The following is a 72089-nucleotide window of genomic DNA, read 5'->3' on the forward strand; positions in this document are numbered from 1 at the left end:
CTGCTAAGCAAATGATGGTTAACATTGAAACAAAGTAACATTACAGTATAACAGTACGATCATACCATACCTGCAAAGCAAATACAAAAAAAAACATAGTAAAAAATAAATCATTTTTTAACGCAACCTGTGCCTAAAATATATATATGCCGAAGCATGGGGGCATCCTCCCGCAAAAAAGTTATGCCGCGTACACACGGTCGGACTTTTCCACGGGCAGGCCTCCGCAGGAATGTCGACCGTATATACGCGGCATTAGGAGCAAAATCACTCCTCCGCCCCCAATGCCCCCATGCTTCAGCATATATGCTCTTTTTTTAACTGTGGTGGTGAAATCACCTCCTACAGCGTTGGAGTCACGGCTTTATGTATCGTGGGAGCAAACGCTGTTGCTGTCAAGATAAATAAGTCCGTGCAACAGCTGAATGGCGTACCTGAAAACAGTAAAGTAAATTACATACCTGAAAAGCAAGCATTAAAAAACATAACAACAATAAAACTTTGCAAAATAGAATACAGTAAAAAAGAGCAGAACAATAAAGAGAGAATAGAGAGGGAGAGAACAATAAAACGACAACTATTTTTTTTTTATATATTTTTTTTGTGTTTTTTTATTTTTTACTTTTTTTTTTACATTTTTGTTTGTAACTGTAACTGTTGAACTTTCTGGATCCAGGTTTGGGTCTCTCAAAATGCGATGGCATCTTGGGAGGCCCTGTGTAAGTGTGCCTAGCCTGTGAAATGTTTTACCCTACGCTAATACTTCACTAGTGTGTGGAAGCGTTAAAAACATTCACCAATACAAAGACCAGGATCGGCAGGACATTGGGGACAAAAATTACGGGTGTCACGCCTAAATCCGCGCTTGCTACAGACATTTGCTACACAACATTTTCTTTGGGGGGCTCGTTGGGTAGGGGTACTCTCGAGGGCATATGAAAAATGCCTCTCATGCAGTCGGCTTACTGCATTTGATAGGGGATGGTGAGGTGCAGAACCGCCTGGATACAGGAATTCTGTGACAATATCCCTCTGGAATTGAAGGAAGGATCCATCCTGTCCTGAAGCTTTGTATAAGACAAAAGCATTCAGTAAAGTCAATTGGAATAAATATAGAGACACTTTTTTGTACCAGCGTCTCGCCTTACTGGCAATATGATACGGCGCATCAACTGGTCGTTGAGATCCACCCCTCCCATATTTTGGTTATATTGGTGGACACAGAGGGGTTTCTTCACATCACCAGTCGCCGTACGAGTTTGTACTGTCGTGTCTGCGTGAAGGGTGGTAAGAAGGAAAACATTCTTATTGTCCCGCCACTTCACAGCAAGCAAATTATTACACCTGCAGCAGGCTCTCGCCCTCAGTCTAAGACGGGAATCTACAAGCCGCTGGGGAAAGCCCCGGCGATTAGGTCGCACGGTGCCACATACTCCAATCTGACGATCAAACAAGTGACTAAAAAGTGTCACGCTGCTGTAATAATTGTCCACATACAAGTGGTACCCCTTTCTGAATAAGGGTGACACCAAGTCCCACACGATCTTGCCAGTGCTCCCCATGTAATCTGGGCATCCTTCCGGCTCTACCTCACTATCTTTGCCCTCATAAACCCTAAAGCTCCATGTAAAGCCCGTTGCCCTGTCACAGAGCTTATAGAGCTTGACCCCGTATCTGGCATGCTTTCTGGGAAGGAACTGCTTGAAAGTCGAGCGGCCAGAAAATTTAATCAGGGACTCATCAACGCATACAACTTGCTGGGGATTAAACAAGGCTGCATAACGTTCGTTGAAATGGTTTATGAGGGGCCAAATTTTGTAGAGCCGGTCAAATTCAGGGTCTCCACGCGGACGACAAAGTGCATTGTCACTGAAATGCAGGAACCGCGGGATCGCCTCGTATCGATTCCTGGCCATGTGAGCAGAGAATATGGGCATATTGTGAATTGGATGTGTGGACCAATACATCCGCAATTCCGGAAATGTGTGTATGCCCATGTTGAGGGTAAGGCCCAGAAAGGTCTTAAATTTGGAAACCGTAAGTGGTTTCCATTCTTTGGCAAGGAGGGACTGGGGATTAGCGGTGATGTAAGTACCAGCATATAAATTACTCTGGTCCACAATAAATCTAGTGACGTAAAATTAGCTGTTTCCACCTGAATACCGGGTTGGCCAATGAATGGGGGAAGTACGGGTTCTGCAGAAGTGGTGGGGACCCAATCAGAATAGGCAAATTCTGCAGGAAGGGCACTATGGGCACGACAGGCCTGTCTTTGTCTTCTTCTTCTTGGTGGCAGCGGGACACTACTTGTGCTTGCCACCTCGCCAGCTTGAACTGCACTTATGGGACTCGCCACGTCACCACGTGATACTGCAGTGCTGGATGAACGACCAGGGTGTACTAGGCCGCTGGTGCTTGCCAGTTCACCAGAAGGAATAGCGGCCCTACTACTTCTCTGCTCCATACAAGGGTCCTGCAGTTCTTGCTGCTCAACAACATCAGAACGGGGTCGAGTACGGCTGGCCTTAGCAGGGACCACAACTTCGTCGTCAGAGCTATCTGGCATGGAGCCGCTGTCATAAACGGGTTCATATTCTGAGCCAGATTCTGACAGATGCGTGACCTCCTCCTCTTTACTATCTGTCATGGTCAGAATCCTGACGGCCTCTTCACCAGTGTACATTCGCTTTGCCATTTTGGGCTCTAAATTTAGTCGTACACTGGTGATGATTCACAGGTAAAAAAAAGCACCTGACTGTAGAAAAGCAAACGTAGAAAAAAAAAGAAAAAAACCTGTTAGCGATCGCAGGGATCAGGCCTGTCTCTGCGAACGCTGCAGTTATGTGTGTTGTGTTTTTGAAGTGACAGTGATCGATCGATACTGCACTTGGGTCGGTTGGGCTGGGCAGAGGGGCAAAACGCAGGTGCTAGCAGGTATCTGGGCTGATTCTGCTAACAATGCTTTTTTGGGTACCCTAAACTGCTGGGTACGCTAGTATAGATCTGATCATATCAGGTATCGATCCGTTCAGATACTATACCACTAAGGGGGGTGTATGCTTTGGGAGTGGGTGTAAGCGTTACTGGCACTAACCTAACGCTGCCTGGGGTGACGCAGACCCTGACTGACGCTAAAATTTCATTGATATTACCCGCCGGGCGATCAGGGGGTTAAACCTTTATTGGGTTATATACGGCGGGTGCCCTGATGCTATAAACAGCAAACGAACTAACCAGCGTCAACCGTAACACTTATACGGTGATCTCTGGTGAAAGGGTTAACTGGGGGGCAATCAAGGGGTTAAAACCTTTATTAGGTAATATATGGGGGTACCTGACTCTTTCTAAAAACCTGGCGGCGAACCTAACATAACTAAATAACTAACTGGCTAACCTGCGTCACCGGTGACACTTATAATATTAACAAAATTGACAAAATCCGTGAAACTATTCAGCAAAATTTAACCTTCATCGACCCCGCTTTAAATCACAAAGCCAATACCCACATAAATCCGCCGCAATCAACTAATTTCACTCTAAAGCCCATCTCCATCGATACCACTAAAAATATCATCGGCACTCTGCGTAACAGCACAGCGCCCAATGATATCATCCCCACTAAACTGCTGAAAGAATGTGCTGATATTTTGGCACCAGCTATCACGCAGCTCATAAACCAGTCATTCAAGGGTGGCATGGTGCCAACCTTGCTGAAACAAGGCAGAATTAAACCTATTCTAAAAAAAACACCCTTGACCCCAAAGACCCAAACCATCGCAGACCCATAACAGGCCTAAATGTCTTTTCCAAGGTAATGGAGAAAGAAGTTGTACAACAGCTACAACATCATTTAGACACCCATAAATTACTCGATCCGTTTCAATCGGGTTTCCGTCCGGGTCACGGGACAGAAAATATGGGATGACGCTCTCGAGGCCGCAGACGAAAGAGAATCTTGTCTTCTGGTACTGTTGGATCTAAGCGCAGCATTTGACACTGTAGACCACAAATTTTCACTGACTCGACTAGATGAAGTAGCCAGAGTCACGGAATGTGATTTAACCTGGTTCTCCTCTTTCTTGGAAAACTGATCACAAATAGTGAAACTGGGGTCTTTCACTTCTGAAGAACACACAGTGTCATGCGGAGTCCCTCAGGGATCCCCTCTGTCGCCTGTATTGTTCAATATCTATCTCCGCCCTCTTTTTGAAATCATCAGTAACCAGAAGTATTTTCACATCTGCAACAAAAAGGATCATTATCTCGGACTAGAGAAATACCTTACTTTGATAGAAAATTGGATCACAAAGAGTTACCATAAAGTCAACGGTTCAAAATCAGAACTTCTCCTGTTTCATGACAACCGAAAGAGATGTCCCGCATCTATATGGACACTGCCGCCCATTCTGGGACAAACCATCACCCCTAGCACCAAAGTCAAAAGTCTCAGAGTCATTTTTGACACCCACATGACAATGGAAGCACAAATAGGGTCAGTAGTTAGCGGATCCAACCACATGCTGCGCCTACTACGCAGACTCACTCCCTTTATCCCAAAAGAAGACATAGCAGTGGTGGTGGGAACAATCATCAATTCCAGACTTGACTACGCAAATGCCCTCTACCTCGTACTCCCAAAATACCAAATCACTCGTCTGCAAGTCGTTCAAAATACGGCCGCTCGACTTGTGACTGGGAAAAAAACATGGGAATCAATCAATCCCACCTTCACTGAGATCCCTTCATTGGTTGCCAGTAAAAGACAGAATCACTTTCAAGGCACTCTGTCTGTTACATAAGTGTGTCCAAGGAAATTCCCCCCAATATCAATGCGAAAAACTAAAAGCTCATAACCCCAATCGCATTCTGCGATCCACCAATCAAAATCTACTCCAGATCCCCAAAGCCAGATACAAGTCCAAAGGAGAACAAATATTTGCAGTCCAAGGACCTAGACTATGGAATGCTCTACCAACCAGCATCCGCTCGGAGGTGAATCACCTGGCCTTCAGAAAAATAATCAAAACCCATCTTTTCTAAGGGTAAAAGTTCAGTTAGGGAAAGGATACTAAGCGCCCAGAGGCGATTTGGTTCGCAGGCGTTGCGCTATATAAGTTTCTCACTCACTCATGCTCAGAAGCATTAAATTTATTTATTTTCGGCTCGTCGTAGTGTTTTACGTCACCGCGTTTTGGCTCGGTCAGAATTTAGTCTGAGAGGGCCAGATTCACAGAAGAGATACGATGGCGTATCTCCTGAAACGCCGTCGTATCTCTTGTCGTATCTATGCGGCTGATTCATAGAATCAGTTACGCATAGATAGCCCTAAGATCCGACAGGTGTAATTGACTTACACTGTCGGATCTTAGGATGTAATACTTCGGCCGCCGCTGGGTGGAGTTTGCGTAGTTTTCCTGTGTCGGGTATGCTAATGAGCATTTACGGCGATCCACAGCGGTTTTCGCGTTCGTTACGTCGTCGCTAGTAATTTTTTTCCCGTCGCAAAGTTAGTCATGATTTTACATGCCTTAACTTTACATGAGCCATGTTAAAGTATGGCCGTCGTTCCCGCTTCGAATTTCATTTTTTTTTTTGCGTAAGACGTCCGGGAATACGAAACGCCGTTCAAAAAAATTACGTCACATCGCGCAAAGCACGGCGGGAATTTCAAAACTGAGCATGCGCAGTACGTCCGGCGCGGGAGTGCGCCTAATTTAAATGGTACACACCCCATTTGAATTGGGCGGGCTTGCACCGGACGTGTTTACGATACACTGCCGCAAGTTTACAGGTAAGTGCTTTGTGGATCGGGCACTTACACTGAAAACTTGCGGCGGTGTAACGTAGACGGGTTACGTTGCGCCGCCGCAATTGTACCTGAATCTGGCCCATAGTGTGTATGCAAGACTGATGAAAGTCAGCTTCATCGGATATCCGACAAAAGAATCCATCGGATTAGAAATCTGATCGTGTGTACACGGTACAGTATGTATTACATTGTTATTTTAAGCAATGACAAAATGATCGCCGAATAAACAGGCTCATATCAGAAATGTGAACATTGCTCTGGTCCATACAGGGTGAAGAGATGTGAGATCTGAAGTGGTTAATTCAGCTGGCGTTCAGGGTCAAACTCTTTGTCATCCCACACTGGAAGCTGATCCCTCGCATTCATGTGCCTCTGCAGAACCTGCCGGAAAATTCTGCTACTTTGCATCCGTCTGATTTCAGTCATTTGATAGATCGTAACCTGGAGCGCCGATGTAAGCAAATGAATCCAAATTATTCCATTTTCCACTTCAACACAGGACAGAGAATCATTTGAGCATTCGAACTACAAAGATTAGAGCAATATCGTCTCCAGCCAGCCTGATGGGTTTCGATCCTAATAGCCCCGCCGGGGTGGCGTCTCTTACCGTCATCACATTGTTGGCAGTCACTGGGATATTTATGGATCTCTTCATTCTATTTGTGATTCTACAAAAAGGTTGTAGAAAGAAAGCCATTCATTCTGGAGATGTGATCCGCACTGCAATAATCATATCCAACATCTTTGTGATAGTGATGATGATCTCCTCCCTGTTCTGTTTCTTATTTCTGTCTACAGTGTATCATATTATATACAAGGTAATTGATGTGTTTACCATGTGCAGCATCAGTTCCAGCTTGTATCTCACCGCCATCTTCAGCTCCTTCTTGTTTATAAAGATAGCCCAGTTCAAGTCCGGTGTTCTCGCCTGGGTGAAGAGGAAGGTGGGTCTTGTCATCCATTGGTTGGTGGTGGCCATGGAGGTCATCTCTTTCATCTGCAGCCTTCTGAGTTTCTTGATCTTCAATATCGGTGGACAAGTTTCCACCAACAACTCTACAGTCTCGCTTGGCCAAGCTATTGCATACAGAAATCTGAGGGCACCTGTTAAAGGTCTCATCGTAGCTTCGTATTTGGTTCCCTACTTTGTGATGGCCCTGACCACCATCTCAGCGTCCGGCTCCCTGATACTTCACAGTCATAAAATGAAGAAGACCGCTACTGTCAATACCGAGGCCTATAAAAGGGCCGTCTACAGGATGATGCTCTTCTTCACCTTCCACACTCTTTTCTCTTTGTTTATACTTCTTGTATATTTTGTAGAAAACGATGATCTCTGGAAATGGGTGGTGCTGATAATTATGTTCTTACTATTTGCAGTGCACTCTCTCATCATCATTTACAGTAGCGAAAAACTGAGGAACATCTGGAAGACGACGATTGGTTGTAATTTCTGTTGTAAGTCATTTTCCCAAGCTGAAAACACTTAAAATTAAAATAAATTAAAGGAGAAGTCCAGGCAAAACCCAACTAACCGCGGAAAGGCTCGCTTACCAGCTCCAGTTGACCCCTCATTACAAGAGATCGTTAGCGCTTGTGGCTTTAGCCCAGCCAGGGCCTTACTCCAGGTCCAGATGGTCCCCCAACAAATTCACCTCTTGGTGCCGTATAGCAGTGGTCATCAACTCCTGTCCTCAGGGCCCACTAACAGGCCAGGTTTGCAAGATAACTGAAATACATCACAGGTGATTGCCGTATTGTAGTCTGCATCTCCCCCAAGGTAATACATAACACCTGGCCTGTTAGTGGGCCCTGAGGACAGGGGTTGATGGGAAAAATGAGGAATTGACTGGAGCTGGTAAAGCTGGTAAAGCTGTTGGTGGAGACACTTGGGTGGAGATCGTTATTAAGAGTTACTTTCACATCACAATTTTTCATCAATCTATTTTCACATTGATGTCACGTTATTTGTGGATTGTTTGAATCCTCTTATGTGTTTTATATATGATTGAATAGCACAATCTATATATTTTTTATGTTTATTTACTCTGCATATATCTCACAGGAGGTGTGCTGCTTTTTTTTTAGAATGTTTAGTGCATTTTTTTTTTACGTTTTTTTTAATACCTCTAACCAGAGCTTTTTTTCTCAGAAAATAGGTGCAGGAACTCAACCACGACCCGTTCAGATTTCACAAACAGTAGAAGGGTCTTAAATGGGCATTAAATACCAGAATTGCATTACATACAGAGTGCAGAGTTCAGGGGGTTACAAAGCTGTCAATTGTAAACACAGAAACCAGACTTCTGTGTTTACAAGTCATTGTATTGAGCGGGCACCAAAGGGTCTGAGCCAGAGGTGGTGGAACTGAGTTTCCCCAAGTTCCCCATGAAAAAAAGCCCTGCCTCTAACTAACGCTAAACCTGCTCTGTGCCACATTCTAAGCCTAATCTATCCAACCCCGTAAAGCAAAACTCGCTGTACCTGCCTATCCTGCACCCGATCCGGGCCGGGCTCTAGCGGCGGATGCTGTGTGCTCGAGAATGACCGATAACGGCTGTGAAATGAAAGGGAAGTGACGTCATCCCTAGACTTACTATGGGGCTTCCGTTGTCAGATGCCTCTCCTGCACCTGCAGGTCCGTCGCTACAGGACAGGCAAAACAAACAATTGCTTGGGGCCCTGAGCTGGCCTGGGGCCCCCAACTTCTTCTTCCCAGGATGTAGCGTGGCCGAGCTCCTGTTCCTTCCACCTGGAGTCCTGTCAGTCCAGCCATGTACCGCGCGTGGTACAGGAGATTCAGTTTCCGGTTCCCGGCCGGACTGACAGGAAGTGCACACTGAGTGCTCACTTCAGTCCGGCCGGGAAGACAGGAAACTGAATCTCTTGTACCGCACGGTACCCAGTCCGGCCCGGGCACTATCTGATAGGGGACTGGGGAAGAGGAGCTTGGCCACGCTACAGTGGCAGCCTACAGGGAAGAAGGGGAGGGAAGAATAGAAAAAAAAATTGTGTAGCGTTAACGTAGGCTTTGCATGCGGGGGGGGGAGTGCTTGGGGGCCCCCATTTTGCTTGGGGCCCCCAAATTCCTTTCAAACGGCCCTGTGCACCTGCCTACCCAGCGAAGCCGCTGCTGACAGCGGGTGTCGGGGAGTGGACCGGATTGGGTGCAGGATACCGTGATTTTTGCTTTACAGGGTTGGATAGATTAGGCTTAGAATGTGGCACAGAGCCGGTTTAGCATTAGTTGGGTTTTGCCCGGAATTCTCCTTTAACCACTTCAGCCCCGGACCAATATGCAGCTAAAGGACCGGGCCACTTTTTGCGATCCGGCACTGCGTCGATTTAACTGACAATTGCGCGGTCATGCAACGTGGCTCCCAAACAAAATTGGCGTCCTTTTTTCCCCACAAATAGAGCTTTCTTTTGGTGGTATTTGATCACCTCTGCAGTTTTTATTTTTGCGCTATAAACAAAAATAGAGCGACAGTTTTGAAAAAAAAATTAAATATTTTTTACTTTTTGCTATAATAAATATCCCCCAAAATATATAAAAAAATGTTTTTTTTCCCCTCAGTTTAGGGCGATACGTATTCTTCTACATATTATTGGTAAAAAAAAATCGCCATAAGCGTTTATTGATCGGTTTGCATAAAAGTTATAGCGTCTACAAAATAGGGGATAGTTTATGGCTTTTTTTTTTTTTATTAGTAATGGCGGCGATCTGTGATTTTTATAGTGATTGCGACATTATGGCGGCGGACACATCGGACACTTTTGACACCATTTTGGGACCATTGTAATTTTTTACAGCGATCAGCGGACACATGAGGAAAAATAATCCGCACTCCGGTCACTGCTCTTTAAAAAATGTAAATTTTTATTGACAAAGCCACAGTGAACACATGCAAATGAGAACAGTTGGGGTTAGTCGCTTTCCCTGACTTGTTCACTCTCCGACTTAATTCAGGTAGGCGGTAAACTTTAGTGGGGGTGGGTCAGCCATGCCTCATGACCTTTGACCTCTGGAAACTCACCTTCTGACCTTTAACCTCTGGGGGAGGTCCCTGTTCCAATTCCTGAGCCCTAGCCTTATTCTTCAAGGAAAAACCCTAACCCTACCCTAATCCCAACCCTTAACCCCTAACCCTAACCCCTAACCCTAACACCTAACCCTAACCCCTAACCCTAACCCCTAACCCCAACCCTAACTCCAACCCTAACTCTAACCCCTAACCCTAACCCTAACCCGTAACCCTAACCCCTAACCCTAACCCCTAACTCTAACCCTAACCCCTAACCCCTAACCTCAACCCTAACCCTAACCCCAACCCTAACCCCAACCCCTAACCCTAAACCCTAACACCAACCCTAACCCCTAACCACAACCCCTAACCCCTAAACCCTAACCCCAAACCTAACCCCAACTCCTAACCCCAACCCCTAAACCTAAACCTTACCCCAAACCTAACCCCAACCCCTAAACCTAAACCCTAAACCTAACCCCTAACCCCCTAACACCAACCCCTAACCCCTAACCCCAAACCTAACCCCTAACCCTAACCCCTAACCCCTAAACCCTAACCCTTAACCCTAACCCTACCCCTAACCCCTAACCCCTAACCCCAAACCTAACCCTAACCCCAACCCTAACCCCTAACCCTAACCCTAACCCCAAACCTAACCCTAACCCTAACCCCTAACCCTAACCCCTAACCCCAACCCTAACCCTAACCCCAACCCTAACCCCAACCCCTAACCCTAAACCCTAACACCAACCCTAACCCCTAACCCCCTAACCCCAAAACCTAACCCCAACCCCTAACCCCAACCCCTAAACCTAAACCCTAACCCCTAACCCCCTAACACCAACCCCTAACCCCAAACCTAACCCTAACCCCTAAACCCTAACCCCTAACCCCTAACCCCTAAACCCTAACCCTCACCCCTAACCCCAAACCTAACCCTAACCCCTAACCCCAAACCTAACCCTAACCCCAACCCTAACCCCTAACCCTAACCCCTAACCCTAACCCTAACCCTAACCCCTAACCCTAACCCCTAACCCCAACCCTAACCTAACCCCAACCCTAACCCTAACCCCAACCCTAACCCCAACCTCTAACCCTAAACCCTAACACCAACCCTAACCCCTAACCCCCTAACCCCAAAACCTAACCCCAACCCCTAACCCCAACCCCTAAACCTAAACCCTAACCCCCTAACACCAACCCCAAACCTAACCCTAACCCCTAAACCCTAACACCAACCCCTAAACCTAACCCCTAACCCTTCCTCCGATGAATATTAATGATGTACATATGATGACTATGAGATATACTTAGTAAATCTGGTGATGGGTTGGGGGTGATTATAAATAAGTGGGGTGAATATTTCATTACATGTGAAGAATTTTAGTCATTTATTTATGTGGAATAAATTGTTGTTTTCCTGTGTGGAGCGCGGCGGCGGCCATTTTGTTATAAAGTTTATGACAATAAAGACTTTTCATCCTCATTATTTATGTTATTATTCTTCTTATCACTAATTATAGAAATGATGATAAAAGGGAGCATTACCCACGTTATAGTCTGTCAGTGCCAATCAGTGCCGTCTATCAATGCCCATCAGGGAAAAATCTATCAGTGCCGCCTATCAGTGCAGTCTATCAGTGCTTTCTATCAGTGCTGCTTATCAGTGCTTTCTATCAGTGCAATCTATCAGTGCTTTCTATCAGTGCAATCTATCAGTGCTTTCTATCAGTGCTGCTTATCAGTGCTTTCTATCAGTGCAATCTATCAGTGCTTTCTATCAGTGCCGTCTATCAGTGCTTTCTATCAGTTCCGTCTATCAGTGCAATCTATCAGTGCTGCCTATCAGTGCCGCCTATCAGTGCCGTCTATCAGTGCAATCTATCAGTGCAATCTATCAGTGCTGCCTATCAGTGCCGTCTATCAGTGCTTTCTATCAGTGCAATCTATCAGTGCAATCTATCAGTGCTTTCTATCAGTGCAATCTATTAGTGCTTTCTATCAGTGCAATCTATCAGGGCAATCTATCAGTCCTTTCTATCAGTGCCGTCTATCATTGCTGCTTATCAGAGCTTTCTATCAGTGCAATCTATTAGTGCTTTCTATCAGTGCAATCTATCAGTGCAATCTATCAGTGCTTTCTATCAGTGCAATCTATCAGTGCAATCTATCAGTGCTTTCTATCAGTGCTTTCTATCAGTGCAATCTATCAGGGCAATCTATCAGTGCTTTCTGTCAGTGCTTTCTATCAGGGCAATCTATCAGGGCAATCTATCAGTGCCGTCTATCAGTGCTTTCTATCAGCGCCGTCTATCAGTGCAATCTATCAGTGCAGTCTATCAGTGCTTTCTATCAGGGCAATCTATCAGGGCAATCTATCAGTGCAATCTATTAGTGCTTTCTATCAGTGCAATCTATCAGTGCCGTCTATCAGTGCAATCTATCAGTGCTTTCTATCAGTGCAATCTATCAGGGCAATCTATCAGTGCCGTCTATCAGTGCAATCTATCAGTGCTTTCTATTAGTGCAATCTATCAGGGCAATCTATCAGGGCAATCTATCAGGGCAATCTATCAGTGCCGTCTATCAGTGCAATCTCAGTGCTTTCTATCAGTGCTGCCTATCAGTGCAATATATCAGTGCTTTCTATCAGTGTTGCCTATCAGTGCAATCTATCAGTGCTTTCTATCAGTGTTGCCTATCAGTGCAATCTATCAGTGATTTCTATCAGGGCAATCTATCAGTGCTTTCTATCAGTGCAATCTATCAGTGCTTTCTATCAGTGCTGCCTATCACCTGTCACACACTATTCCTATTACAAGGGATGTTTACATTCCTTGTAATAGGAATAAAAGTAATAAAACAAATGTAAAAAAAAGTTTAAAAATAAAAAAATGAAGCAAAAAAAAAAAAATAATACAAAAATTAAACGCCCCTGTCCCCAGTAGCTCAAGCTCAAAAGCGAACGCACGCACGCGTAAGTCCCACCCATATATGTAAACACTGTTCAAACCACACATGTGAAGTATCGCCGCGTGTGTTAGAGCGAGAGCAATAATTCTAGCCCTAGAACCCCTCTGTAACTCTAAACTGGTAACCTGTAAAGAAATTCAAGTGTCGCCTATGGAGATTTTTAAGAAACAAAGTTTGGCGTCATTCCATGAGTGTGCGCAATTTTAAAGCGTGACGTGTTAGGTATCTATTTACTCGGCGTAACTTCATCTTTCACATTATACAAAAAAATTGGGCTAACTTTACTTTTTTGTTACTTTTTAATTCATCAAACCGTTTTTTCTTTTCCAAAAAAAGGCGTTTGAAATTTTTTTGAGCAAATACCGTGCAAGATAAAACATTGCAATGGCCGCCATTTTATTCCCTGGGGTGTCTGCTAAAAATATATATATATAATGTTTGGGGGTTCTGAGTAATTTTCTAGCAAAAAAAATATGATTTTTACATGAAGGATAGAAGTGCCAGAATAAGCGCGGTATGGAAGTGGTTAAGGGGGTGTGGCAGGGGGCGTGTCTTATGCCTACATACGCTTGTTAGTAGGCGTCCCTCATTCCCATCTCAAAATGTTGGGAGGTATGCTGTTGTACCACAGCAAAGGGGGGGGGAGGGGGTGGTGAGTTGCAGAGGAGGGACCAGATGTGTGATGGAGAGGAAAGTGCACCATGAGCTGCATGGAGGGGTGTGATGCATGGTGAGGATAGGGTGACCACATTTCCAAACTACCATTCAAGGACACCCCCCCTTCCAAAAAATCAGCCTGTGCTGTAACAAATCACAGCACAGTGATTGGACACAAGAGGCGGGAATTATAATTTCTCCAATCACAAGCAGGGGGCGGGGATTGTGCTCCTCCAAACATTCCCGGCCAGGACAAGTACTGTCAGTGAGTAAAGCGGTGATGTGGTGGCCTTTTTTGGGGGCATCAGATTGGCCCGGGGGGGGGGGGGGGTGGTGGCTGTGTCAGGTTCATTCCGGGACACTGTATTGTCCTGGAATGAATGTGCCCGGGACAGACCTGCAAAATGCGGGGCTGTCCCGGGTAATCCGGGACACGTGGTCACCCTAGGTGAGGAGGAGTGCTATGAGTTACATGTACAGTGATGTGGCTGGACAACAGAGAGGTGTGAGCCGAAGGCCAACACATAATATGGGCTTGAGGTTTACAGTGTGATGGAGATGTGCGATGTGCTGCATGGCGATGGATGTTGGTACTCTGAAATAAATTGACAGAGACAATCTCAGGGCTAACCCATTTCTGCCGGCTGATTTCAAATTGCTATGGGTGAAACAATGCAATCTATGGAGAGAACAGACCACATGCTCACCTTCCAACGGTCAACGGCCAAGAGAGCGAGCTATGCCCCCACAGCTTTATTAAAAAAAAAAAACATAGAATCACAAGGCATTACAGTTGATTGGTTCACATTAAACAGAAACACCCACTGATTACTCAGTACCACCCACCCCCTTGTGACGTAGAATCACATGACACATATTTCAAAGTCCATGAGAAAAGGGAAAGAAATGGAAGTCCATGTTTGGGCATGCTGCCCAGTGTAAACAAGTTCATTCAGCTCCTTTCCAAGAGGTCCGAGTGAGAAGGAGGGGGAGGGGAGGTTGAAGTCCATATCTGCCTTCTCTCGAAAAGGCTTGGAATGTGTAGCACAGAGGAAATGGCAGTAGAAGGGGTGATGGGAGAACATGCTTCCTCTTCTCTGCTCTCCTCAAACTGATGCGTCCATGAATTCAACATAAAGGAGGGGCCGTGATTAGGAGTGAGGAGGGGGGAATAGCTGAACTCAATAATAATCCATTGTATATTCAACTTTAAGTTCTAAGATGTACTTATAACTTTAAGGCCTTGTACACACGACCGGATCTATCCGCTGGGATTGATCCGCGGATCAGTTCCAGCGGACAAATCCGGTCGTCTGTACGGCCTAGCGGATATTTATCCGCGGAGATTCCTCCGGCCGATCGATTTCAAACGGATAGAAATTTCATACATTTAGCATGGTAAGAAATCTATCCGCTTGAATCGGGTCCAGCGGATTGATCCGGTCGTCTGTACAGACTCACCGGATCAATCAGTCCGCTCCCCTCCCTCGCATGCGTCGTAATGATTAGACGCATGCGTGGAAGTACTTACCTTCCAGCGTCGCGCACGTCACCGCGTCATCGTCGCGGCGACGGCGCGACACGTCACCGCGGAAGTATTCCGCTGGGATTTTGATCCGATGGTGTGTACAAGCCATCGGATCAAAATCCAGAGGAGGAATCTCCGCTGGAAACGGTCCGGCGGACCGTTTCCAGCAGAGATCCCCTCGTGTGTACGGGGCCTAAAACATTTATTTCTTCATTTTATCAATATTCGACAATATCTGCATTGCAACACATACCCATACATACATATGCATATATATCTTATAAGAATACAAGAAAAGCAACATTTGGCAACATTTAAGTGATTCTAATAATAAAAAGAATAAGCTCAATCTTATCAAATAGGAATTTTTTCCCTAATCCACCACAAAATACGTTGGTTTTATGTTGCAGTTTAGGCAAAAAAGGTTTTCCCTCACTGGTATAGGCTAAGGCCACGTCTAATCTGTCCTACAAGAAGTCCAGAACAGCTGTCACCAGAGGCGAGTGGGATTAATATCTCGCCCTGCCAAGGAAAATGCTAAATTGTTACATATTTTGGCATCGATGTCGTTAGTAGAGTGCCTTCTCGTACTCATGGTTTGAGGGCAAATCGGACGGCCAGCTGAAAAGAAGAATAGCTGAAAAGAAAAATAGCGCCAGAGAGAGAGAAAGGCTTAGACAAAAAAAGACAAAAAAGTCTAAAGCCTCTTACACACGAGCGGGTTTTCCGATGGGAAAACTGCAAGGAGAGCTTTTGGCCGGGAATCCTGGCCGTGTGTTTGCTCCTTGCAGTTTTTTCTGTCCAAAAAATACTGGACAAAAAAAGAGAGCCTGCTCTCTTTTTTCCCGCCGGGATTCCCGGCGGACGTTTTCCCGGCAGTTTTTGGCAGTTTTCCTGTGGGGAACAACTGCGGTGGAGCATACACACGCTCGGAATTCCCGAACCAAAGCTCTCATCTGAGTTTTCCCGATGGGAAAACCTCTTGTGTGTATGGGGGAAAAGTTACTGAGCAGGTTTTCGGTTTTCCCCCCTGGATTTCTGACAGATCTTTTCCTATCGGGAATCCCGCTCGTGTGTACTAGGCATAAGGGGAACAAATAAATTATTGCAAATATATACATAAAAATATATGCATATACATATATATATACATACACAAGCATCTCCTTTTTTTTCCTGGGGTGTCATACCTGAGAATAAACAGCAGGGGTCATCAAAGGTAAGCTTGTCTGTCCCAGGAACCAGAGAAAAGGACGATCCAGTGCCAAGTATAGGAGGCCACATCTGACCTAACCTCAAGGGCAGTCTTAGCCCCTTGAATTGTCCCTGGAGATCTAGAGATCTTCCCCGGGATGTTGACAAAAGGAAAATGGCAGTTGGTTTTCCAGAAGGCCAGTGCATCCTGATGGATCAAGAGCTCCTCCAGCACAGAAAAATTGTCCTGAGTGGCCGCTCTCGCCCTAAAGGGAGGTTGGGAACACCACTGGCAGCGTGGACCAGACCCCACAAGGACAAGTAAGAGGGCAAAATACTATTCAAAAAAACAGAGCCATGGGAGGCACAGAAAAAGGAAAAGACCGAGGTAAAAAAGGGAACACACGGGGAGACAGCAAAGGAATAGGCTGCCCTGTAAGATGCAAGGGACCATGGAGTGAATGAATGAACTAGCTGCCCCCTCCCCCAAGCCTCAGCCCGCAGACACTTAATGGCAGATTTTGTTCCTAAAAAGCAAACACTACAGGGCCCTATCAAGACCCCTAGAAGGGGCTCCCAGGCTGTTTAGTACATTTAGCGGCCCGAGCGCTGGGACTACATTTTGGGAGAGGCTGAACCCAGATGGATGCTGCACAAAGGCAGAGGTGGGGACATAGTACTGAAAATAAGAATGGGGTGGGGTCTAACGAGGCCTTTATTTATGATATTCACTGGTCCTGAGGGAGTGGAAGAGAGGCGGAGCTCTATCACTAGTAGCGTCAGGAAAAAGTTTTGCCCATAGTTCTACTTTAAAGTGGAACTTTACTCATAACAACTTCATAAAAAATAATGTTCTTTTAGCAAGGAACATACATTCCACGTTAATAATTATGCCACCAAAATGAGTGGGTTCTGTAAACTGCCTCCAGCATTGTTCTTGTTTCTTTTTGCCGGAGGCGGCCATTTTGCTGAGGCCCAGAGCCCCAGCAGTAAATTATAAAGCAGAACTAAACCCATTGATTTACCGGTTTCAAATGCTGCAATGCTGAATATGAAAACTGTCACATTTGATTGTGTCTTCAACCAAAACTGTCACATCTGCTTGTGTCCTCAACCAGCATGCATAGAACCTGCTGCAGCAAAAAATTACAATTCTAAATAAAAAAAACATCGAAAACATCAAATATCATTAAATTGACTCGTGGTTGCAATTAAAAAAATAAAGAAAAAACAGCATGGGGTCCCCATACCAGACCTGTGATATTAAAGGGGGCTTTACAGATTTTGATATGCACACATACCCCCACAACCACCAGACAGGGTTGTGGGGATGAGGCCCTTGTCCCCATCAACATAGGGACAAGGTGCTTTGGGGTGGGGGGGCAGAGCCCCCACCCCCCATGTTGAGGGCATGTGGCCTGGTATGGTTCAGGAGCTCGCTTCCCCCTTTCCTGACCTGCCAGGCTGCATGCTCAGGTAAGGGTCTGGTATGGATTTTGGGGGGGGGCCACACCATTTTTTTTAAGAATAACTACCAGACCCATACCAGCCCTGTTTAGACTAGGCGGGGGGGGCACTGGCCAGCTGGCCAGCTTCCCGGCCCCATTCCTTAACAACCAGCTTTTACTGCACCCCGATTGGGCACAACTTTGTCCAATCAGGGTGCAGAATGCACAGTGCATTGCAGGACGAACACCTACCAAACATCCTGCAAATTTGGGTGTTCCCTGAATGGGGTGAACCGCCAATGACCCATTCGCCCAACTCTAGTGGTGGGGAAGGCAGAGATAAGGTCTGGCTGTGTTGAAGAGTCATTCATATGGGTCAGAAATATCTCTCACCTCAGTATCTGCTGACTGCTGTGGGTCTCCAGTGTCCGGTGCTAATCTGATCTGATTTAGCAGGGCTTCTAGAAGAAGGGATTGCAGACCCAGAGAGTGGTTATCAGTGGCAGTGTGTCCATTAAGGGTGCAGGAGCGCCGCCCCCTCTCTCCTGTCACCCCTCTATCACCTTAGATAGATTCATGCATTAGATGAATCTATCTATGGTTGCTGCTGCCATCCCCTATTTAGGTGTCCGGCACCTTGTCGGGCGCAGGGCATCTGAATTGCAGCAGCGTTTTTTTTTAAGCAGTCAGCTCTAATAAGCGTCCTGATTAGAGCCATAGGCCATAGGCATAGGATATTGTATTACATTATCATATTGACCAGGAATTCAGTTGAATTGTCGAAGCCAGCTAAATTCTAACATATCAAAGGGACAGCTGAAGACCCTTTGATGTGTTAATCTTATGCAAGACTACCTAGGTGTGTGAGCTGTCCTGTTAACCTCAAAGGGTACATTGTTTACATTCTTAAGGAAGTATTTATTGATGGTAATTAGACTTGAGAGGGTATTCATTCATGGGAAACATTTGGTTGACCTGGAAGAACCCCTCCCTCCAGTGTGAGACCAGTATTTTGAGACATTCAAGCCGGCATTCAGTCAGTCTTGTCACTCAGAATATTCTCTGTATATTCTCTGAATATGAAGGCACAGGTCTAGGAAAAGATGGGATTCTGAATTATATACCTTGTTGGATTTGTATCTGTGGAATGTGGACTTTGCTCTGTATTGGAAGTTAAATAAATGCACTCTCTGGAGAGCCTGGGGTGTTGCTGCGGAACATAATTTATAGTCATCATACTAATACCTAAAATATCAATGATCTACTGGACACTATATATTATATCACTACAACTGGCAGCATTTGATGGGGCACAGTAGTGGCAGTTGATGGGCATGTAGCTGCAAATTATGGGCACAGTGGCACCAATTGATGGGGCACAGTGGCACCAATTGATGGGGCACAGTGGCACCAATTGATGGGGCACAGTGGCAGCAATTGATGGGGCACAGTGGCAGCAATTTATGGGCACAGTAGTGCCAATTGATGGGCACACTGGCATCAATTGATGGGGCACAGTAGCGGTAATTGATGGGGCACAGTGACAGCAATTGATGGGCACACTGGCAGCGATTGATAGGTACAGTAGCTGCGTTTGATTGCACAGTGGCGGCAATTTATGGGTACAGTGGATGCGTTTGATGGCACAGTGGCTGTGTTTATTTATTTTTTTTCAGTTTGTTTGTGCCCCCCAAAAATTGTGATCACCAGCTGCCTCTGGTGGTTACGACTGGTTGTTGTGTGATCGAATTTTGGTCTCTTGTTGTGTGGCAAACAGATCTGGATGTTCCCTGGCCATTAGTATGGAGTGGCCTCAGTCGGCATTACATTAAAGCCTCTGTGTCACTGGAGAAAAGAAAGCTGACAGCTGGGTCCACAGCTTCTGGTTGTGGGTCATCTCTCCTGTCTCAGAGAGCTATACCATCAGGTACACGCCAACAGGGAAGCCCTGCTGCTCTTATATCTCGCCAGAAAGGAGCGGATCTCATGGATCTTGAAAGCTCGATTGCCACACTCCAGGTGATGAGTTTCTAATTTTCTATGTTGCCTTTACAGCAGTATTAAAATTGCATGCTGCCCACCAAATGAAATGTTTTAATTTTTCGGGGGTGGGGGGGGGGCAAGTTCTCTAAAGCAGTGCCTAGCCATTTCATTTCTTTGACAACCACTTGCCTATTAGTGAAGAAAATGGCCATTATTATTTATTTTTTATTTTATTTTTTAACAAAAAATGAAATCTGTAAGTTCCCTTTAACAATAACAACACTGCCCCCATATGAAGGAAGTAGGGATACAAAGTATACATAGAACATAGAGGATCGTAGCGAATACAAGGCAGATGCTATCATAAGCAAAACGGCATTCAACATATTTTTTTTTTATAGAAGGTGATTTATTTCTGTAGAATGTTCCTGAGCTCACCGGTACAAACCAAACTAGGATCAGGTGAAGCGAATGATTTCCTATGAAACCCGATGAGACGTTTTCTGCCCATCAAACCCGGCAACCGGATCCTGGAGAGATTTGCATTCCATGATACGTCTTCTCTGAATCTCTTCTGACAGATTTCACTTTATACCTGCACTATTATTGTATCCAGATTATCTCTGCAGAAGGAGAACCCAACAATCACTCTTCCTTCTTCTAAGATGATCACAGCTGTGGATCTGTTCAAATTTGTGTTCTCACTTCTCACGGGTCTCTCCGGGACAATGACCAACTCTTTACTTCTGACTTTGTATTTGTTACAATGGAAAAAGAGCAGAAATTCGGTTGTCTGTGACCAAATCCAAATGTCTACAGCGCTTACCAATATTTTCCTGCAGGTCTGCCTGTCCTCTGATGGCATGCTGTACACTATTAAGATGTTCTTCAACTTTGGCAAGATTTTTGTTTTATTATTGTTTTCCCTATATTTTGCTTTCTTTTATACCAGTGCCTGGAACACTGCTTGGCTCTCCATCTTCTACTTTGTCCGATTGGTGAACTTTTCCCACCCTTATCTTCTGAGGATTAAAGCCACGTTCCTGTCTTCTGTTCCTCAGCTCATTGTGGGGTCACTTCTTGGCTCAATCATCGTCACTTTGCCACTTTTATGGTTAACTGAAGCCAATCCTATACAAAATGGAACTTTTTTCATGACTATGGGTTCCTTTAATTTTAGTGTGCATTTTAGTTACACCATGTTTAACTCAACCTTTGGATGTCTTCTTCCCTTCACTCTGACTTGTCTCTGCATCGGTCAATGTGTCACATCACTGCTGAGACACGTCTGGAGGATAAACCTCAGTGAGTCTCACCTAACGTCATCTCAGCTCCAGGGACACATCCGGGCCACCAGGATAATGATCATGAGACTTGTCCTGGACTTGACTTTTTACATTTCATCTATGGTGTCCTTGCTGACTTCCTACCAACATGATACTTTAGAATTTTGTTCCTGGATAATTCTCCTGATGTATCCAACTCTTCAAAGTCTCATTCTAATCCATGGAAACCCGAAATTGAAAACCAAATTGTTTAACTTTTTCTTTAACTAAACACATTGGGGTTGATTTACTAAAACTACAAAGCGCTAAATCTGGTGCAGCTTTGCGTAAAAAACAATCATTTCCAGTTTTTTTGTCAAAGCTCAATTGAACAAGCTGAAGCTAGAAGCTGATTGGCTACCATGCACAGCTGCACCAGATTTTGCCTTCTCTAGTAGTAGTACCGTATTTTATGGCGTATAAGACAACCTTATGTACTTAAAAATATCACCCAAAAGTCGGGGGTCGTTTTATACGCCGGATGCAGAGTCAGTCAGACTGCGGGCGTCCATTGTTCAAAAGCCGCACCTTCTCCTCGTGTTATTCTGTGATAGGCGGAACACTCAGTTTCCCAGCAGAGCCTCTGTTCAGTGTTTCCCCTATCAAGGAGGTCCTCTCATCCTCGGCCTCGGACAAGAGGACCTCCATGATAGGCGGAACACCGAACACTGGCTCTGCTGGGAAACGGAGGATGAGGATGAGGAGACGGCACGGCTTTTTATACAATGGACGCCCAAAGTCTGACTGACTCTACATACAGGGATAAGGTCTGGAGATCTGGAGATCGGCACAGTGAGGTAGGTAATGGGCACAGTGAGGCATGCAATGGGCACAGTGAGGTAGGCAATGGGCACAGTGAGGTATGCAATGGGCACAGCGAGGTATGCAATGAGCACAGTGAGGTAGGCAATGGGCACAGTGAGGTAGGCAATGGGCACAGTGAGGTATTCAATGGGCACAGTGAGGTGTGTCAGAAGGGGGTCGTCTTATACGGCGAGTATATCCCAAAACCAACCTTTTAGCTGGAGAATTATTGGGTCGTCTTATATGCCCAGTCGCCTTATACACCGGCAAATACGGTAAATCAACCCCATTATGATGTTACATTTATAATATAAATGACGTTTGGTCTAAAGCAGCTACAATGAGATCCCTGGGACCAGAAGTGAAGGGATCTTCTCCACCAAGGAGACAAGGTTAGCACAAAATATAAATATATTATATATCAGTAGTGTTTAATGCTAGATCCCCCATCAGGTCTATAGGGAGCTCCGCGTCCTTGTTTGGGAGATCCAACCTCACTTCATGTCCCAAAATCATCACATTTTATGGGTTCTGATCCTCACAGTGTGAAAAATATTTTGGTTGTAACTCCAATTTACAACAATGTGAACATTTTGTTGTCAAAGTAATGAGAAAGATATTTAAAAATATATGTATGTGATGTATATTATCAGGTCTCTGTGTGTCCCCACTTTGTACAGCTCTAAACAATAATAATAATAACAATAATAATAATAATAATAATAATAATAATAATAATAATAATAATACTGTAAAACAGTATCTAATACATACTGTATAGAGAAAAAAATATAAAAAATGTTATTCTTTTTTTTTTTTACATTCTTTATTTATATAAGAAAGCAGCCAGTGAGTACATGGAAACATTATTCCTTATTTTGGGCACAATTAACAAACTTAATATATCGTCATATCATTTATACAACTTTATTTTTATATATATATATAGAGAGAGAGAGAGAGAGAGCGTTTCCCAACAAAATATCTCCATATACCCCTTTTCTTTCTTCTTCTAGGACTCTCCTTCATAATCCAAAAGTAACTGGGATATCACCCTAATTTTGCTCTGTGTATTCCCTCTTCCTCCCTTCTGTTTTATCTTTAATAATAATAATAATAATAATAATAATAATAATAATAATAATAATAATAATAATAATAATACAATAGAACATATGTAGAGAAAAAATATAAAAAAAAAACATTTATTATTAATAATAATAATAATAATAATATTAATACAATAGAACATGTATAAAGAAAAAAATATAAACAACTGTATTAATAATAATAATAATAATAATAATAATAATACAATAGAACATACTGTATGTAAAAAAAAAATATAAAATAACATTTATTATTATCAATAATAATAATAATACAATAGAACATGTATAGAAAAACAATATAAACAATTTTATTAATAATAATAATAACAATAATAATAATAATAATAATAATAATAATAATAATAATAATAATAATAATACAATAGAACATGGATAGAGAAAACAATATAAACAATTTTATTATTATTATTAATAATAATAATAATAATAATAATAATAATAATATTAATACAAATATTTATAATACAATAATACGTATGTAGAGAAAAAATATGAAAACATTTATTAATAATAATATAAATAATACAATAGAACATACAGTATATAGGAAAAATGTAAAATAAAAATTGTGTGTAGCTTCTATAAACAATAAAGTCATCATACAGAATGTCCCGGTCTTTGTGTTTTCATCCGTATTTTTCCAACCAATATCCCAATACACACATCTCATGGACAGGTAATGGGGATGAAGGATTCTCAGATAAAACAGTTGGATCCACTTTTCCTGTAACATCCCCCAACCCCATCCCTTCCCCCAACAATGGGACTTCTGTGGTCATCGTGTTCAATGGATTCCAATGGTGGGAAGAACTTGTGCTTAAAAGTCGATTAATAAAAATTCTAGAGAGATCTCACCAGATCTTTGGTCATTTGCAATTTTATATTATTGTGAGTAGTTACAATGTATACAATACCCATTCACATAGGGGATGGGGGACGGGATCTGGGGGCTTTCAGATTCCAATAAGCATTCCCCCCCAGGGACCCCAACAACCAATGACCAGGGTTGTTGGGAAGAGGCTCTTGTCCCCATGGGGACATGGTGCTTTGGGGTCTGGGGGTGAAGAGCCCCCCGCCCCAAAGCACCCATCCCCCCATGTTGAGGGCATGTGGCATGGTATGGTTCAGGAGGGGGGTACTAGCTCATCCCCCCCTATCCTGACCTCCAGGCTGCGTGCTCGCATAAGGATCTGGTATGGATTTGGGGGGGGGGGGGGGATTTTTTACATTTTGGCGTGGAGTTCCCCTTAATATCTATACCAGATCCTATGGGCCTGGTATGGACTGGGGAGGGACTTTTTTCCTTGATTTTTATTTACAGTAATTGTCATTTGTTTAAATGATTTTTTTCCCCCTTTAGAAACGTCATCATTGCTGCAGCCTTATAATACACATCACACAGATGCGCCACAAATGATTATTTTTTACTTTTATTGTTTCATTTTAAGCCTTATTAAAATCACTGCTCCTGAAAAAAACTATCATTTTAAAAACTTGTTTTTCTTTTTTCAAATCAGATTATTCTTATTTTTATATTCAAACAACATTAAAACAATGCAAACAAATTATCCAAACAGAATCACATAAACCAAAATTGACACTACAAAAGAAAGTGCTTTAAGCATTTGGCATGTCATTTTTTTTTTGCGGGGGGGGCTTCGGTAGAAGTGGGACTTCCTGTCCCACTCCCTACTTCCAGCTAGGCTACTCCTCCTCTGCCCCTAGGTGGACCCTCCCTTTAGGCCATCACCTGGGACACCTGGCCATTCCGGGAGCGCAGCACGACTCGCCCATGTGCAGTGCGTGAGGTCAAAGGTCAGAAGACGCTTTCCCCGAATTGTTCATTCCCCGACTTGTTCATTCCCCACTTTGGCTAGGGTGGGTCAGCCACGTCCTGTGACCTTTGACTTCTGGGAAACCGCCTTCTGACCTTTGTCCTCTGGGGGAGGTCCCTGTTCCAATTCCTGAGTCCAAGCCTTATTCTTCAATGGGAAAAATTCAGAAGGAAATTTCAATCATGTGTAGCCAATTCCGACGCACAAAAATCCTATGCATGCTCTAAATACGAGACGGAAAGCGCTCTGTCTGGTAAAACTAGCGTTCATAATGGAGATAGCAAATTCGTCACGCTGTAACGGACTGAAAAGCGAAAATTGCCTCTCACCAAACTTCTACTAACACGACTGGTCTTGAACTTCTTTTCTCAGCTCGTCGTACGTCTTGTACGTCACCGCGTTCTTGATGTTTGGAATTTCCAACAACATTTTTGTGACCGTGTGTATGCAAGACAAGTTTGATCCAACATCCGTCGGGAACAAATCCACCATTTTGTTGTCGGAATGTCCGATCGTATGTGCGCGGCATAAAGCACTATACACACGGCCCAGAATATCGTCAGGAATAAAACTTAATTTTTCCTGACGAGATTCTTGGCAAGAATCTCTTGCCGGCCGAGTGTACAGACACTCCATTCAAAAGAATCGCCGTTCTTTTGAATGGAAAGAACACGGTGACGTTATCGACTATGACGAGCATGCGCTAGTCACATTCGATACCGTCGCCGCCATCTTGCTACACCCTACCTATGTCTAGGTAGCTACCGCGCATGTGTCTATGTCATTTCGAGCATGCGCGGGTTTCCACGGCGACAGGTAAGTATACACACGCTCGGGTTTCTCGGCAGGAAAACACTGCCGAGAATCATGACAAGAAAAAAGAGAGACGGTTCTTTATTTTTCTCGTTGGGATTCTGGGCAGTTTTCTTGACAAGAAACCTCAAAGCCTCGTACACACGCACGGTTTACTCTGCAAGAAAGATCGGCCAGCAGTTTTCTTGCTGGTTCTTGCCAAGAAAACCGAGCGTGTGTACGAGGCTTAAGAACTGGAAGTTGGGGGAGTCTTTCATTATCTATCAAAAGCCCGTAACCGTCCCTGCCAGCTCTTTACCTTAGTCGCTGAGACCATGAAACCAGCCTGCCTAGAGGCTCCGAATTATGAAACACAAGATTTTTGCAATGAATTATCGGATTACTTCATTAACAAAATTAAAAAAATCCATGAAACAATTCAGCAAAAAAAAAATACTAGCCCGACCCCCTTAAATCAAAAAGCTAATATCAATACAAGCACGCCTCAATCAACAAAGTTCATGCTAAAGTCTATTTCCATCGACACCACAAATAATATTATCAGAACCCTACGAGACAGTACTTTGCCTCATGACATCATTCCCACAAAACTGCTGAAAGAATGTGCCGATATTTTGGCACCGGCGATCACGCACCTTATAAATTTATCATTTAACCACTTAAGACCCGGACCTTTAGGCAGGTAAAGGACCTGGCCAGTTTTTGCAATTCGGCACTGCGTCGCTTTAACTGACAATTGCGCGGTCGTGCGACATGGCTCCCAAACAAAATTGACGTAGTTTTTTTCCCACAAATAGAGCTTTCTTTTGGTGGTATTTGATCACCTCTGCGGATTTCATTTAAAAAAAAAAAAAATATTTTTTACTTTTTGCTATAATAAATATCCCCAAAAAATATATAAAAAGCTTTTTTTCCCTCAGTTTAGGCCGATACGTATTCTTCTACATATTTTTGGTAAAACAAATCCCCAAAATAGGGGATAGTTTTATGGCATTTTTATTGTTTTTTTTTAATAGTAATGGCGGCAATCTGTTATTTTTATCGTGACTGCGATATTATGACGGACACATCGGGCATTTTTGATGCCATTTTGGGACCAATCACATTTATACAGCAATAAGTGCTATAAAAATGCACTGATTACTGTGTAAATGACACTGGCGGTGAAGGGGTTAAATGTGTCCTAGGGAGTGATTCTTACTGTTAGGGGGCATGACTACGAGTGGCACGTCACTGATCACTGTTCCCGATGAGAGGGAACAGACGATCAGTGTCCTGTCACTAGGCAGAACAGGGAGATGTTATGTTTACACTGGCTTCTCCCTGTTCTTCAGCTCTGTGACCCGATCGCGGGACACCGGCGGACACCGTGGAATGGACACGGTCGCAAATTTAAAGGGACGTACCTGTACGCCCATTTGCCTGTTCCTGCCATTCGGTTGACGTATATGTGTGCGCTGGTCCTTAAGAGATTAATACGGCCTATTAACGAGACAGGGAGTTTATTCCAGATTTTACTTTAGTCTTGGAATCTAGTGAGTCGTGGGAGTGGGGGGGACGATGGGAAATTTGTTTTGTTTTAAACTCGTTTTGTAACGGATTTCGACAAATTGGTTAATTCGGAAACATCCAACCCGTTTAACACATTTTTTCGAAAATGTATAGATTTGTAAATTTGAAAAAACGTAAATACATAAATAGGTAAATGCGAAAATGAGAAATTCCAAAGATTAGAAAATCTAAAATCACTAACTATTAAATTATAGGTATTGGAATTTTCTTTCAAATTTGGCTGTTAGTGAACGTAATGAATACGAATTTATCCGAAGTTACAAATTAATTACGAAATAACGAATGCCGCATCTAAACAAATGTAACGGAACAAATTAATAAATAATAAATAGCAATAATAATAATAAAAACTTTTTAATATTATTTGTTATTAATTCATTCCATTTCATTTGTTATTTCAGATAATTCGTAACTTTGGATAAATTAGCATTCATTACGCTCACTAACAGCCAAATAATTAATAATAATTATTATATAATTAATAATTATTATAATAAATAATATCATTTAATAGTTGGTAATAGTTAAGTTATTATATTATTAGTTAGTTATGAAATCAAATTCCAATACCTATAATTTAATAGTTAATAAATAATAAAATTATAAATATAAGTTATTATTTATAATTTTCGTTTTTTTGTTCTTTCAAATTCTTTCAAATTATGATTTTGTGCAGGTGTTTTGATCAGTTTCACTGCCTTAGTAATTACCACAGCCGTTTTATCTGAGGGAAATCCTGAAAACATGACCTGTTGGGGCGCCTTGAGGACTGGAGTTGAGAAACACTGCTCTATGGGTATATAAGCCCACTCTCAAGATGGCGGATTTAGATCTTCCTTTCCTGTTGGCTGAAACGCTTCGATGCTTGTTTGCGGCATCACTTTTGCGCTGGGCCTGCAGGGCTCTAATGAGGAACACTGCTGGGCCTGCAGGGCTCTAATTAGGAACACTGATGGGCATGCAGGGCTCTAATGAGGAACACTGATGGGCCTGCAGGGCTCTAGTGAGGAACACTGATGGGCCTGCAGGGCTCTAGTGAGGAACATTGATGGGCCTGCAGGTCTCTAATGAGGATCACTGCTGGGCCTGCAGGGCTTTAATGAGGAACACTGCTGGGCATGCAGGGCTCTAATGAGGAACACTGCTGGGCCTGCAGGGCTCTAATGAGGAACACTGCTAAGCCTGCAGGGATCTAATGAGGAACACTGCTGGGCCTGCAGGTCTCTAATGAGGATCACTGCTGGGCCTGCAGGGATCTAATGAGGAACACTGCTGGGCCTGCAGGGCTTTAATGAGGAACACTGCTGGGCCTGCAGGGCTCTAATGAGGAACACTGCTAAGCCTGCAGGGATCTAATGAGGAACACTGCTGGGCCTGTATCCCTTAAGCCCTGGTTCATACTGTAACAATTCGGGAACCAGAGCGATTCCAGGGCCGGTTCCCACATTGCATCTCTCACGCAGGCAGTTCACACTGCCCTCTGCGAACTGCTGTCAATACGATGTTAATGACGCCCCCAGATTGGTTTGCAGATCACAGTGTGAACTGTGGATGTCAATACCCATGCGTTCCGATTCCAGTGCGGGGAAAAAAGTCCATGCACGGTTTTTACGCAAATCCAATGTGAGTTCAGCCATACAACTGTGCGTCTGAACTCGCATTGCACAGACAGTGCGTGTGCGGGTGCAAATCACATGCCATGTCTATATCCGCATATGGCTACTTTCACACTGGGGTGGGTGGGCTTTAGCGGTAAAGCGCCACTGATTTTAACATCGCTTTACCGCTGTTATAGCGGCGCTTTTCATCCACTTTTAAACCCGCTATAAGCCGAATAAAGGGTTAAAAGCGACCCACAAATCGCTGCTGCTGAAGCACTTTGGAGGCGCTTTGGCAGCACTGCCCATTGATTTCAATGGCAGGAGCGGTGCATACAGCGCTCCCGCATCGCCCGAAAGATGCTGCTTGCAGGACTTTTTCTAACATCCTGCAAGCACACCACCCCAGTGTGGAAGCACTTGGGCTCTCAAACTGGGGCTGCAGGGGAGACATTTTTCAGGTGCTTTACAGGCGCTCTTGGCAATCTCTTCTAACACTTGTTACTGACCCTTTGCTTAGGTGGCAGACTCTCTCTGTGATTGCTGCCTGCCTTGACCCTTACCTCAGCCCTTGACAACTTAATAATTGGGCTACCTCAACCACCCTTCTTGCCGGACACAGACGTATGCAAGTGGGTGATCTATAGTGATGTAAGTGAAAGGCCGGCTGCTATGTTAGGAGCGACCTCTAATGGCCACTAGGGTGCAGCATGCAGCCACCTCAAAATCCCACACCAGTGAAAACAAAAAAACAAACGAAAAAAACACTTGGATCAAAAAGACATTAGCTAAATGTGAACTTTGGCTATGAATGAGTTCATAGTCCAAAATATTAACAGCAGAAAGTCCGTTAGACAGCAGATAGTATGTCAAACACCCGTGCATCTGTGCCACATTACAGATTGGTTGTAAACGTGTCCAAAGGAAAACGTGACATCTCCTCCACCAAACTTATAGATTGGCCTCTTACCGAATTCCCACGATCCCTGTAATAAGGGATTGTGGGAATTCGGTAAGAGGCCAATTTATAAGTTTTATAATTTATGGGAGCCGGGAACAAGTGGATTACCATCGCTGGATTTATTTTTTATTTTTTTATTAATAAAGGACTTTTTTCTACGGTGTGTGTGTGTTTTTTACAACTATTTAGACTTCCTTCGTGAAATGGTAGGGGTTCAATGTACCCCATTACCAATTCACATAGGGGGGGCAGGATCTGGGGGTCCCCTTTGTAAAAGGTGTCTTCCAGATTCTGATAAGCCCCCCACCCGCATACTCCCACAACCGCTGGGCAAGGGTTGTGGGGATGAGGCCCTTGTCCCCATCAACATGGGGACATCCTCCCCATGTTGAGGGCATGGAACTCCACACAATTATTTAAAAAAAATTGGGGTGGAGTTCCCCTTAAAATCCACACCAGACCTAAAGGGTCTGGAATGGATATTTGGGGGAACCCCCACATCATTTTTTTTAAATTGACGGCGGGGTTCCCCTTAATACCCATATCAGACCTGAAGGGCCTGGTAATTGAATTTGGGGGGACCCCCACGCTTTTTTTTTTTTATGAATGAATCCTCTCTGAATTGCCGGGAGCCGACAATTCATTAGAGCCGCAAGTGCGGTTTTAAATCACTTTTTTTCTTTCAGAAATGACACTTTGTGCAGGGACAGTTCTAAGTATGAGAAACATGCACTTTTTCACATGCTAACTTTACACCCCCCCCAGGTACAAAATTAAAAGTAATATTTCACTTTTATTGTTTCACTTTTAGCATTATTAAATTCACTGCTCCCGAAAAAACAGGAGTTTTTAAAACTTTTTTTGCATTGATACATGTCCCCTGGGACAGGACCCAGGTCCCCAAACACTTTTTTGGACAATAACTTGCATATTAGCCTTTAAAATTAGCACTTTAGATTTCAAATGTTCGAGTCCCATAGACTTTATCGGGGTTCTAAAGTTCACACGAACATTTGGTGTGTTCGCAAGTTCTGATGTGAACCAAACAAGGGGGTGTTCGGCTCATCCCTATATATGACCCCCGCACATTGATCTCACTGCCGGCACAGTGAAAGGGAATTCACATAGTTACATAGTTAGTCAGGTTGAAAAAAGACCATCCAGTTCAACCATAAAAAAAATCATACAATTCCATATACACAATCCTATACCCACAGTTGATCCAGAGGAAGGCAAAAAAAACAGCAGAGCATGAGATCCAATTTGCTACAGCAGGGGAAAAAATTCCTTCCTGATCCCCCGAGGGGGAAATCGGATTTTCCCCGGATCAACTTTACCTATAAGTGTCAGTACCCAGTTATATTATGTACATTTAGGAAAGAATCCAGACCTTTCTTAAAGCAATCTACTGAGCTGGCCAGATCCACTGGAGGGAGTCTATTCCACATTTTCACAGCTCTTACTGTGAAGAAACCTTTCCGTATTTGGAGATGAAATCTCTTTTCTTCTTGATGTAGAGAGTGCCCCTGTGTCATCTGTGTTGACCGTAAAGTGAATAACTCAACACCAAGTTCACTATATGGACCCCTTACTTCTCTTATAGCAAACCTTGTAAGAGGGGTGTGATGGAACACACAGCACCCAGTTTAGGTGATTTTGTCAAACAATGCCTCCTGCCCTCCACACCCTTCCAGCAGACCAAGAGCTAATACCATCCCTTTACCGTAAAAGAATCGTATACAGACAAGATGCTTGGAAAGAACCTAAGGAATTATTGTTTATTGAACATAAATACAGCATTTTATACACTTCAAAAGTAGGTCAGTCACCACATTAACAATAGAAACAAATATTTACCAAAAAACATCACAAAGGGGTTAGATAACAAGGTAGAGTTCACTCAAAGCTAATCTCATCATAGGAACCTCCAAAATTTAGCCAAATTAGCCAACAGACAGAAACAACAGGTGACTTAATTAACTCAATTAACAATGGGAATTCACACCTAGGAGGCAAACAACGGGAGAAACACACATTACATAAACAGTGATCCCACCCCAACTCACACTGGCCGGCAACAGCCTACAACAGTCTATGAGACAATCTATAAAGGATGCTTTGGACGCCCCAACTAAAAAAGCACCACTCAACGCTCAGGAGTATGGCAATTAGGGTCTCCAAGTAATATATTATTCAGAAAATAGTTAAAATATGATAATGATCATAAATAACAGCCACTAAAATATAAACATTAAATGTAAAAAACAATATAAAAAAGTCCTCAAAGCTAAAAAGAGTCCTCAGAAAAAAGCAGCGCTTCTGTCAAAATGTTGAAATTTGACAAGCTTCCATATAATGTTCATATAAGGAAGATGATAGTGAGAAAAGATATGTAGTGACTTGTGTTGTGTTGAACCAAAACACCTTCCACCAGAAAATACACTTCACCGCATGCAGGGGTTCTCCCCTTTGGGGATGCACTCACCAAAAACCGGGGTAAAATACGCAACTGGTCATCCACCATTCCAAGCTGAACCTTCACCAAACTTTTACTTGTACTTTGCAAGGATCCAGTAAAACGTGTGAAAGGAATATACTGTCCACATAGCGTGATACTGCTTTAAAAAGTTTTAATAAACCCCCAAAAAAGCCCCCCTTACAATTTAAACGTACAATAATAAGGTAAAATTGAAGCAAAATAAAGTGTAAATGCAATCTTTAGTCACAGGATCACCTTGCAGCCCAGGTAGAGACATCTGTGTTAGTCGTTTACTCTATTTCCTGATTCCTTGGCGTCCTGTGGACCACACACGTCACTTCCGGTTATCCACAGATATCACGTCCCTGACGTGTTTCGTCACTCCCGGACTTCGTCTGAGACAACCCTTAGACGAAGTCTGGAAGTGACTATACGCATCAGGGACGTGTTCTCTGTGGATGTATTATTGGGGGGAGGATAGGTACAGAGTTTCTGGAGGAAGAACCCAGATCTATGCACTGAGGAGGCTAGGGGGGGGGCTAATTTCATGTTTGTCTGTTTGAGAACTTTCTCATAGCTTTCTGTACAGTACACTCAAAAAGAAAATTGGAGAAATCTCTTCAAAGTATGGTAATCCCCATCTTAGACAATTGTCATTATAATGCCCCTTTCTCACTTGTACGACTTGACCCATGATTTGGGACTGCAAATGTCAGGGAAATAGGCGCATCCCTATGCGCAATAACACAAGGATGGTGAACCTGCGTAGGCAAGGACACGCTGAAGCTCATCAGTGCACAAGGACGTGCAGCGTCACAACTAGGTGGATGCGCAGCGCTGTGACCAGGCGAACGCGCATACGTTATGTTAGGAAGTAAACTGATATGTTCACAAACACCCACACTTGTCTGGTGAGTAAGACTGCAGGAGAAAAGACAAAGAACATTCCCTGTAGGCTCAGCACACACTGGAGGAGAATATTCACAATTCCCTTCCCCAGAAAGATCACGTCGAAGGGACTCAACTTCCCTTTCTTTCTGATGATGTCCAGATTACCCATTTCAGTGTTAGAAAGGATTGCCAAGACCAGTCCCAAGACCAAATAAATCAAAATAGATAAGAAGTACAGAGACATCATGTTGAGGTTTGGTGTGATCTCCGGACAGAGATGATGAGACACGTCCAGTGATAGCAGACAGAATGATAGAATTAGAGTTGGAATTTGGGAAAAAACCTTCAGAGATCCGTCTCATGATTGACTTTGCATAAATGTGATGGATTTCATTTGAATGCCGACATCTAAAGTACAGAACATCCCGTGTAAAACAATCTCTGACTCATTTCCATTATACTGAAATAATTCACCACTTCAGGACTGGAGGCTGTTGTCCTCTCTTGACCATTATGTACACTCAGAACTTTGACTATTATCACTATAAATTTTAAATATCAATGAGGAGCAGACAACGTTTTCTCTTGGAGGAATTATCTAATAAAAACAATCCTTTTTTAGTATTTTATTTTAAACTTTATTTCCTAATGCCACGTACACACGATTGGAAATTTCTACAAGAAAACCGTGGATTTTTTTCTGATGGAATTTTGACTCAAACTTGTTATGCATACACACGGTCACACAAATCTTGTCGGAAATTTCCGACTGTCAAGGACGTGATGACGTACAAGACGTACGATGAGCCGAGATCAATGAAGTTCAATAGGCAGTTCGGCTCTTCTGCTTGGTTCTGAGCATGCATGTTTTTCTGCGTATCTGAATTGCATACAGACGAGTGGATTTTCCGGAACTTTTTCCGTCTGAAAAATAGAGAACCTGCTCTCAATCTTTTGTTGGCAAAAATTCTGACAGCAAAAGTCGGATGGAGCATACACACAGTCTGAATTTCCGACCAAAAGCTCACATCGGACTTTTCTTTTTGGAATTTCTGATCGTGTGTACGCGGCAAAAGTCTTTTTAAAACAAATGTAACATTTTAAATCCAGTTCTCCAGACTACTGTTTAAAAAGAAGGAGCAAAATATTTGCTATGCGAATGCCTCCAGGCTTCACACAAGTGTCACAAATAATCCCGTATTTTGTCATTTCCTTTGATCATCGGTAGATTTCCAAAGATATGGAAAAGAACCAACGAGGCAGGACCAGTCACAAACACACACTCACGCAAATATTGTAAAAATGTTGGGGAATATAACACTTCTACAGTCCATCTGACACTTTAAGATGATCGGGATCATACTGATTTCTATTCAAAAAAATTATTGTTAATATTTAGACATTAACGTTAAGGATCCTCTATGTTTTAAGTCTCTGTGTTCCACCCACATTTTATCCAGAATCTTCTCAGAATGATCCTTCTCAGCTTCTTGCTGGCCTGGAAGATGACGGCTGCCTCCACCGATTGAGATAATAATTGTAAATCCCAACTGACTGTAAACAGTGAGGAATTTTGAAAAAAAGCGACTGCTTGAGTCATGCAAAAGATTGCAAACATGAGAAGTAAGAAGAAGATTGTCCTCAGTGCCGTGACATGAGCCTGAAGATTTGGACGTGTTGATCCCGAGTCGTTATTCTTCACCCTCCAGACGTGTCTGAGCAGAAAGGAGAAAGTCAGGACCAGGAACAGAAGACTAAGGCAGGTTGGTAGAATGCAGCCTAGGGTGTTTGTAGGCAAATAAAATTCCAGGTACCTGTTACCAGAGGCTTTTGTACTGTTCTCAGAAGACTGTAAGCTGTCTGCATTTGTAGCCCAGAACCGCGGAACACTCACAATGAACACCCCAAGTGCTGTCAGGAATAGAAGGTGACTCAGGAAATTGGACACACTTCTATTTAACCAGATGAAGAACCCATAGCTGAGATTGGTGATGCTGGTACAGTAATGAGCCGAGAGCCAGAAGGTCAACCAGAAGTTATAGTAGATTAGGAAGTAAACTGATGTGATCATAAATCCATGTTCTCCTGTAATATTAAGGACTTCTGGACACAAGACATAGAGCATTGTCTGAAGACTCATCACACACTGGAGGAGAATATTCACAATTCCCTTCCCCAGAAAGATCACATCGGAGGGACTCAACTTCCCTTTCTTTCTGATGATGTCCAGATTACCCATCACAATACAAGTGTTAGAAGGGATTGCCAAGACCAGTCCCAAGACTGAGGAGACAAACATGGATAAGAGGTATGGAGACATAATGTTGAGGTTTGGTGTGATCTCCGGACAGAGATGATGGGACACGTCCAGTGATAGCAGACACAATGATAGAATTAGAGTTGGAATTATGGAAAAAGCCTTCAGAGATCTGTCTCATGAGTGACTTTGCATAAATGTGATGGATTTCATTGCAATGCCGACATCTAAAGTACAGAACATCCCGTGTAATACAATCTTTCCTCATTTCCATTCTACTGAAATAATTCACCACTTCAGGACTGGAGGCTGTTGTCCTCTCTTGACCATTATGTACACTCAGAACTTTGACTATTATCACTATAAATTTAAAATATCAATGAGGAGCAGACAACGTTTTCTCTTGGAGGAATTATCTAATAAAAACAATCCTTTTTTAGTATTTTATTTTAAACTTTATTTCCTAATGCCACGTACACACGATTGGAAATTTCAACAAGAAAACCGTGGATTTTTTTCCGATGGAATTTTGGCTCAAACTTATGTTGCATACACACGGTCACACAAATCTTGTCGGAAATTCCGACTGTCAAGAACGTGGTGATGTACAAGACGTACGATGAGCCGAGATCAATGAAGTTCAATAGGCAGTTCGGCTCTTCTGCTTGATTCTGAGCATGCATGTTTTTCTGCGTATCTGAATTGCATACAGACGAGTGGATTTTCCAATAGGAACTTTTTCCGTCTGAAAAATAGAGAACCTGCTCTCAATCTTTTGTTGGCAAAAATTCTGACAGCAAAAGTCCAATGGAGCATACACACAGTCGGATTTTCCGACCAAAAGCTCACATCGGACTTTTCTTTTTGGAATTTCTGATCGTGTGTACGCAGCAAAAGTCTTTTTAAAACAAATGTAACATTTTAAATCCAGTTCTCCAGACTACTGTTTAAAAAGAAGGAGCAAAATATTTGCTATGCAAATGCCTCCAGGCTTCACACAAGTGTCACAAATAATCCTGTATTTTGTAATTTCCTTTGATCGTCTGTAGATTTCCAAAGAGATGGAAAAGAACCAACGAGGCAGGACCAGTCACAAACACACACTCACGCAAATATGTTAAACATGTTGGGGAATATAACACTTCTACAGTCCATCTGACACTTTAAGATGAAGATAAAGATCACACCGCTATGATCGTTCTTATGGAGCGCAGAATCACCCCCTGAATAGGAGGATGTCTGGATGATGCCTGTAGCTGAACCCATCATTCAGATATCCCCCACTGAAGTCCAGGACGTCATATGGCATCCTACGGTAAGGAAGTGGTTAAAGGAGAATTAACCAAAAAAAGGTTCATTAAATCCACAAGGACAAGATCAGATCAGACCAAAATGAGGGACAAATGAGGAGGAATGAGAGAAAGAGGGACCTTGCTCCAAATCAGGGACTGTCCCTCAAAATCAGGGACAGTTTGGAGCTGTGCAACAGCGTTGCAGTGACACTCATGTAGCCAACGCTGTATCCTGGAATAGGCCAACAAGGCCCAGGCCTAGGGCAGTACTTTGCAGGGGGGGGGGCGGCACAGAAAGAGTCCATGCCAACTTACGCTACACTGTTAGTGGGGCGGACTGGGCTGAGAGGCAAATTAGTCTACCGCCCCCATAAAGAGGTCGCACTACATCCGGTATGCGGGCAGCCAGCATTCCGTAACTGTGGGGTGGGTGGTGCGCCGCTTCTAATTTTAACTGTCATATCATCAAAATGATTTTAGCTTTCAACAAGTTTGAAAAAATAGGGTCGGTCCTTAAAGAAGTTGTAAAGGTAGAAGCTTTTTTTTATCTTAATGCATTATTTGTGCAGAAGCCCCCTGAGCCCTTCCAACACCTGAGGTCCCTCAACATCCAGTGATGTCCATGAGTGTCTCAGCATTCCAAGATTTTCCTTCCTGATTGGCTGAAACACATAGCAGCGGCACCATTGGCATATTACTTTTCACCTAAACCCACTTGGTGTATAGTGCAAGTGTGCTCATTACTTTGCAGCTAAACCCACTTGGTGTATAGTGCAAGTGTGCTCATTACTTTGCACCTAAACCTACTTGGTGTGTACTGCACGTGTCCTCTGCAGTTTGCACCTAAAGCTACGAGGTGTGTGTACTGACTTTGTCCTCTTCAGACCATTATAATGTCTGGAAGGACAAAAAAGAGAGGCAGAGAGTCACAAAGGTAAGCAGGCTCTGCATCTAGAGGCAACAGTGCTGGTGGTGGACACGGTGCACCCTCTTCAGCATGTGGTCGTTTGACACGCTCGTCCTTCTTTTCGGGAGCTGGCCGTGTTGAGCCTCAACATGCAGACAAATTGGTAGAGTGGATGACCAAGCCGTCCTTATTCTCCTCATCCTCTTTCACCCAGGCTGAGCTTACTTTGTCTGGCAAAGTACCTGCCAAGACGTCCTCTTCCCTCTGCTCAATGGCATCACTAACTCCTTCCCTAGTCCCACCATGTCCTCCTGAGGAGTCCCCCAAACTGTTTGAACACAGTGTTGGGTACATGCTGCATGGAGATGCACAGCGTTTTGAAGGCTCTGATGATGGAACACAGATAGAGGAAGGCAGTAAAGTGAGCCCGAAGAGAGGGGGTGCCCAAGAAGGACAGCAATCTGGCAGTCATGTTCCACCAGCTGCATCATACTGCCAGGTTTTCTACAGTGATGAGGAGGGAGGGGATGATGAGGTCACTGACTGTATGTGGGTGCCTGATAGGAGAGAGGAGGAGGGGGAGGAGGAGGCACAGGCACATCTCCAAAGAGGCAGGATGAATAATTCTTTTGAAATGTCAGATCCCTTGTACACTGCCTATGCTGATGCTGAGTGACTGTCCTATTATGCTGACTGAATATTCTTTTCCTCCTCAATGATCTTGCTGATAGCTAGTAAGAACATTGTTGGTTCTGGGCACCGCCACCAGTGCCTAAGGCCCAATTTTTCTGCCCCTGTTTAACAGGGGCGTATAATAAAAAAATGTGGCTCTTTGCTGCGCTCCAATTACAGTATCTGTGAGGGGTTGCAATGTTGTGGCACCGCCACCAGTGCCTAAGGCCCTATTTTTCTGCCCCTGTTTAACAGGGGCGTATAATTACAATTATTGATCTAATATTTCACAGCAGGGCGTTCCAGTGCCCACCAAGACTAACTGTGAGGGCTTACAGTGTTGTGGCAACACCAACACCTAGGGCCCAAATTTCTGCAGAGTATATACGGCAGGCCCCTACTTTCAAACATCCAACTTACAAACGACTCCTAATTGCAAATGGAAGGAGACAACAGGAAGTGAGAGGAAATCTACCCCTAGGAAGGGAAATTCTCTTCTGTAAGAGGTGTCTCCTGTCCACTGATGCTTTATCACCAATTCTTGTTTCACAAAAAAAATCTTTTGTCATTGGGACAGAAAGTGAGGTGCAATCTTCTGAACAGATGCACACAGGCAACAAAACAAATGTTACAGGGGTGATAACCCTTCTCCATGTTTTCAGAAAAGCTTAAAAATAGATTTTATGGCTGGAGCTACACTTTAAAGAAGTACCAGTTCAAAATTACAAACAGATTCTACTTAACAACAAACCTACAGTCCCTGTCTTGTTTGCACCACCTGTATACTTCTGTGGTGGTGGGGAAACCCATGCTATTTTCTCAGTGATTTTCATCCATATTTCAGGGACCAAACATTACATTAAAGCCGCAAGTCTTAAATGACTTTTGTCTTATAGTAATCTAATTTTGTGTAGGGACAGTTCTAAACACGTGCCACCTCACAGGCATACTATAGACACCCAGCAGGTGTGATATTTAAAGTAATTTTTCATTTTATTTTTCACTTTAAGCATCATTAAAATCGCTGCTCCAGAAAAAAACGACCGTTCTTACAACTTTTTTTCCATTGATACATGTTCCCTGGGACAAGACCCGGGTTCTCAAAGACGTTTTCCAACAATAACTTGCATATTAGGCTTTAAAATGAGCACTTTTGAATTTGAACGTTCGAGTCCCATAGACTTCAATGGGGTTCTAAATGTTCGCGTGAACGTTCGGTCCGTTCAAAGGTTCTGGTGCGAACTGAACACGGGGGTGTTCGGCTCATCCCTAGTCACCATAGTTAGAAGTCCTCCAGTGAATAAAAGAAGGGGGCTAAAGTCACTGTAACACCCAGGAGAAGTGCCATGTTCCTGCAGAAAAGGTTCCTCCACCTCTAGTAAGATGTCTCCTTATCAGCGTCACTGATCTCCTGATTGAGATGGTGACAACGTGTGGCTAGTAATCCCCACCAGGGGTCTCTCACTGATGAGTTAACCCTTCAGAGTCTCACAGGTCCTCAGTGTTTCTCCCAATTAGGAAATCCCCATGTAAATAACACTGCCATAGTGAAGTACTGTAAACTGTGTTTAATAAATATATAAATTGCATGTACAAACATGTGTAGTAATGCGCTTGTAAAAAATGTCAAGCCGGCCGTTTTACAACTAAACCGCCCGTCCTTCTGGGATGATAGCATTCTCTCAGTTGGTGAACCCTAACCCTTGCCTTAACCCTAACCCAATCATTAACCCTAACACCAACCCTAACCCTAACTGGAACCCTAACCTCAATCCTAACCCTAACCGTAATCCTAACCCTAACACCAACCCTAATCCTAACTGGAACCCTAACACCAACCCTAACCAGAATACTCACCCTAACCCTAACACTAAGCAGAACCCTAACCCTTGCCTTAACCCTAACCCTATCATTGACCCTAAAACCAAACCTAACCCTAACTGGATCCCTAACCCTAACCAGAAACCTAACCCTATCTGGAACCCGAACCCTAAAACCAACCCTAATCCTAACCCTAACCCCAACCCTAACACTAAGTACCCTAACTCTTACCTAAAGCCTAACATTTGCTTAAACCCTAACCCTATCATTAACCCTAACATCAACCTTAACCCAAACTGGAACCCTAACCTAAACCTCAAGCCTAACCGGAATCCCAACCCTAAATTGAACCCTAACACTACCACCAACTCTAACCCTAAACTAACCCTAACCTCAAACCCAAACCCTAGCACCAACCCTAACCCTAACCGGAACCCTAAAACCAACCCTAACCCTATCCTAATCCTAACAGAACCCTAACATTAACATCAACCCTAACACTAAAACCAACTCTAACCCTAACTGGAATCCTAACCTGAACACGAACCCTAACACCAACACTAACCCTAACCAGAATCTTAACCCTAACCAGAACCCTAACACTAACACCAATCCTAACCCTAACCAGAATTATAACCCTAATCGGAACCCTAACCGGATCCCTAACCCTAACATTAGAATCCTAACCCTAACAGAAACCTAATACCAAAACCATCCCTAACCCTAACCGGATTTCTAACCCTAACTAGAATCCTAACCCTAATATCAACGCTAACTCTAACCTCAACCCTAACTGGAATCCTAACCCTAAACATAACCCTAACCCTAATACCAACCCTAACCCTAACCTCAACCCTAACCAGAATCATAACCCTAACCGGAACCCTGACACCAACCCTAACCCTAATATCAACCCTAACTAGAACCCTAACTGGAACCCTAACTGTAACACCAACCCTACACTAACACTAACACCGATCCTAATCCTAACCTCAACCCTAACCCTAACACCAACCCTTACTCTAACCTGAATCCTAACCCTAACCGGAACCCTAACACCAACCCTAACCAGAATCCTAACCATGACGGAACCCTAACCCTAAAACTAACCCTAACCTCAACCCTATCACTAATCCTAAAACTAAAACCAACCCTAACCCTAACCCTAACACCAACACTAACCCTAACCCTAAATGGAATCCTAACCCAAACACCAACCCTAACACCAACCCTAACACTAATCACTAATCACTAATCGGAATCCTAACCCTAACCAGAACCCTAACCCTAACACAACCCCAAAACCTAACTGAAACCCTAAATCTAACTCTAACCTCAACCCTAACTGAAACCCTAACACCAACCCTAATCCTAACCTCAACCTTAACCCTAACACCTACCTTTACAGTAACTGGAGACCAAACCCTATCTGAACCCTATCCCTAAACAGAATTAGAACCCTAACACTAACCCTAACCTCAACCCTAACACTAATCTTTAGCCTAAAACCAACCCAAACCTTAACCAGAGTCCTAAAGTGAACACCAACACTAACCCAAACCGGTTTCCTAACCCTAACCAGATCCCTAACCCTAACACCAACCCTTACCGGAATCCTAACCCTAACCAGAACCCTAACCCTAACATCAACCCTAACATCAACCCTAACCCTAATCGGAAAAATAACCCGAACACTAACCCTAAACCTAACAGCAACACTAATCCTATCCGAAATCCTAACCCTATCCAGAACCCTAACACTAACCAAAATCCTAACCCTAACCAGAACCCTAACACTAACCCTTACTTCAACCCTAACCCTAACCATAAAACCAACCCTAACCCCTATCCGGAAGCCTAACCCTAACACCAACCCAAACCCTAACACCAACCCTAACCGGAATCCTAACCCTAACCAGATCCCTAACCCTAGCAATAATTCTCAACCAAAACCCCAACCCTAACTGGACTCCTAACCCTAACCTCAACCCTAACACCAATCTTAACCCTAACCAGAATCCTAACCTCAATGCTTACCCCAACCCTAACCCTTATACTAACCCTAACTGGAACCCTAACCCTAACCTCAACCCTAACACCAACCCTAACCAGAATCCAAACCCTAACACAGCCCTAACACCAACCTAAACTCTAACTGGAACCCTAACCAGAATCCTAACCGTAATGGAACCCTAACCCTAACACTAACCTCAACCCTAACACTAATCCTAATCCTAAAACCAACCCAAACCTTAACCGGAGTCCTAAAGCGAACCCCACCCCTAACCCTAAAACCAACACTAATCCAAACCGGATTCCTAACCCTAACCAGAACCCTATCCCCAACCCTAACAGCAATCCTAACCCTAACCAGAACCCTAACACTAACCCTAACATCAACCCTAACCCTAACCAGAATACTAACCTGAACACTAACCCTAACCCTAGCACCAACACTAACACTAACCCTAACCGGAATCCTAACCCTATCCAGAACACTAACACTAACCAAAATCCTAATCCTATCCAGAACACTAACACTAACCAAAATCCTAACCCTAACCAGAACCCTAACACTAACCCTAACATCAACCCAAACCCTAACCGAAATCCTAACCCTAACACCAACCGGAATATAACTTTAACACCAACCCTAACCCTAAACAGAATCCTTACCATAACGGAAGCCTAACCCTAACACCAACCCTAACACCAACCCTAACCGGAATCCTAACCCTAAACAGAACCCTAACCCTAACACCAACCCTAACCCTAACACCAACCCTAACCAGAACCCTAACCCTAGCCAGAACCCTAACACCAACCCTAACTGGACTCCTAAACCTAACCCTAACCTCAACCCTAACTCCAATCCTAACCCTAACCAGAATCCTAACCCTAAACCTAAGCTTTTTTCAGAGCGGGGACCGGGAGCTGTGTGTGTAAACACACAGCTCCTGGTCCTGTCAGGGGGGAAATGCTGATCCTCTGTTCGTACAATGTATGAACAGAAGATCAGTGATTTCCCCTAGTGAGGCCACCCCCCTACAGTAAGAACACACCCAGGGAACATACTTAACCCCTTCCCCGCCCCCTAGTGTTAACCCCTTCACTGCCAGTGGCATTTTTATAGTAATCCAATGCATTTTTATAGCACTGATCGCTATAAAAATGCCAATGGTCCCAAAATTGTGTCAAAAGTGTCCAAAGTGTCCGCCATAATGTCGCAGTACCGAAAAAAAATCGCTGATCGCCGCCATTACTAGTAAAAAAAAAATATTAATAAAAATGCCATAAAAATATACCCTATTTTGTAAACGCTATAACTTTTGCGCAAACCAATCAATAAACGCTTATTGCGATTTTTTTTAACGAAAAATATGTAGAAGAATACGTATCGGCCTAAACTGAGGAAAAAAACGTTTTTTTATATATTTTTGGGGATATTTATTATAACAAAAAGTAAAAAATATAATTTTTTTTTTAAATTGTCGCTCTATTTTTGTTTATAGCGCAAAAACTAAAAACAGCAGAGGTGATCAAATACCACCAAAAGAAAGCTCTATTTATGGGAAAAAAGGACGCCGATTTTGTTTGGGAGCCACGTCGCACGACTGCGCACTTGTCAGTTAAAGCGACGCAGTGCCGAATCGCAAAAAGTGCTCTGGTCTTTGACCAGCAATATGGTCCGGGGGTTAAGTGGTTAAGACCTAGTTCTAGCCATCACAGTTAATTGTTAAAAAAAAGCTGGATGTGTTTCAAAGTTCACAGATTATAAATGGCTATTAATATTTATAGATGATATCACCATAGAATGTTGACCCAGCGAATGTCTGTGTGCCTTAGAGCACTGGTTCTCAACCTCGGTCCTCAAGTACCCCCAACACGCCATGTTTTGGGAATTTCTCTAAGATAAAATAGTTGTCCAAAAATATCAACCCATTGACTCGGATTTAAAGCACCTGTGCAAGATAAAAGAAAACCTGCAAACATGGCCTGTTGGGGGTACTTTAGGACTGAGGTTGAGAACTTCTGCCTTAGAGCAGGGGTCTCCAATCTTTTCAAACAAAGGGCCACTTTGTTGTCCTTTAGACTTTAAGAGTTCTGGATTGTGGCCAGCAGGGGCAGAAAATGTCACGGGCCAGCATCAGTGAGAAAAAATATTTCCTCAGGGTTGGTGGTCATTAAGAGGAGTGTTCCCCCTATTAGTAGGAGGAATAGTATCCCATCATTGATATCGGTGAAAGATATAGTAACCCATTGTTGGTGTCAGTGAGGGGTATAGTACCTCATCTCAGTGGGAGGAATTGTGCCCCCAGGGCTGGAAAAAGGCTAGCAAAGGACCACATCTGGCCCTCGGGCTGCAGTTTGGAGACCCCTGCCTTAGAGGATCAGGGAGGAATTTTCCCAGTTGGAGAAAATTGGACCATGCTCTATAAGGTTTTTCTGATTTCCTGTAGATCAACGGTGGGTGTCAGAAGTCCTCAGCAGGGCTGACCAAATCTGTGTAGCTACACTTAAGAGATAAGACCAGACTAGGTATGCTTTAAGATTTATTTTCAGTGAAACATAACCCATCCAAAACACCAGCACACAGAAAACACAGCAAACATAAAGATATCAGTGAACCCCAATGACAAAAAACAATCTAGCAACCTAACAGACTAACAGAAAACATAACTAACAATCTGATTATACCTGTATATAATATATACACAAAATGGGGAACATCTATCAGCTGTATGAACTGGAGATGCAAGAAACAGATGGGAATGGTGAACCAGGACTGCGATCAGAAACAAGAGGAGCATAAAGAGGCAGTAGGGCACAGGATGCAGGGCAGAAGAAAGATCAGGGTCAGGAACAAAATAAACGGTACATAGCCTCTGGCAGCAAAACAATGGAGCCAAACAATGGAGTGAGATTCACACTAGTAGAGAATGAACTAAATACCCTCCTAGCAGCCAGCATCAGGTAGAGACTGAATACTGCTGGCTGCTGGGAGGCACTCGCTGAAAGACACTAGAACTGTCTACAACTTTTCACTCTTGGAAGAACAGTGCCAACACCAGGTGATCCAGGTCCTGACCATGGATGTAAGGCCAAATATATGAAGATTCTGAGGCCTGGCTGGAATACTCCCATGATGTTGCTAAAACATTGCTAAGTGAGGCGTAGTTGTTTCTGTTCACATCCAATATCACAACAAGTTCTCATATGTTAATCTCAGAGCTATTGCATCAGGGAAGAGAAAGAGTATGTGAGGGGGTTAAAGCACAGAAAGAACTCACTCCTTTGTGGGTGGAGGTGAGCAGTAAACACCTAGGCCTCACTTAGCAAAGTTCTGGCAACGTCCTGGGAGTATTTCAGTCAGGCTACGGGAGTTACGTAAATGGTCTACACCTCATGCAAAGGCATTGATCAACTTCAGTCAGAGCTGCACAGTTTGCTTTATCTACAGACACCTACACCTCCCAACTTTCTAAGATGGGAATGAGGGACACCTATTAGAAAAAGGGCACACCCTTTGCCATGCCCATTTAAAAGTAGAATTAACAAAAAAAAGATTAGTTAAACCCACCGTGTTTTTTTTTTTTTTTTACTACTACTATTTCTTTAAATTGGCTTTTGAAGTTTACAAATGCAGAAATTTAGAAATGGGATGAAAAGATTAGCACTGGGAAACACTTTTTGAAAGATAAAAATTGCATTTTATATACAACTATACAGATCAGACCAAAATTAGGGACAAATGAGGAGGTAAGAGGGACATTGCTCCAAATCGGGGGCAGTTGGGATCTATGGACACCCTTTACCTGTTTTTTTTGTAAAGGTGAACTCACCATTAAGTTGATCACTTTCACACTAAGACTAAAGGTTATAATATATATATTTAGACATTGAAGGTAAGGATCCTCTACATTTTAAGTCTCTGTGTTCCTCCAGCTTCTGGTTCTGAATCTTCTCAGAATGATCCGTCTCAGCTTGTTGCTGGCCTGGAAGATGATGGCGGCCTCTACCAATGGAGCTAATAATTGCAAAGTCCACCAGACTGTTACCAATGAGGAATTTTGTAGAAAAAAACCCACTTGAAACATGCAGAAGAATGTAAAAATGAGAAGTAAGAAGAAGATTGTCCTCAGTGCCGTGACATGAGCCTGAAGATTTGGACGTGTTGATCCCGAGTCATTATTCTTCACCTTCCAGACGTGTCTGAGCAGAAAGGAGAAAGTGAGGACCAGACACAGAAGACTAAGAGAGAATGGAAAAATGATGCCTAGGACGGTCACAGGCACAAAATAGGAAAGATTAAAATAAGACCTGTTACCATAGGCTTCTGTACTGTTCTCAGAAGATGGGGTGATTTCTGCATTGGCAGCCCAGAAGCACAAGACACTCACATTGAATATCCCGAATCCTGTCAGGAATAGAAGGTGACTCAGGAAATTTGACACAATTCTCTTGAGCCAGATGAAGAACCCATAGCTGAGATTTGTGATGCTGGTACAGTAATGAGCCGAGAGCCAGAAGGTCAACCAGAAGTTGTAATATATTAGAAAGTAAATCAATGTGTTCATAAATCCACATACTTCTGTAGCATAAACGAATGCCTGACACAAGACATAGAGCATTCCCTGAAGACTCATCACACACTGGAGGAGAATATTCACAATTCCCTTCCCCAGAAAGATCACATCGGAGGGACTCAACTTCCCTTTCTTTCTGATGATGTCCAGATTACCCATCACAATACAAGTGTTAGAAGGGATTGCCAAGACCAGTCCCAAGACTGAAGAGACTAAAACGGATAAGTCATGTGGAGACATCATGTTGAGGTTTGGTGTGATCTCCGGACAGAGATGACGGGACACGTCCAGTGATAGCAGACAGAATGATAGAATTAGAGTTGGAATTATGGAAATAGTCTTCAGAGATCCGTCTCATGATTGACTTTGCATAAATGTGATGGATTTTATTGCAACGCCGACATCTAAAGAACGGAGCAACCCGTGTAATCTCTGACTCATTTACATTATACCAATCTAATTAACCACTTCAGGACTGGTGGCTGTCTGTTTCTCATTGACTATTATATACACTCAGTACTATGACTATTGATTTTACAGTTTCCAGTGATCATAGTCCCTCTCATTTGGTGACTGTAAAGGAATACCATGAGCAGGTATCCAGCAAGGATGACCAGATCAGTGGACTACATATCAAGGAATCAGGAACTTGACCAAGTCTGATTAAAAATTGTGTATTAACATAAATAACACCCTTCCACCTTCCAACACCAACAAACCATAAACAAGTAAAAGTACAAAATTAATGTTATAGTGCAGTAGACCTAGAACAACAACCCAACTAATAAATGCTACAGTATGTACAAAATGGAGTGAGCATACATGAATAGGCACAATCAGGACTGGGATTGATAACAGGTTGCTGGAAACAGGGCAGAGGATCAGGCTGGGACACGGCTTACAGATAGATTGAAGCAACAACCTTCATCAAGGGAGGGATTAAATACCTTCCCAGAAGCCAGTATCAGGAGGAGCCTAATTACTAGGATAAGCTGGCTGCTTGGAGACACCTGCTGTTTGCCACTAGAACTGAAGCCTTCGGCTCAGAAAAAACAATGCCACCAGTAGGTGGCCCAGGTCCTGACAGTGAGGTTATCTATAAATATATTTTTTTAGTGTAATGATGGGGCATTTAGGATCTTTTAGGGGGTATTACTAGATATACATAGGAATATTTTTATATTAATCTTCCTTCAGGTTTGATTGTCAGGGGGGATGGGTAATTGTTTACAGCCCCCCACCAAAAAATAAAAACACCAGCTGTCACTGTTGTTAAGGAATCAACAGCTGCTTCATCTACTGTGTCCTTACCAACTACTGAGGCCCCTGGTCCATTTGCTTACATGGTTTGGAATCCACAGCCACATAAGCAAATCGGTGGGAACAACGGTGACATCACTGCCCAGATATGTCCATATTTGGACAATATTTTCAATGGTTGTTAAGAAAGTGATGGCCGCCATGTCCTTAACAACAACTGACACCACCCAATCCATTGATTTCTATGGCTGAGAATTCCAGGTTTGGGTTGTAAACAAATGGAGACAAGAACAGGAGTTGCATAAGTAATTGTCCAAATATTGCCACTGACCATATTTGGGCAATGATGTCACCACTATCTCCACCCCTTCCTTTTTATAGCTCATGTCAGTTCAAGGAGCTCTCATTTAGCTAGTGATACAGTCAGGAATCGATTGTGTGCGTCAAGTCATCAGGTTTTTTTTTGTGAGTTAGCAGCAGCGGGCATTTTTATTAACAATACATTTACGAGAATCTTTTTTTTTAGATAATAATATTTTTAATAAAAAACTTCTCAAACATTGGGGTGTCTTTATTTACAGATTACAATTTTTTGTACCCAATACATTTTTACCTGGGGGGGGGGGGTAGTATCTAGGGGCCCCGTATTATCAAAGGAGGCTTTGAGATATACATCCCAAATACATACCAAACTCAAAGGGCCTGTATTTATATTTTATTCTTCTTTGATGTGACTCAGTAAAAATCATAATAGCAAAGAAAAACAATCAGTTTTAATTGCCAGAAAATGAAATTTCATTGCCAGCTCCTTAAAACACACACAACCCTCTTCAAAGGTACTTCAAAATACACAGAAGACGCTTGGGGGGAGGAGGGTGGCAGGATGGGGGGATGTCCCCTTGTAATTACGGCCGAAAAGCTGCTGAGCCTCATCGGTTGTTATCCGCAAAGAAAGAGGTTGGCACTTCGCTGACGAGGCAGAGTCTAGCTGAGGGTCGACTATTAGATTAAAATCTCCACATATCAATAGATGACTATACTTAACTGAAGACACAATTTTAAACAGTTTGTGTAGAAAACAGAGTTGATGAGATTTGGGTACATACATGGATACCAATGTGAAGGGCGTTTTGTTGATGTCACAGGTGAGGATCATCGTCTAGAAGAGAGTTCTTTAGCTGAAAGGCAACAGTGGCCCAGATTCTCAAAGGACTTACAACGGCATAGCTCCATGTATGCCGTCGTAAGTCCGAATGAGAGCCGTCGTATCTATGCGGCTGATTCTTAGAATCAGTTACGCATAAATTTGGCTAAGATACAAACGGCGTAAATCTCTTACACCGTCGTATCTTAGGGTGCATATTTACGCTGGCCGCTAGGTGGCGCTTCCGTAGACTTCCGCGTCGAATATGCTAATGAGCTAGATATGCCGATTCACAAACATACGTGCGCCCGGCGTATCAAGAAACGTTGTTTACATAAGACATACGCCGGCGTAAATTACCCCTCATAAAGCAGGGGTAAGTCATGTTAGGTATGGACGTCAGAAACATCGGAACAGCGTCGTGTTTTACATCATTTGCGTAAGTCGTCCGTGAATGGCGCTGGACGTAAGTTACGTTCATGTCGACTAGTCATTGAGCGGGCGCAATTTAATTTGAAAATTCGACGTGATACTGAGCATGCGCCGTTCGATAAAAGCGTAATTTACGTGGGGTCACAAAACATTTACATACAACACGCCCCCTACCAGCCTAGTTTGAATTAGGCGGGCTTGCGCCGTATCAGATACACTACGCTGCCGTAAATTAGAGCGGAAGATGTTTCTGAATACGGGACCTGCCGCTCTAAGTTACGGCGGTATAGTGTATCTGAGATACGCTACGCCCGCCTAAAGATAAGTGCTTTTTTGAGAATATGTGTTCCTAATTGCTATTAAAACCTTTCTTTTTTCTCTGGGGCATTCGCCTTGAAGATGTGTGGGATGTCTTTGTGGTTACATTGTGGGGGAGGGATGGGGGGGGGCTTGCGCTTGGAAGTGTGTCTCTTGAACACAAACTATGTCTGCTTTATATGTAGATGCTTCCTTCCATAGCAAAAATAGTTTCGCTGGATGATTGAGTCTGTTAGCATTATTAGAAATGCATTTGAGTGGCATTGTATGTTAGAGAGAGTCACAGAAGGTATGTAGCTCCTAGAGGCATAGAGGTCCTTGGGCTCATGGGCAACATCGTGATTGGGGTTTGGGTTGGAGGTTATGTACATCATTTGGAGCAGGCTTTTGTACTAGTGACCTGTATGCAAATGACGGTGAACAAATAAACAGGGAACTGAAACTGAACTTGTAGAGTATAAAAAGGACCATTGGAGTGGTCTGTGAACAGACATAACTGTTGAAATGTTGGCAAGGGACTTTAGTGTAGTTTAGATGAGAGGTTGTGGGTTTCGGGTACCTCCGTTGTTGGATTTCTTCTTGGCCAATCTGTGCAGGAGAAGATGAAGAGACACCAGGTGGTGAAGGAGGGGGTAGGATCCCCCACTTCTGGAGAGCTTAAAGGCCTTCCTCTTGAGATGTCATCAGGACTGTAGAACCGTTGTGCGTAATGGTCAGAGATGTAGGATATTTCCATTTGTGAGGTATATTGAGATTCCTCAGGGCTTTCGCAACCATAGCCAAGTTCCTTTGTCATTAAAGGGTATATTGTGACAAGTCAGGGAGCATCTGTATACTGGAGTAGCACTCAGGCAGTGTGGTCGTTTGCTTTAAAGCTGAGATAATTAATTAATACTTTTGTTTGGTAAAATTTAACCTCAGTAACACATCTCTTGGCACCTCAGGAGGTAAAAATTAAGGTTTTGGCAGCCTATGCATACTGTCTATGGACTATTCTATAGCTGATAAAGATGGCACAAGTTTGGAAAATAGTTCTTTGGTGTACTGCTACAGCTGTCTGGCTGAGACAGATTTTGGTATCCCCCCAATCTAGATGTTGTTCCTCCTCGATCTGTCTTCTAGGTCTGCCACCTTTGACCTAAGCCATGCTATTTCTTCTGTGTGTGCAGTGTGAGAATCAACTAAGGTATTAAATTACGCTGTGTAGTCACCCATGGAGGATTGCACATGTGCCACCCTATCCCCTAGGTCCTGTACTTCATGTCTGAATTGTTTCACACAATCCATTAAATCAGACTGTAGAGAGGACCTAAGGGCTCCTAGCATCTCTTTTACAGTATATATATATATATGTATATATCCGATATGGGTTGACCCATTGTAGCGAATGCTTCTATGGGATCCGTAATAGGATTAGAGGAATCTTGGGCAGAGGCCTGCATAGGGCCTAGCTCCATTTTAAGCTTGTGTTTTTGGTTCTGTTTGACGATCTCAGCAGGGCCTTGTTTTGGCAGGGCTCCTGGTAGATGGGGAAGAAGAGCCAGAGGATTCCTCACTGTCCAGATTGCCTACCTGTTGAGTGGTGGAGGCATGGTTTCTGCTGTGCTTTACTCCGGCTGCAGCTCCATGTGGCTAGGACATCTGCTGGCTGCCACTATTTTGTTGTAGCCCGGTTCTCGTTGGATGGAAGAATTTGGCCAGCTTGCGGAGTTGTGGGGGATTTTTCCAGCGGTGTGTCATGCTGCCTGGTGCAGGGATGCTGCGGGAGCCGGTGGTGTCCCTTATGGCGATCAGAGGAAGTTCCGGGTGGCCGATTAGAGCAGCTGGATTATGCGGCCATCTTCCAGGTCAGGCGCCACACCCCCTCCGGCCACAATACTTTTTGAACCCTGTACATATTTACATAGTGGGGGCTAGTATCTGGGGGGACTTTATTATTAAAGAGGGCTTCCAGATTCCGATAAGACACCCATCCAAAGACCCCACACAATCTTTGGTCAAAGATCATGAGGATGATGCACCTGGCCTCATCAACATGGGGACAAGTTAAGTAACAAGTGCAAATGGGAGTGCTTTAAGAACATTTTAAATAAAGGTATTAGCCAGTGCATTCCAATGGGCAACAAATATAAAAAAAAGTGAAGCTTAAACCTGGGTGGCTAAACTATAATGCAAAAAAGCTTTATAAAATAATAAAATGGACTTTAAAAAATATAAAGTTGAGGGGTCATTGTCGGCATTCATATACTACATGGATTGCAACAAGAAGTGTAAGGGCGTATTGAGGGCAGCTGAAATAGATGAGAACACATAGAGGAGGAGAGTAAAAAAAAAAAAATATTAATAAAAGGCAGAATCTAGTGCTCTCCTTTTAACCACTTACTGAAGAAGTCAATGCTTTGATGAACACTTTTTTTTATCATTATTGATGTTTTTTTTATAGCTCAGCACTGTCTATTGATTATTTGTACCTTTTAAGTGAAGTGAGAACACTTGTTAGTGATAGCAGATATTTTTAATTATTCATAATTAGTTTACACCACTTTATTTCACAAGATTGCACAGATTGATATTCACTTAATATATTAATAAAATAAAGTGAAGTCACAGCATGTAGGCCCCATAAGGGATGATCGGGGGAAGTTGGTTACAAATTACAAGAAGAAGGCAACTGTACTAAATGCATTTTTTTCCATCGATTTTTTCAGAGGATGGAGGAGTATAGTAATCAAGCCTGGATCATTAGTAACATGTCACAAAATGTACCCTTTCAATCCCGGAAGGTCCTCCCGGTACTGTATATACGTTAATACTATCATATACCATTGTATCTCCGCAATTGTTTTAAGCGGAAACGTTTATTTATTTTTTTACTCTGTACTCTTTATTTTTACAATAAAAAATTTGAACAGAAAATGTACCCTTTCAGTTTACAGATAGTGTTGGGCGAATGGTTCAGGCCGAGCAAAAGTTTGGATGGGCCATTTGCTGTGCGGTAAAAAAAAAAGAAAATAATAAAATGTAGTTGTCCCCATAGTAGGCCCTTTGGGTCTGGTATGGATTTTAAGGGGAAGCCCACACCAAAAAAACAAAACTGCATGGGGTCCCCCCAAAATCCATCCCAGACCCTTATTGGAGCATGCAGCCTGGTAGGTCACGGAAGGGGAGGACGAGTGAGGAAGAGTCGGTGGGGTTTTATCTGAATCTGGAAGCCCCCATTTAACAAGGGAGCCCCTAGATCCCACCTCCCCATGTGAATGAGTATGCAGTATATTGTACCCCTATCCATTCACCAAAAAAGTGTCAAAAGTAAATAAAAACAGAAGACAGATTTTTGACAATTTCATTGATAAGAAAAAAAAAACGGTGTCCCCGATGTAGATTCGATGCCCACTGCACCCAAAAAAACAAAAAAACAACAACGCTCTGCCATCAATGAAGGTTGAATGCCTATTGCAGGCTCTGTTGTTTGACAGTTCTTATATAGGTAAGGGGTGAAGCCACCCATCACATCACCTGTTGGCCACACCCCCTTGTGACATTACCGACTGGCACCTGGGTCACCAGGTGGCATGTAAGCCTTCTTAATGGGAACTTTTGATTTTTCATGTGTGGCTCCCATGTGCGAAAGTTTGGCCCCGAACATGGAGTTCGGGGCCAAACCTTTCCCCTGTTTGGGAGATCTAGTACAAACTGAACAGGGGGGTGTTCAGCCTATTTCTACTTACAAAAGCCAGTGTCAGAAAAAGACTTTAAAACCTGAATGCAAATAAATCTCCAGGACCAGAAGGGTTACACCCATGAGTCCTCAAAGAACTTAGCCAGGTAATAGCCAGGTCGTTATTTTTAATGTTTTGAACATCTTAAGGACTGTAATGGTATCAAATGATTGGAGAAAAGCCAACTTAACAAGGTTCAAAAAAGGGCAGAGATATATGTGTTGAAACTACAGGCCAGTCAGTCTAACATCGATAGTATGTAAACTCTTGGAGAGGATGATAAGGGACTATATCCAATAATCTGCACATGAAACCATCATCATTAGTAGTAATCAGTAGAGATGGGCCTGATGTTCGAGTCAAACATAAATTAGATTTTAACATCGGGTGTTTGTTCATAGAACAAACAAACACATGGGGCGCTGCGGGATGCTTGTCTGCCGACGAGTGCCCCATTATGCACTGCATGATCACAGCACATTAATGGCTGCTTTGGCCAATCACAGCGCGATGTACATTGAGAGCCATGATTTGGCCAATCATGGCTCATGCTCCACACTATATAAGACTGCTTCCAATAGCGGCATTAACAGAGAGAGATTAGTAGTTAGTGGATTGAGCGTGCAGTCAGTGTAGTGTATATAACGGAGTGCAGAGTATATAGTGCTGCCAGTGTAGTGTATATTACACAGTGCAGAGTATATAGTGCAGTGCAGAGTATATAGTGCAGTGCAGAGTATATAGTGCAGAGTAGATAACGCAGTGCACAGTATATAGTGCAGCGCGGAGTATATAACACAGTGCAGTATATAGTGTAGTGCAAAGTATACAATACAGTGTATTGAAGTGTTTAAGCGGAAACCCTATGACAGAATTGAATCTGATATACATATAAGGGGGAATTAAATGCCAAAAGTAAAAAAAAAATGGCGTGGGCCCCCCTAAATTCATACTAGATCCTTATCCGAGCATTCAGCCTGGCACTGTAAATGGCCGCTTGGTCTCAACATAAGGAGGATGCTTTGGGCATGTTGATGGGGACAAGGGCCTCTTCCCGACAACCCTGGGCTGTGGTTGTCGGGGTCTGCGGGTGAGGGGCTTATCGGAATCTGGAAGCCCCCTTTATCAAGGGGCCCCCAGATACTGCCCCCTACTCATTCACCAAAAAAGTGTCAAAAAGCAAAAACCACAAGAGACAGTTTTTTACAAATCCTTTATTAAAAAATAAAAAGGTGTCCAGCGATGTAAATCCACCGTCAATTACATTGCCCGATGGACCCGAAAAATAGCAAAAATGGAAAACCCTTCGCCTCCATGGAAGGCCTCCCACCGACTGCTCTCTCTTCATTTTGACAGCTCTTATATTGGCAAGGGTGAGGCCACCCGGTCATGTAACTGGGTGATCCCGCCCCCTTCTGACATCATGTGATGTCAGGAGATGTCACCTTTGCCTATATAAGAGCTGTCAAAGTGAAGAGAGAGCAGTCGGCAGGAGGCTTCTCATTGAGCGTTTTCTATTTTTGCTATTTTTCTGGTCTGTCGGGCGGCGTGATCTTTACATCGTGCAACACTTTATTTTACTTTTTCTTTTTTAATAAAGGATTTGTCATAAACTGTTTCCTGTGGCTATCACTGTTTTTCATTTTTTTGGTGAACAGGTAGTGGCGTAACCGATACCCATTCACATGGGGGAAGATCTAGGGGCCCCCTTGTTAAAAGGAGCTTCCAGAATCCGATAAGCCCCTTGCCCGCAGACACTGACAACCACAGCCCAGGTTTGTCGGGAAGAGGCCCTTGTCCCCACCAATATGGGGAAAAGGTGCTTTGGGGTGGGGGGGTTCAGAGCCCCTCGCCCCAAAGCACACACTTCCTCAATGTTGAGGGCATGTGGCCTGGTATGTATCAGGAGGGGGGGTGCTCTCTCATCCCCCCCATCCTGACCTGCCAGGCTGCATGCTCAGATAAGGGTCTGGTATGGATCTTTGGGGGGACCCCAAGCCGTTTTTTTTTTGGCGCAAGGTTCCCCTTAAATTCCATGCCAGAAGAAAAGGGCCTGGTATGTACTGGGGGGATCTATGCCGTCTTTTACCTTGATTTTTTTATCTATATTGCCGGGAGCCAGTAATACATTATAGCCGTGAACAAGTTTTGTCCTTTAGAAATGTCATTATTGCTGCGGCATGTTCTATACATTGTACATATACGCCACTTTACAGGCAGACTAAGGGGACCCCCCCCCAGCACTATATTTCACCTTAAGCATCATTAAAATCAATTTAAAAATTATTGTTTTTAACCCCCTTAGCGGTAAACCCGAGCGTGACTCGGGGTGGATTTTTTATGCTAAGAATGGTATCCCCGAGTCACGCTCGGGGTAGATGTGCAGAGCGTGCAGCGGCGCGGCTTACATTTCGCAGCATCCACAGACAGTGTCCCCGTGTGCCGCCGATCTCCGTTCCCTGCGACGTTATGATGCACGGGGGCGGAAAACGGCGCCAAATTAAAAAAAATAAACAAACACTATACATACAGTATACTGTAATCTCATAGATTACAGTACTGTATGTAAAAAATACACACCCCCCTTGTCCCTAGTGGTCTGCCCAGTGTCCTACATGTACTTTTATATAATAAAAAACTGTTCTTTCTGCCTGCAAACTGTAGATTGTCCAAAAGTGTCCCTTTATGTCAAAAATGGTTTTAGATCAGCTAGAAAACAGCGATAATAAATTATAATCACTTGCAGAATTGTGCGATAGCGATTTGTGGGGAAATACGTCATAAAAAAATAAAAGTAATGACAGCGACTATTCTGCAACTCAGCAAATTTCAGTGATTTTGAGTTGATTACATTATTGAATAATTTTTATTTTTTGTTATAATTATTTATAATTATTTATCATATTATAATTTATAATTTTGTTTTAAAAAAAAATCATACCCGGGATGCCTACTACACTCTTGTTTGGTCAGATTTAGGTGAGCTATTCCTAAAAATTACAGGCCTACAGTATAAAACGCCAAATTTCCTTGCAAAATAATTGTACCGCTTTTGGTACGTAATTCCAGACAGAATCATACCGCCAGGGAGGTTAAAACCTTTTTTTGCATTGATACATATCCCCTGGGGCAGGACCCGGGTCCCCAAACACTTTTTATTGCAATAACTTGCATATAAGCCTTTAAAATGAGCACTTTTGGTTTTTCATGTTTGTGTCCCATAGACTTTAATAGAGTTTGCATGTTCTGGTGCAAACCGAACCGGGTTGTGTTCGGCCCATCCCTAGTAATCAGCATGGATTTTTTGAAAGATCATTCTTGCCAGACCAATATAATAACATTCTATGCGGAGGTGAGCTGCCACCTACATAAAGGGAAGGCCAGTGGAAGTGGTATAACTAGATTTATTTAGATTTTTTTTTTGTTTACAAATGTTTTATTGAAATATTTAAGGCAAGTACAAAATATATAATCACAGAGAGATCGGCAAGTACAGTGGAACCTTGGATTACGAGTATAATCCATTCTAGGAGAATGCTCGTAATCCAAAGAACTGAGGGCCAGATTCACAAAAGAGATACGACGGCGTATCTCCTGATACGACGGCGTATCTCCTGTTTCTATCTATGCGGCTGATTCATAGAATCAGTTACGCATAGATAGCCAGAAGATCCGACAGGTGTAATTGTTTTACACTGTCGGATCTTAGGATGCAGTACCGCGGCCGCCGCTGGGGGAAGTTTGCGTCGTAAACCAGCGTCGGGTATGCAAATTAGGAGTTACGGCGATCCCCGATGGATTTTCGCGTTCGCTACGTCGCCGCTAGTCTAGTTTCCCGTAGCAAAGTTAGTAGTCGTTTTTGGTGCCCTAACTTTAGTCAGCAAACGTATTGCTGTCTAAAGTATGGCCGTCGTTCCCGCGTCGAAATTTAAAAATCAACGTCGTTTGCGTAAACCGTCCGGGAATACGGAATTATGCTACGCGTGTCGCCGTTCAAAAAAATTACGTCACGACGCGCAAAGCACGACGGGAATTGCGCAACTGAGCATGCGCAGTAGGTCCAGCGTGGGAGCGCGCCTAATTTAAATGTCACACGCCCATTTGAATTGGCCCGCCTTGCGCCGGAGGCCGCCGGCGTAGTTTTCATCGCAAGTGCTTGATGAATCAGGCACTTGCGATGAAAACTTGCGGCGGTGTAACGTATCTACAATACGTTACGCCGCCGCTAACCTAAGTGAATCTGGCACTTACATATTAAAGAAAGTTTTCCCATTGAAGTCAATGGAAATTAAAACAATTCATTTTGCATTGACTTCAATGGCATGCAATACCGCATGCAGTCAGAGGTGGAGGGCGCCGGAGAGCCTCGGAAACAGCTGGAAAGGCCCAAGGACACCTCAGCAAACCTCCGAAAGACACCAGTCCTGAGGTTTGCCGAGGTCAGCCGAGCTGTCGGGCCTTTCTGTGCATTTACGAATGGCGCCGATTGGCTGCAATCTGCACCCTTTTGGCTCCGTTCGGCTCCGGTGCCCCCCCACCTCAGGCCAAACGCAGTACTGCACACCGCTTTGGCCTGAATCCTGCTCGTTTTGTGAGACAACACTCGCAAACCGACTTAGGATTTTTTAAAATACAGCACTCGTATTGCGAAACGCTTGTTAACCGCGTTACTCGCAATCCGAGGTTCCACTGTATATCTGAGAAACATGGTAGGAATAGATAGATATTCATCTCTCAATATAACTTCTAAAGAATAAAAAAACAGAACAAAAGGAAAAAAATAAAAAAATAAATAAAGAAACAACAACATTGCTAGCAAAAAAATGTTTTTTAACTTGTAAACACCAAATCTAAAGAAAAGGCTCGGTCCTTAAGAGATTAAAAACACACACACACAAACCACTTCAATGATCACCCAAAATACATGAAAAATAAACTTTTGGAGGCAGAGTCTGTGTGCTGTCAAGAAGCCGGCAATGACGGCTGGCAAAAAGTCATTTGCCGGTAATTAAAAAAAAAATCTTTTGAAAATGCAGCAGTTTCTGTACATCACAGAGATGCCCCTTCATAGGCAGGGTTTGGACACCCCCCAGGCATGGTATTTTAAGGAATTAGACATTCACTTTAAGAATGTTAAAAAAAAAACTTTGCTGCTGATGGTTTTTTTTAAGATTTTTTTGCATTGGTATTTGCTCCCCAGGGCAGTGGCCACCCCGTGCTATTTTTTGACTGTCTGTTGCATATTAACCATAAAAATGTTATGTTTTGGAAATGTTATGCTCCCATTGATCAACAGATCAATACAGAACCTCTGCCAGTTGATCAATGGGAAACTTGAACCTGGGACAATGCCGACAACCACCTTGATGAAATTAACTTCACATTAGAGGTTCTCAATTTCATTAAAGGTCCCCTCATTCCAGAGCCCCCCAAAACATCAGAGGTCCCCCATTACACCAGAGGTCCCCCATAACATCAGAGGTCCACCATAACATCAGAGGCCCCCCATTACACCAGAGGTCCCCCCATAAAATCAGAGGTCCCCATTACAGCAAAGGTAACCCCATAACATCAGAGGACTCCCATTACACCAGAGGTCCCCCATAACATCAGAGGTCCCCAATTACAGCAACAGTCCCCCATTACACCAGAGGTCCCCCATAACATCAGAGGTCCCCCATTACACCAGAGGACCCCCACTCCATTGGTGTCTCTCATCACACCAGAGACTATGCTTTAAGGTAAGAGAACTTTATGTACCTGGTATCCCCCCAGCACCACCCTTATACTTAACTGAACTGCATAAAGATCCAGCGCTTTCCCAGCTCTGTCCTTCCTCACAGGGCAGATTAATAGAAGTGACAGCCATAGGCTCCTCTTGCTATCATTCAATCTCTATGATGAGTGAAGGGGGGGTTATGCCATGCTTTCTGAGTTTTTCAGAGCTGGCAAAAGTGCCCTCCAATAGGAAGTAGCTTCCTATGGGGGCATTGGATGAAGAAGAGGAGCCAGAAGCACAGACAGTGGACCCTAGAAGAGGAGGATAGGGTCTGTTCTGTGCAAAACCATTACACAGAGCAGGTGACCATAACATTTTTGTTGTTTTAGTAAAAAAAAAAGAATGCTTACAAACACTTTAAGAACAATTTTAAGTTGATCACTATCACACTATAAAACTAAAAGGTTATAGTATATATTTAGACATTGAAGGTAAAGCTTTTCTACATTTTAAGTCTCTGTGTTCCTCCGGCTTCTGGTTCTAAATCTTCTCAGAATGATCCTTCTCAGCTTGTTGCTGGCCTGGAAGATGACGGCGGTCTCCACCGATGGAGATAATAATTGCACATTCCAAAAGACTGTCATCAGTGTGTAATTTTCATGAACAATGCCCACCTGAGACATGCAGACTAATGTAAAAATGAGAAGTAAGAAGAAGATTGTCCTTAGTGCCATTACATGAGCCTGAAGATTTGGACGTGTTGATCCCGAGTCATTATTCTTCACCCTCCAGACGTGTCTGAGCAGAAAGGAGGAAGTGAGGACCAGACACAGAAGACTAAGGAAGAATGGAAGAATACAGCCTAGGGTGGTTGCAGGTACAAAATAGGAAACAATAACATGGTAATGGGCATTGAATTCCCTGTGTCCTGTACTGTTCTCAGATGTCTGGAGAGTTATTCCTTCGAAAGACCAATAAGTCAGGACACCCACAGGGAACACCCCAAGTGCTGTCAGGAATAGAAGGTGACTCAGGAAATTGGACACAATTCTCTTTATCCAGATGAAGAACCCATAGCTGAGATTGGTGATGCTGGTACAGTAATGAGCCGAGAGCCAGAAGGTCAACCAGAAGTTGTAGTAGATTAGGAAGTAAATTAATGTGTTCATAAATACATTTACTGTATTTAATTCAGATGAAAATACATAGAGTACCTATGATTAAGTAGCGTTGTTCTGCTACGCAACGCGTCAGGTGAAGGAGGAGTGTCGTTGGTGACGTCATCTCCGCTCGCGGCCGAGAGCGGAGATCTGCTGACCATCTGTAAATAATACTGTGGAGTTATCTGCATGCTGTTCACAGCCGTATCAACTGTGAGTGTTACTATTTTTTTATATTAAAATTACCATTGAGTTACTGCACTATGGAGCCTGCTTCTTGCTTCTCTTGAGAGTGTCTGGAGGAATTTGGAGGTGGAGGATCGGAGTTACCTGAACCTTCCTGTATGCAGAGTGTTTACTGCTGGGTTTCATCCCCTATCCAACAGGCTTGTATTATCGCAATTGAGGTGAGAGGCTAGCATTATCTATCTTATCTGCACAGTCACTTTGGAGGATCGCATGGTGGATTGGAGCATTGGTTTGAACAACTTTTTCACCGCTGGGAAATCTTTAAAATTTATGCACTTTGAATATCTTTATATCTCATTTCATTTATTTGATTTTTTTTATCTCTTTGCACGTTTGGAACACAACGTTTGAACATTTTTTATATGAAATTTTGGAAGTCAACTTGAACACATTATCAACTGGAATATTTCTTACATATTTATGACATTTTTTATATATATTTATTTCTATCTATTATATTTTTTTCATGAAATTCATTTATAACATTATTTATTCACGTTGCACTTTGTATCTTTGAGCACACTGTCTCATTTCGCTATATTAATTGATATACAAAGTACTTCCTATTTGGGAATTTGTTTTCACGTCAACACTTGAGCACTTCATTTTGGTGTTATCACTGGAAGCCTTTGTTTACATTTCATTTGTACATTCATTTCAATCAATGATTTCCATAGTATCATTGTAAATCTATTTATCTATTATATCCACTACTCCTACCCTTTACATCTGAATTATGGATGTTATGAAGGGTCTTCAAGGAAATTAGGAGTGGAACACATTTTGATTGAACATCACTGATCACTACTCACACGTTTTTATGCGTTGTATGTGAGTAATATATTGTATCGTATTTATATTTCCCTTTGGCAAGCGCCATTACACTCCCTGTTTTATATATGCTTGTTGGTGCGTGATCACTGTTTTAGTAGTGGCTGCTGCCTTTATAGATTTTATTGTATTTTATTTAGTTGCCCTGGGTAGATTGGTTTTGCGCATTAGTTCCCCCCCTTTTTACATAGAGTATTCCCTCTAGGCTCAGCAAACACTGGAGGAGAATATTCACTATTCCCTTCCCCAGAAAGATCACATCAGAGGGACTCAACTTCCCTTTCTTTCTGATGATGTCCAGATTACCCATCACAAAACAAGTGTTAGAAGGGATTGCCAAGACCAGTCCCAAGACTGAGGAGACTACAATGGATAAGAAGTCCGGAGACATCATGTTGAGGTTTGGTGTGATCTCCGGACAGAGATGACGGGACACGTCCAGTGATAGCAGACAGAATGATAGAATTAGAGTTGGAATTATGGAAAAAGTCTTCAGAGAGCCGTCTCATGAGTGACTTTGCATAAATGTGATGGATTTCATTTCAGTCTAAAGTACGTAACATCCCGTGTAATACAATCTCTGACTCATCTCCATTCTACTGAAATAATTCACCACTTCAGGACTGGAGGCTGTTTATGTCTTATTGACTATTATATACACTCAGTACTATGACTATAATATACACTCAGTACTATGATTATTATATACACTCAGTACTATGACTATTATATACACTCGGTACTGTGAAGAAAGAGGGGCCTATGTTTAACGTACATCCAAAACAGGGTGATACTGTGAATGTACCAGTAATCAGTGTGCCATTGTCCCGATATAATTGGAATTGGCTATGGGCTAGTAATTTTGGACTTTAAAGGCACACGGTACATATGGTAAGAAATCTAGAAAATGTATTTTATGAGAATGTCATAAAAACAGTTACAAACATAAAATAAAAAACAAATCAAGTAAATAACTGGTCCACATAGGTTGTCACAATAATGATACCGTTCTACCATAAGAGGCTTAATTATAAAGCATGATTGTAAAGTTGACTTTATAGTGTGTAACCGAGTGGTGGTCCAGAGGAACAGGAGGGCTCGCTCTACATGTTACGCACTGTAATTAGCGCTTCCTCAGGAGCATAGAGAATTCAATAAAAGGGTTAACTGCGTTGGGGGTAGACAACAATCTGTCTTTTTTAGCCTAACAATAGCTGTAGTTCAAAAGAGTGCTATTCAAGCCAGTTTGGGTGGTAGTCTCATTTGAAACAAAAACAATTTTACATCGGGTGATACGGCGGTCAATTGCTGGTAAGCAAAAAAGACAAAGTATTGTTCCAGGGGTATGCACGGATGGTCAGGCAGTAGGCTGGGTATGGTAGGCCGGACACCAGTGGACAGGGGGGTAAAGCCTGATTCACTGATTACTGGCTTGAGAATCTCCAGTCCAAATAAATGGAAATGGATACAAGCAATAACAATAGATGGGTCCTTAAAGCCCAAAGCCTTCCTGTGCAACCGTGTAAATTGCCCCTGGTTTTTTGATTTTCCAGTTTCCAGTGATCATAGTCCCTCTCATTTGGTGACTGTAAAGGAACACCATGAGCTGGCAAGGATGACCAGATCAGTGGGCTGGAACTCGACCAAGTCTGATTAAAGAAAGTGTATTAACATAAATAACACCCTTCCACCTTCCAACACCAACAAACCATAAAAAAAATGTAAAAGTCAAAAATAAATGTTAAGTGCAGTAGACCTAGAACAACAACCCAACTAATAAATGCTATGCACAAAATGGAGTGAGCTCACATGAATAGGGCACAATCAGGACTGGGATTGATGCTGGAAACAGGGCAGAGGATCAGGCTGAGACACGGCTCACAAATAGAAAACTGAAGAAACAATCTTCATCAAGGGAGGGATTAAATACCTTCCCAGCAGCCAGTATCAGGAGGAGCCCAATTACTAGGATAAGCTGGCTGCTGGGAGACACCCGCTGTTTGCCACTAGAACTGAGCCCTTCGACTCCAGAAAAAATAATGCCACCAGTAGGTGGCCCAGGTCCTGACAGTGAGGTTATCTATACATTAATTTTAGTGTAATGATGGGGCATTTAGGATCTTTTAGGGGGTATTACTAGATATACATAGGAATATTTTTATATTAATCTTCCTTCAGGTTTGCTGCGGCCTCATCCAGAATCAAACGATGGAACAAGCCTGTGATCTTCAATAACAAGGACACCACAATGTAACCTTCATAAGGATTTACATTTACACATACAGTACACTATATTACCAATAGTATTGGGACGCCTGCCTTTACACGCGCATGAACTTTAGTGACATCCCAGTCTTAGTTTGTAGCGTTCAGTATGGAGTTGGCCAACACTTTGCAGCTATAACAGCTTCACCTCTTCTGGGAAGGCCGTCCACATGGTTTAGGATGGTTTCTATGGGAATGTTTGACCATTCTTCCAGAGCACACTTGTGAGGTCAGGCACTGATGTTGGATGAGGAGGCCTGGCTCACAGTCTCTGCTCTAATTCATTCCAAAGGTGTTGTAACTGGATGAGGTCAGGACTCTGTGCAAGCCAATCAAGTTCCTCCACCCAAAACTCACTCATCCATGTCTTTATGGACCTTGCTTTTGTGCACTGGTCCAAATCATTTGTTGGAGGGGGGATTATGGTGTTTTTTATGGGGTTGGGCTTGGGCCCTTAGTTCCACTGAAGGGAATTCTTAAGGCTTCAGCATACCAAGACATTGTGGATCAAACAGAAGAGTAGTCAAAGAACAGGCCAAGGGTCAAACACTGGGGGTTGCAGATTGGAATCAGGCAGATGAGTAGTCAAAGATCAGGCCGAGGGTCAAACACGGGGGGTTGCAGATTGGAATCAGGCAGATGAGTAGTCCAGGAACAGGCTGAGGGTCAAACACAGGTGGTTGCAGGTACAAATGGCAGCAGAGCAGACAAATAGCAAGGCACTGACAGGGAAGGCACAATAACCTGGCAAAGAGGAAGTGCTGAGATAAGGCTTACATAGGAAGTTCATGGGAGGAGCAAGAGGTTCAAGGTTCAGCTGAAATCAAAGTACAAGGCAGGGTTGTCTAAAAGGATCTGACAGGTTTATCCAGCAGATCAGGCAGGGAACTGTCCAGCATCCCAGATAGCTCAATGGGAAGAGTTAATGCCAGACACAGAAGAGGTCCCATGTTCAATCCCAGGTCCTGACACCCAGGAAGTCAGCAGTGCTGTTAGGGTTCCAGTTAGGGTTGGTGTTAGGGTTAATGATAGGGTTAGGGTTAAGGCAAAGGTTAGGGTTGTGCTTAGTGTTAGGGTTGGGGCTGGGGTAGGGTTAGCCATCCAGTTAGGGTTGGTGTTAGGGTTAGGGTTCCAGTTAGGGTTAAGATTCTCATTAGGGTTAGAGTTGGTGTAAGGGTTGTGTTAGGGTTAGGATTCTGGTTGGGGTTGGTGTTAGGGTTAGGATTCTGGTTGGGGTTGGTGTTAGGGTTAAGGTTGAGGTTAGGGTTAGGGTTCCAGTTAAAGTTAGGATTCAGGGTTAAGATTTATGTTAGGGTTCTGGTTAGGGTTAGGGTTCTGGTTAGGGTTAGGGTACGGTTAGGGTTAGGGTTGAGGTTAGGGATAGTGTTAGGTTTAGGGTTCCATTAGGGTTAGGTTGGTGTTAGGGTTCTGGTTAGGGTTGAGGTTAGCATTAGGGTTAGTGTTAGGGTTCTGGTTAGTGTTAGGATTCCAGTTAGTGTTGGTGTTAGGGTTAGGGTTGTTCGGGTTAGGATTCTGGTTAGGGTTAGTGTTGGGGTTAGGGTTTGGTTTAGGGTGAGGGTTAGAATTGAGGTTAGGGTTAGTGATAGGGTTAGGATTCTGGTTAGGATTAGGGTTAGTGTTAGGGCTAAGGTTCTGGTGTGGTTTAGGATTCTGATTAGAGTTTGGGTGAGGGTTGGTGTTAGGGTGAGGGTTGGTGTTAGGGTTAGGGTTAGGATTCTGGTTAGGGTTCCAGTAAGGGTTAGAGTTGGTGTTAGGGTTAGGGTTAATGATAGGATTAGGGTTAAGGCAAGGGTTAACATTCTGTTAGTGTTAGGGTTGGGGTTAAAGTTAGGATTCTGGTTAGGGTTCAGGTTGGTTTTAGGGTTCCAGTTAGGGTTAGGATTCTATTTAAGGTTAGGGTTGGTGTTAGGGTTAGGGTTGTGTTAGGGTTAGGATTCTGGTTAGGGTTGGTGTTAGGGTTAGGGTTGAAGTTAGGGTTAGGGTTAGGGTTAGGGTTAGGGGTTAGTATTAGGGTTAGGGTAAGCATTGAGGTTAGGGTTAGCATTCTGGTTAGGGTTAGGATTGGTGTTAGGGTTAGGGTTGAGGTTAGGGTTAGGGGTTGGAGTCCAGTTAGGGTTGGGGTTAGGGTTAAGATTATTGTTAGGGTTCTGGTTAGGGTTAGGATTCCGGTTAGGGTTGGTGTTAAGGTTAGGCTTCCGGATAGGGGTTAGGGTTGGTTTTAGGGTTAGGGTTGAGGTTAGGGTTAGTGTTAGGGTTCCATTACAGTAAGGATTCTGTTTAGGATTAGGGTTGGTGTTAAAGTTAGGGTTCTGGTTAGGGTTAGGGTTGGTGTTATGGTTAGGATTCTGGTTAGGGTTCGGGTTGATGTTAGGGTTAGTGTTAGGGTTCTGGTTAGGGTTAGGATTTTGGTAAGTGTTAGGCTACTGGATAGTGTTAGGATTCCGGTTAGGGTTAGTGTTGGTGTTTGGGTTAGGGTTAGTGTTCGGGTTAGTATTCTGGTTAGGGTTGATGTTAGGGTTAGGGTTAGTGTTAGGGTTCAGGTTAGGGTTAGGATTTTGGTAAGTGTTAGGCTTCTGGATAGTGTTAGGATTCCGGTTAGGGTTAGTGTTGGTGTTTGGGTTAGGGTTAGTGTTCGGGTTAGTATTCTGGTTAGGGTTGATTTTAGGGTTAGGGTTAGGGTTCAGGTTAGGGTTAGGATTCCGGTTAGGGTTGGGGTTAGGGTTCTGGTTAAAGTTAGGAATCTGGTTTGCGTTAGGGTTAGGGGTGGGGTACGCTTTTGGACCCCGGTTAAGGTTTGAGTTGGTTTTAGGATTAGGATTAGTGTTAGGGTTGAGGTTAGGGTTAGTGTTAGGGTTCCAGTTAGGGTTGAGGTTGGTGTTAGGGCTCCAGTTAGGGTTAGGATTCTATTTAGGGTTAGGGTTGGTGTTAGGGTTAGGGTTGTGTTAGGGTTAGGATTCTGGTTAGGGTTGGTGTTAGAGTTAGGGTTGAGGTTAGGGTTCTGGTTAGGGTTAGTATTAGGGTTAGAGTAAGCATTGAGGTTAGGGTTAGGATTCTGGTTAGGGTTAGGATTGATGTTAGTTTTAGGGTTGAGGTTATAGTTAGGGTTAGGAGTCCAGTTAGGGTTGGGGTTAGGGTTAGGATTATTGCTAGGGTTAGGGTTATTGTTTGGGTAAGAAAATCCGGTTAGGGTTGGTGTTTGGGTTAGGGTTGGTGTTAGGGTTAGTCTTCCGGGTAGAGGTTAGGGTTGGTTTTAGTGTTAGAGTTGAGGTAGGGGTTAGTGTTAGGGTTCCGTTATGGTAAGGATTCTGCTTAGAGTTAGGGTTGGTGTTAAAGTTAGGGTTCCGGTTAGGGTTGGTGTTCGAGTTAGGATTCGGGTTGATGTTAGGGTTAGGATTTTGGTTAGTGTTAGGGTTCTGGAAAGGTTTAGGATTCCGGTTAGGGTTAGTGTTGGTGTTAGGGTTAGGGTTAGTGTTCGGGTTAGTATTCCGGTTAGGGTTAGGGTTGATGTTACGGTTAGTGTTAGGGTTAGGGATCTGGTTAGGGTTAGGAATCCGGTTTGGATTAGTGTTGGTGTTAGGGTTAGGAGCGGTGTTCGCTTTAGGACTCCGGTTAAGGGTTGAGGTAAGGGTTAGTGTTAGGGTTCTGGTTTAATGTTAGGATTCTGGTTAGGGTTAGGGTTGGTCTTAGGGTTAAGGTTCTGGTTAGGATTCCAGTTAGGGTTAGGGTTGAGGTTAGAGTTAGTGTTGGTATTAGGGTTAGGGTTCTGGTTAGGGTTAGGATTTCGGTTAGGGTTAGGGATGGTTTTGGGGTTAGGGTTAGGGTTAGGATGTTGGAAGTGAACGTAACTACTGCTGCAACTATTCATGTGAGATACACACAGAAATGTAAAGAATATAGCTGCACTGCAATATTGATTAACTTTCAAACTTATGTTTAGGATGATGGTCCTATAACTCTTTATTTATCTTCGCTACTGAGAGGCTCCCATATAAATCATTGAATAAAACTATTGTGACAAATCGTGTATTGTGAACCCAAAAAATGAAACAACAACAAAAATGACAAAAATAAGTGCTGAACAGTTCTGTGAATGTGGAGCAGCCTCTTGGCTTGTAATTGACCATAAAGGAGAACAGAGTTTCAGAAACATAACCCTTCAGAGTCTCACAGGTCCTCAGTGTTTCTCCCAATTAGGAAATTCCCATGTAAATATATAAAACACTGCCATAGTGAAGTACTGTAAACTGTGTAGTAATGCGCGTGTAAAAAATGTCAAGCCGGCCGGCTTACAACTAAACCGCCCACCCTTCCGGGATGATAGCATTCTCTCAGTTGGTGAACCCTAACCCTAGCATTAACCCTAACCCAATCATTAACCCTAACACCAACCCTAACCCTAACTGGAACCCTAACCTCAATCCTAACCCTAACCTCAATCCTAACCCTAACCGTAATCCTAACCCTAAACAGAACCCTAACACAAACCCTAACCTCAACCCTAACCCTAACACAAACCCTAATCCTAACTGGAACCCTAAAACCAACCCTAACCAGAATCCTCACCCTAACCCTAACACTAAGCAGAACCCTAACCCTTTGCTTAACCTTAACCCTATCATTGACCCTAAAACCAAACCTAACTCTAACTGGATCCCTAACCCTAACCAGAATCCTAACCCTAACTGAAACCCTAACCATAACACCAACCCTAACCAGAAACCTAACCCTAACTGGAACCCTAACCCTAAAACCAGCCCTAATCCTAACCCTAACCTCAACCCTAACACTAAGAAGAACCCTAACCCTTGCCTAAACCCTAACCCCTGAATAAACCCCAACCCTATAATTAACCCTAATATTAAACCTAACCCAAACTGGAACCCTAACCTAAACCTCAAGCCTTACCAGAATCCTTACCCTAACTGGAACCCTAACACTAGCACCAACTCTAACCCTAACCTAACCCTAACCCTAACCTCAAACCTCACCCAAACCCTAACACCAAGCCTTACCAGAATCCTAACCTGAACATGAACCCTAACCCTAACACCAACACTAACCCTAACCAGAACCCTAACATTAACGCGAACACCAATCCTAACCCTAACCAGAATAATAACCCTAACCAAAACCCTAACACCAATCCTAACCCTAACAGAACCCTAACACTAGCCCTAACCTCAATCCTAACCCCAAAACCATCCCTAACCCTAACCAGAATCCTAACCCTAACCAGAACCCTAACCCTAATACCAACCCTAACTCTAACCTCAACCCTAACCAGAATCCTAACCCTAACACCAATCCTAACCCTTACAGAACCCTAACACTAGCCCTAACCTCAACCCTAACCCCAAAACCATCCCTAACCCTAACCAGAATCCTAACCCTAACCAGAACCCTAACCCTAATACCAACCCTAACTCTTACCTCAACCCTAACCCTAACCAGAATCCTAACCCTAACCAGAAGCCTAACCCTAACACCAATCCTAACACCAACCCTAACCCTAACTGGAACTCTAACACCAACCCTAATCCGAATCCTCACCCTAACACTAAGCAGAATAGTAGCCCATGCCCTAACCCTAACCCTAACCTCATCATTGACCCTAAAACCAAACCTAACCCTAAATGGATCCCTAACCCTAACGAGAATCCTAACCCTAACTGAAACCTTAACCCTAACACCAACCCTAACCCTAGCCCTAACCAGAAACCTAACCCTAACTGGAACCCTAACCCTAAAACCAACCCTAATCCTAACCCTAACCCCAAACCTAACACTAAGAAGAACCCTAACCCTTGAATAAACTGTAACCCTATAATTAACCCTAACCCAAACTGGAACCCTAACCTAAACCTCAAGCCTAACCGGAATCCTTACCCTGACTGGAACACTAACACGAGCACCAACTCTAACCCTAACCTAACCCAATTACATCACTGGATGGCCCCACCCTTGCCTATATAAGAGCTGTCAAAGTGAAGAGGGAGCAGTCAGCAGGAGGCCTCCAATGGAGGCGGAATGTTTTCCATTTTTGCTGATTTTCGGGTTCCTTGGGGCGGCATTATTGACGATGGGTGGATATTGTGGGACACTTTTTTTTTAATAAGGGATTTGTCAAAAACTGTTTCCTGTGGTTTTTCACTTTTTTACACTTTTCTGGTGAATGGGTAGTGGTAAGATGTGCCCAATACCCATTCAAATAGGGGGGGCGTGAGGGGATTCCAGATTCCGACAAGCCAATTGCCCGCAGACCCTGACAACCACAGCCCAGGTTTGTTGGGAAGAGACTCTTGTCCCCAACAACACAAAGACAAGGTGCTTTGGGGTGGGGGGGGGGTGAAGAACCTCCACTGCCCCAAAGCACCCACCCCCCCACGTTGAGGGCATTGTTTTACTTTATTGTCTTCTATTTCATTAAAACCCCTTTCACACTGAGGCGGTTTAGTGCTAAAAACAGTGCCTAATACCACCGAGACAATGCGCTGGCGGGACCGCTCCAAAAGTCGGTGAGAGGATCGGTGTGTTTACTGCTCCTCCACCGCTCCTTTCCATTGAAAACAATGGGACACCATGGTAATACCGCTGGCAATGTGTATTGCCGGTGGTATTAACCCTTTTCTGGCCAATAGCGGGGGTTAAAACTGCACCGATAGCGGCTGAATACTGCTGCAATTCCGACGGTATAACGTCGCTAAAAATAGTGGCGCTATACAGTCAGCGCACCTCCCGTCTAAATTTGAAAGGGGACTTTTAGGCCATTACATCAGAGGTCCCTCATTACACCAGAGGTCCACCCATTCCATGGGTGTCCCCATCACATCAGAGTCCCCCATAGTTTAAGAGTCAACTCAATTCAAAGCCTATGCTTTAAAGCGGTTGTAAAGGTACAATTTGTTTTATTAAATCTCTTCCTTTACCTCAGTGCAGTCCTCCTTCACTTACCTCATCTTTCCATTTTGCTTTTAAATGTCCTTATTTCTTCTGAGAAATCCTCACTTCCTGTTCTTCTCTCTGTAACTCCACACAGTAATGCGAGGCTTTCTCCCTGGTGTGGAGTGTCGTGCTCGCCCCCTCCCTTGGACTACAGGAGAGTCAGGACGCCCACTAACACACAGCTCCTTTCTATATCTGCAACGTAGAGAGCGTCCTGACTCTCCTGCTCACCCCCTCAAGGGAGGGGGCGAGCACGACAATCCACACCAGGGAGAAAGCCTCACATTACTGTGTGGAGTTACAGACAGAAGAACAGGAAGTGAGGATTTCCCAGAAGAAATAAGGACATTTAAAAGCAAAATGGAAGGATGAGGTAAGTGAAGGAGGACTGCACTAAGATAAAGGAAGAAAAAATTGTACCTTTACAACCCCTTTAAGGCTAAAAAACCTGTATCCGGTATCCCACCCACCCTTATACTTACATGAACTGCATAGTGATCCAGGCAGATTAATAGCAGTGACAGCCATAGGCTCCTGTTGCTGTCAATAACTCTTTGCTATGAGCGAGCTGACAGTAGTGCCCCCTTACAAAGTCCTATTGGAGCATTGAATGAAGAGGAGGAGCCAGGAGCACCGACAGGGGGACCACAGAAGAGGAGGACCGGGTCTGCTCTGTGGAAAACCATTACACAGAGCAGGTGAGTATAAAATGTTTGTTGTTTTAGTAAAAAAAAAAATTAATGCTTACAGAAATTTTTTATATATATATAATTATATGTTTATTAAAGTTTTATCACAGTACAGAAATTAGGTCATGCAAAAAAAAACACCACATGTATAAACAGTACCAAAAATGGACGCTGTGATGCAAGTGGGTTATATCAATAGCACATATCATAGTCAAAGAATAAAGGAAAAAGAACACAAAAGATAAATAAATGTAACTGTGAAATATAGCTATAACTTCTATAAGAATACACTGGGGGTCAAAGCAGAGAGAGCAGAGACACGGGATGCAGGGAACTAAAAGAAACTTAGAACTGACGATCCCACCCGTCTCGATCAGTCAAGACCAGGCGCGGTACCAAACTCAGAGGAGTCCCAAGCATCTCATATCTTGTTAAACTGGGTTACAGCATCTCCCACCTGAGCAGTCATATATTCCATTCTACGTATTTCCAGAATCACCTTCAAAAGTTGGGCTTGAGAGTGGGGGGGAGGGTAATGGATATCCAATGTAGAGGAATAGATCTTTTAGCTGCTCACAAAATAAAAAAGGCCAATTTGGTGATAGACTTTCCAATACCAGGAAAGGGGAGGCCCAACATTTTGGAAGTTGATGTCCATATTTTGTTCCAACATGGGAGGGTGATAGGGCATTGAAGATCAGAAGACCACTCACGCATATAAGCATGACGATCTACAGAAAATGTGGGGGGGGTCATGAAGTAGTTTATAA

General features: G+C 43.3%; 4 protein-coding genes across 4 annotated transcripts; 1 reads left to right on the plus strand and 3 right to left on the minus strand.

Annotated features, from left to right (window-relative positions):
• The first annotated feature begins 6372 nt into the window (after positions 1–6372).
• On the plus strand, positions 6373–7299 carry LOC120942756 (taste receptor type 2 member 8-like). The gene has a single exon (XM_040355683.1). The coding sequence runs from the start codon at positions 6373–6375 to the stop codon at positions 7297–7299; it is 927 nt and encodes a 308-aa protein (XP_040211617.1).
• A 27161-nt stretch (positions 7300–34460) lies between these two features.
• LOC120942757 (taste receptor type 2 member 40-like) lies at positions 34461–35354 on the minus strand. Its single transcript, XM_040355684.1, has one exon. It carries the CDS (start codon positions 35352–35354, stop codon positions 34461–34463), a length of 894 nt encoding a protein of 297 aa, XP_040211618.1.
• Positions 35355–45907: 10553 nt separating this feature from the next.
• Positions 45908–46813, minus strand: LOC120942758 (taste receptor type 2 member 40-like). Its single transcript, XM_040355685.1, has one exon. The coding sequence runs from the start codon at positions 46811–46813 to the stop codon at positions 45908–45910; it is 906 nt and encodes a 301-aa protein (XP_040211619.1).
• Positions 46814–59671: 12858 nt separating this feature from the next.
• LOC120942759 (taste receptor type 2 member 134-like) lies at positions 59672–60331 on the minus strand. Its single transcript, XM_040355686.1, has one exon. The coding sequence runs from the start codon at positions 60329–60331 to the stop codon at positions 59672–59674; it is 660 nt and encodes a 219-aa protein (XP_040211620.1).
• Positions 60332–72089: the final 11758 nt, after the last annotated feature.

The sequence above is a fragment of the Rana temporaria genome, chromosome 6, assembly GCF_905171775.1.
Source record: "Rana temporaria chromosome 6, aRanTem1.1, whole genome shotgun sequence".
Lineage (NCBI taxonomy): Eukaryota > Metazoa > Chordata > Amphibia > Anura > Ranidae > Rana > Rana temporaria.

Coding starts and splice junctions, on each gene's coding strand:
- LOC120942756 (XM_040355683.1), top strand. CDS start 6,373: ATGGGTTTCGATCCTAATAGCCCCGCCGGGGTGGCGTCTCTTACCGTC.
- LOC120942757 (XM_040355684.1), bottom strand. CDS start 35,354: ATGTCTCCATACCTCTTATCCATGTTTGTCTCCTCAGTCTTGGGACTG.
- LOC120942758 (XM_040355685.1), bottom strand. CDS start 46,813: ATGATGTCTCCACATGACTTATCCGTTTTAGTCTCTTCAGTCTTGGGA.
- LOC120942759 (XM_040355686.1), bottom strand. CDS start 60,331: ATGAACACATTAATTTACTTCCTAATCTACTACAACTTCTGGTTGACC.